Source organism: Aotus nancymaae, unplaced genomic scaffold, assembly GCF_030222135.1.
Source record: "Aotus nancymaae isolate 86718 unplaced genomic scaffold, 86718_ANA_hifiasm-v0.15.2.pri h1tg000059l, whole genome shotgun sequence".
Lineage (NCBI taxonomy): Eukaryota > Metazoa > Chordata > Mammalia > Primates > Aotidae > Aotus > Aotus nancymaae.
Window position 1 is genome coordinate 26,175,032 of NW_026988473.1, and position 72,089 is coordinate 26,247,120.

The 72,089-nt window shown below is 43.2% G+C and overlaps 1 long non-coding RNA gene and 1 pseudogene across 1 annotated transcript; one reads left to right on the top strand and one right to left on the bottom strand.

The window, feature by feature from the left end:
* The first annotated feature begins 9,330 nt into the window (after positions 1–9,330).
* Positions 9,331–11,649, top strand: LOC105717398 (death domain-associated protein 6-like; annotated as a pseudogene).
* Positions 11,650–11,977: 328 nt separating this feature from the next.
* LOC135270100 (uncharacterized) lies at positions 11,978–48,850 on the bottom strand. The gene is made up of 6 exons (XR_010338325.1): positions 48,484–48,850; positions 48,188–48,386; positions 47,890–48,026; positions 34,429–34,494; positions 19,983–20,050; positions 11,978–13,523 (listed from the first exon to the last, which is right to left on the bottom strand). It is a non-coding gene; the product is annotated as an uncharacterized LOC135270100 (long non-coding RNA).
* Between the last annotated feature and the right edge of the window lie 23,239 nt (positions 48,851–72,089).

A 72,089-nucleotide genomic window follows, 5' to 3' on the forward strand; every position in this document is an offset into this window, starting at 1 on the left:
TTGAGAGTAATGCACCCAACTATCCACCTACCCATTCATTCATCAAATATGTCATGAGTGTTGCGGGGTATCAAGGTAAAAAGAGCTTGACTTATTTTCAGAGGCCTCACCCTCTGGTAAGGAATCAAACTCCCAAGCCAGCCATTACCACGCAAGGTGAAATATGCTGCAAAATATGTTTGTTCAGGGTGCTACCATTCCTAGAGAAGGGAGTCATACTCTCTCCTGGAGAACACCAGGCAGTCTTCACAGGGGAGGTGATATTTGAGGCAGGTGTCAAAAGAGGAGGGGGAATTCTCAGATGAAACTACAGGGACGAGTCATCCACTGGCAGCACTATGTAGTGACAAACAGCGTGGATGGATTCAGGAGCCAGAACACCCAGGTCCAAACCCTATCTTGGCTGCTTCTTAGTGACCTTGACTAAAGCAATTAACTTAATTTGCTCAAGTATAAAATGGGATTAATAATAGCATCTATGTACTTTATAGACTTGGTGAGGATTAAATGACTCAAAGCCCTGCATGTATTAAGCATTCGGTTTATGTCTATGTATGCATGCAGTAAGCACTATAGATAAGTGTTTGCTATTGTTACTAAAAGCAAAATTGTGTTTCAGCATAGAAAAGTGAAAGAACATGGCTTGTACAGAGAATGGAGAGCAACATGGGTTGAACATAGAGCAGATGAAGGGGTCGGGGAAGACAGCAGACACGAGGTTACAGATGTGGGGAGAACAAGGCGTAAGCTATGCCAGGGAGTTTGAACTTGAATCTGTAGGAAATAAGGAACCAATGTACATATTTAAAAGTATTATTATTATGTTAAAATATGCATAACATAAAATTTGCCATTTCACCCATTTTATTATTTTATTTTTGAGACGGAGTTTTGCTCTTGTCACCCAGGCTGGAGTACAGTGGCCAGATCTCGGCTCACCGCAACCTCCACCTCCCAGGTTTTAACAATTCTCCTGCCTCAGCCTCCCAAGTAGCTGAGATTAAAGGCACCCCCCTCACCACGCCCGGCTAATTTTTTTGTATTTTTAATAGAGATGGGGTTCATCATGTTGGTCAGGCTGGTCTCGAACTCCTGACCTCAGGGAATCCACCTGCCTCAACCTCCCAAAGTCCTGGGATTACAGGTGTGAGCCATTGTGCCTGGCCCATTTCACCCATTTTAAAGTGTATATATCAGTGGTATGTGGTACTTTTACAAGATTGTGCAACCACCACCATTGTCTGGTCCAGTGTAAATTTTTCAGGTGCAGAGATCCTGTTTGACTAAAGACTGCTCCTCTTGCATTTTCAGGAAGAGTGTTTGGGACTGAAAAATCCATGTCTGAACCTAGTCCTTAGCCACTCAGAAGCTGGCAGGCCACGATGCAAAGTGCTGCCTGTCTGGAATGAAGACAGTGCCCCAGAACTCCCACCTGAAGAGCAGGTGCTTGGAAAATGCTGCTAGTCTGCAGGAAAGAGTTGCTGCAGCTGCTGTCTGTGACCAAGAGGACACTTTATTTCTTCAAACAACTGGGGGTCAAACCGGCTCCTGGGTAAGGCTTCAGTCCCTGCCCACATGAGAAACCAGCCCTGGTGGGTTCCATGTACAAGAGTACAGGACAAGGAGTGGCCTTGTTCACCTCATGCAACCTCCAGGCATTTCAGCTTTATTTTCTTCGAGGAAGAAAGTGAAGTGGGTAGTCACTAGGAACAGTGTGTCTTACTGCGTTTCATGGAAACTGGAGGTTCCTTAGAGACCCTTCAGAAGCAGACATAGTGGTCAGAGTAAAAGCTTAAGAGTAAGCTGTGCCTCTCTGTCCCCAGTCCCCATCCTGACTACAGAAGTTCCACCTGCATCAGTTTTATATACCAGACTATTGCATGAAATTTCATTTTGACAAAGGACTATTTTTAAAAAATACATAAAAAACAACAAACTAGGCCATATCAAGTCCTGGTCCCTTCTCCATCAGTGCAGTAAACAATTCCACCGAGACAAAAGCAGGTATGAAAGTGCTTCACAAACTATAGAGGGGCATGCAAATTCTAGGGGATGTAATTAGGATTATTCTCCCCAGTAGGCAGTATTTAGTTTAGTAAGGGACTGAGCTCATTTGCCCCCATACCACAAATGACTCATTTCAAATAACTGACCTGGTGACTTACTGAGTCAGGGCCTGCCTTTGGGAATTCCTGGATCACCTCTCTGAGCTCTTCTCTCCTCCACTTTTCACTCTAAACACACCCTGCCCACACCCTGGTCACACAAACTCTTCCCAAACTCTTAGCTGTTCCATGTCTGTAATGTGTTACACCACCTCTCTTTCTAAGCCAAACCATGGGATGTGGGAAACTGGAAAGGAAACTTGATTGATTTGGGTTGACATGAGATCACACTATTTGGAAAGAATCCAGAATGCAAACAGCAGCTTTGGACCAAGAAAGCCCAGGTATGAGCATTGGCTTTCCCCCTTATCAGAGGATGACTTAACCTCTGGGAGTTTTGGTAATCCCAGCCACAAAATGAGGGTAATCAGACCTGTCCCATAGTTGACTATGAGTAGTCAGTGAAAGAAGGCATCAAGACCTTTTACTGGGGCGCCTGCCTCATGGTGGAACTCAATGACCTCTAAGCTACCTGAGAACAGGGACACATCTGTCTGGGGTGCTAGCACCTACTCAGCTCTCAGTTCCTGACATACACACTGTGCTCCATAAATAAGCATTACATAAATGCAGGAGGGACTGTTATTTTTTTCCCTCCCATCAGAGAACATAGGGGTGTTTCAGGAATCTCATGTACTAGTGGGTGGAAACACATAGACAACTTGACAGTTTCTAAATAAATGCAAGCAATGGTATCCTATTCGGGGTGACTGGCTCAGGGAGACTTCAGTGCAGCCAGAGCATTACTCACTCTGGCAGACTAGGGTTCTTTGCTGAAATATTGGGGCCTGATGGCTTCTGACTGGTAGTAATAAATCCTGTTCCTCTCAAGCAAAGAAAAGTCAAATCTAAACCAAATGTGAGCAGGAGTGTAAAATGCAAAGCTTGGAGATCTTGGGCTGAATCATGGAATTCCAGGATTATAAATGCAACAGGTCACAGACTCTTTTAAAAGGACAATATTTAATTATTTCACAGGACTGCTTCCCAGAAAAGGAATGATCTGGCATGGGAAAGAAAAGGTGACATTCCAGTTAAACTTTAACTCTTAAAAAAATTCATCCTTAGTTCATATTCAGTGTGAATTCTGCACATACAAATGAGTCGTGGTGAAAAAAGCTCTTGCGAAATAATTATTAGTAAAGTCTAAATAAACCAGTGGCTGGGAAGCAAACTTCATAAAAATAAATGACCTCCAATGACTAGTCTCAAGCTAACCAACTGTGATTACAGAGCTGAGCCTTTAGGATTAATAAGGCTTTCAAATTATGGCAAATAAAGAAATTGGTGTGGCTGCAATACCCTGGAAGTGCCAAGGAGACAGATGCATCTAGAGTTTAGATAGGTCCATGTTAGCCACAAAGTGAGTTTTACACAGACTTTTGGAGTTTAAAATAGTACGCAGTTAGGACAAATCCTAGACTTGGATGATAATAAATTTAGAAATGTGAATATTTGAGAATGAAATTTGAATTAATGATGTGTGACTTTACATAGCAAGCTAACTGGAAGGAAGACAAGTGAGACAGTGTATATTTTATGCACTATTATTTAAGGGAAATGTAATTATATTTATTTTTAACTATATTTCTTTTATGTTCATGTAGTAACTAAAATTCATATTTATTCCTCTTCTCCCCACTTCATACAAAGTGGTTAAGCATTTATTGGAAAGCTTTAGAAATCTGTTATTTAAGCATGATTTATTTTGGACATATCCATGGTTGATATGTAAATGGTAACTAAAAGCCTTGTAATTGTCTGAAAATTGCATGTTCTCTGCATTCATTCACCATGTGATAACTGTGTGCTGAGAACGATTTGTACATTCTTGGTTCTGTCATAATTAATCATCACCGCTCCATCACTACCACCATTGCTATTATCACCACTACCACAACCACCATGACTACCTTGGAGACTACCACCACCTCTACTATCACAACTGCTACTATCAACACCACCACTACCACTACCCACCATCACCACTAGAGTGATCACTACCATCACTACAACCACCACTACCTTCAACATCATAGCTAATAGCCAGTACTTTCTACATGTCAAACCTAATGTCATTTAATTGTCACAACAATCCTATGAAAACTTAATTTCTATTTTATAGATAAAGAAACAAAGTCTTAGAAAAGTTACAAAACTTGTTCACGGTCACATTTTTATTTCACTTAGCAAATTTTTCCTGTCTTTAAGAGATAGGGGGATAGAAAAGTTCTGATTCTTGACATAGCAAAAATACTAAATCAGTGGAATACTAATTCATTAGTCTTTACTAAATTTTATTCTGAATCATGGAAATAAGTTTCTTTTAAGAAGGAAGATTTCCTTTGGAAGCTTTTATTGGAGTGGAGGAAGTGAAAAGGCAGAGGATGGAGAATGTTGACTCTCCCAGCTCCCTGAAAAATTAGAATCCTAGAATAAGACAACTTTAAATGTGTAGACACAGAGCTTGGCTATTCAATGGACAATTTTAGATTTGCATAGGACTATGCCTTGATTTCTTATAGTATCGTTGTGAGATGGTTGTATATTCTGACTAGAAATAGCACCATTTTCTAGTTACAGCACCTGAGAGTTTATTCAATGACAAGAATACTCACAAGACCCTTTTTGGATTGTTGGCCCAACCCACAAGTTGTAGTTCCTTCTCTGAATATTTCATCCAGATTGTGAAAAGCAGCTTCGGCAGCCATAGTTATACCTGAGGTGGACACCTAAAGCAATCCTGACCAATCGGAGTCTTAGATCTTTTTTTTTTTTTTTTTTTTTTTTTTTTTGAGACGGAGTTTCGCTCTTGTTACCCAGACTGGGTGCAATGGCGCGATCTCGGCTCACCGCAATCTCCGCCTCCTGGGTTCAGGCAATTCTCCTGCCTCAGCTTCCTGAGTAGCTGGGATTACAGGCACACGCCACCATGCCCAGCTAATTTTTTTGTAGTTTTAGTAGAGACGGGGTTTCACCATGTTGACCAGGATGGTCTCGATCTCTTGACCTCGTGATCCACCCACCTCGGCCTCCCAAAGTGCTGGGATTACAGGCGTGAGCCACCGCGCCCGGCGAGTCTTAGATCTTGACATTTGGGATTAGAGCATGGCTGAAGGTATAGACATAAACTTGGAAGCTGTGGAGTAGCAACACACCTCCATGAGGACAGAGAAGCAGGGGAAAGAAGAATAAAGCAGAAGCTCACAGAAACGCAGGAAATACTTCTTGAGTTCTAACACTTTTCTGGCTCCTTGTTGTAGTCCATTCTTGAAACACTTGTACCTTACAGAAGCTAATGGCAAGAATGCAGTCAGGTCCTCCTAATAAATTCATTTTATTCTGTTTACATTACCACAAGCTGGTTTCTGTTCCTTGTAACCAAAAAGACTTGATGAATATAGAAGACCATTACACCATTTTACAAAAGAGTAAACAGAGGCTCAAGTGGATGGTGGATGCCCCTACCATTGGGTCTTGAATTCAGGACTTTGACTCTAAACCTCAGGTCTTCTGATTCTGAGTTCTGTGCTCTTTTCATCACTTGGCCAAACCTACAATCCCTCCCCACATCATCCCATTCTACCCAAAGAATACAGTTCTCTCTCCTTTACTGTGATAGAAACTAGACATCCCTGATACTTTGCCTACAGTTGTATGGCAATCCAAATGAGTGGCAGGTCTTCTGAGTCCCATCTTCCCAGATCTTCTCCAGAGAGCCCCTTTCTGCCTGAACATGCCTCACAGTTTATTTTGAAAGGCAAAGCCTTTCATCTGGCAGATGGTAACAGCTGCTTCTCTTCAAAACACCCAAAGGGTAGAAATTCTGGGCTCTAATGTACAGGCATAAGACTCCTGCCAAGTCCTGACTGGGCTTAGCATCAACTCCTGTAGAAAAGGAATAGGACAGAACATGGATGTGAGGCAAGGCCAAAACCCATTTTATTGCTGGCTACTGTTTGCCAGCCACAGAAGAATGCTGTTGTAGAAGGCATGGCATGGGTGAGAAAGAGACTTGTTGAACTGAACTTTAATGGAAAAGAATGTGGAGAGGGCGGGCGAGGGAAAGAGAAAGGAAGAGACGTTTTGAGAGAGCATATGAAGGTGAAAGGAGACAAAAAGACACAGATGTGACTCCACGGTGATACAATGGAAAATAAAAGTCTTCTAATCATCAAATGGGGATTTAATGGACACCTGCTGTATGCACTACGTGGATTCACCACAGAGGACAAGCCACAGATAAACAGGACCTGCCCTTTCTCTTCAGAAATTATGATCTAGATTGTGGTTGGCAGATCAATTGCCTTCATTAGTTTAAGAAATATCCTGTAGACACCTCTATATTCCAGGCACTACTCTAAATACCAATAATGCAACAGCACAAAAAGACAGAGTGGTATTTTATCATCATTGAGGAAGTGGGTAGAGAGTGCAGGAAATTTTAATAAGGTAGACTAGGAAGGTCTGGGTGAAAAGGTGACATTTCAGGCAAACTTGAACCAAAAAAAAAAAAAAAAAAAAAGAGTATAGAAAATGTAAAGCCTTTGAGATGGGAGTATTCTTAGTGTGTTTGAGGAACCAAAAAGGTTGATGTAGATGGAGAAGAGTGAATGAGAAAACAAACAGTAGGAAATGAGATTGAAGAGGAGGGTAAGGCCAGCTCTTGTGTACCCTTGGAGGTCCCGGTAAGAAGTTTGGATTTTATGCCAAGTGGAATGAAATGACTTTAGTGGGTTTCCCCTAATTTTCACATCTGATCAATTAATAATGACTGCTTAGCTCACTGTGATGAGAAAGATTCTGAGGCTTTACAGTTCAATGGATAAAAGTTTATTGGTGGATTAATAACATACATCATGTCTGCAGCATGAGGCAATGGTAACATTGATGATTAATATTTGACATCTCTGATCATGATGAAAGATTAAATTGTATTTGCCAAAATAGTCTGGGTTGTGCTGCAGTAACAACATAAACAAAGTCTCACTGGTTTAACACAATCACCCAGGTGACTTCTTGCCATGCTAATTTGGCTGAGGGTACAGGAAATTCTCTAAAACCACTGTCTTCTCTGCAGTTGCTCACTGATCTTATGCTACCTCTGTCTCATAACACAATTGCTGTAGCAGGGAAAAAAAATAGTAGAAGGCCTCATGCCAGTGATTAAATGCTTTGTCTCAGAAACAATAGATGTCACTTCTTTCCCCAACCCATTAGCTACAGCTAGTCACAGGACCCCACCTAAGTGCAAGGTGACTGGGGAAGGGTCATCCTTCCATTTGCCTAAAGGTAGAGAAGAACCTAATGTGAGTAAGCAGTAAAAATCTAGCATATAAATCAACCTTAGAGCAAGTCCAGTAATACTCTAAGGAAGTCTGTAATGCACTGGGTAAGGAGTAGTACATAATAAAGAAATTCAGAGTGGTAATACTGACAGGTGTAGCTCAAAAACGCTCTATAGAGAAGGGTACCTGAACCAGATCTTGATGGATGAGCAGTGTCCTGTTACTCAATCCTCACCATCCCATGCCCAATAAATGCTCCTCTTTCCCTGGCTCAATCCCATCTACCATTCTGAAAGTCACTTTAACTGGCTCTTTAGACTTACTTGGATGTAAGATCACATGGTGTTGAAGAGCATTATGTATTTGCTGTGGAACTTTGGGCAATGTACTCAACCTCTTTGAGTTTAAGATCCTCATTTAATGCTTGATATAATTATCATGAAAAATAACTATGTAATGTAATCATGCATCTATTCAACTTATCAAAGAGTTTGGAATATAACAGGATCTAAAAAACAGTCATTGTTATTATTGACTCACTCTTCCTGAAAATTATATTTCCCCTTTGCTTTATAGATACTGCCATAGTCATCTTTCATCCTACCTTTCAGATGAATTGATCTTTCTGTGGTTTTGGTCCAATTTCATCTACTAATAAATTGACTCAAAGAGGTAGAATGGATTAAACACATTCACATTTATTTTATGGTTACGAAATACTGGTAAGGATTTCTGGGTAGATAGGATGGTGAAGATGGAGGCTGATAGAGACTCTGCAATTTTCAGTATATGACTTCCAAGTTCACTGAAGTCATTTCCATTCAGTTTGTGGAAGGAAAGAGAGTATGGTGGAGCATTGTTTGTGAGGTTTTTATGAGCTAGACCTGACAGTGGGAGCCTCACTTCCACCCTCATTCCATTGGCCAGAACGCAGTCTCGTAGCCTTACCTAACTGAAAGAAAAGCTGAGAAGGTTATGTGGTCCAGCTGTGAATCCAGAGGAAAGAGAAGAACATGGAGCTCAGGAAGCTGTTGTCTTTGCTACACTTAGGTCTCCAACCCTTGCTCCTCCTGTGAGTCTTTTCCCCTGTTTCTTCTCCTAATGGGGGTTGTGCATTTGATGTCTTGGTCTGTACCCATTTCTTCACTTATTTCCTAGGTCCACTGCACCTGCCATGCCACAAACAGTGATGAAAACAGAGACGTTTGGCTGAGCCTCACTCACTGAGCATGCCTCCACCTTCCAAGAGCTCCTGTTCACTGTACTCTGAAATACACTGTGCAAAACATTAACACTGACCAAATCAATAAGGTCTTTTTCCAACACATTTTTACAAATCCCAATTAGAGTGTAATTTCTCTCTACGTGTATGAATAGGAAAAAGACAACATGTGAGGTGGGACGATTGGTGATTTTTTTCTCAAATAAGTGAAAGTTATATTTCCCCTTTGCTTTATAAATGGAAGGGTACATATGGCACAAAAGGAAGATAAAACTCTTTTTTTAAAAAAAAAAAAAAAACCTTTAATTTTGGAAAATTTCAATCACAAATATATACAGGTAAAGAGAAAATTATAATCAATTTCCACACAGCCATCACCCAGCTTCTACAATTACCCACTTATAGCCCATGTTATCTGTCTGTACCCCCTACTTCCTCCCCCACTGCTGGATTATTCTGAAGCAAATTCCAAATGTCACATCCACTTATCTGTAAATATTCAGTATGTATCTCTAAAAGACAAGGGCTTTTAAACCCTTATCTAACTGCAATACTATTATTACATTATTGATCATTTTAAACTCTTTCTACTGGTAGTTTTGTACATGTATTATAAAAATGTGTATATTACGAGACCGTTTCTGAGGAATTCTGAAACCCCCACCACTTCCTCTGTCTGGGAGATTTGATCCCCCATGGCCATGCTAACAGCATCATTGTGCTGGATGATGATGACGAAGATGAAGCAGCTGCTCAGCCAGGGCCCTCCCACCCACTCCCCACCTGAGACAGAAGCCCCTAGCTCCTCTAAGCCTCATGGGGCCAGAGGACGCAGTAGTTTGGGAGGCAAGAAATGCTACAAGTTGCAGAATGAGAAGCTGTTCAAAGAGTTCCTTGAACTTTGTAAGACGCAGACAGCAGACCACCCTGAGGTGGTCCCATTCCTCTATAGCCAGCAGCAACGTGCCCACTCTCTGTTTTTGGTCTCGGCGGAGTTCTGCAACATCCTCTCTCGGGTCCTATCTTGGGCCCAGAGCCGGCCAGCTAAGCTCTATGTCTACAGTAATGAGCTCTGCACTGTTCTCAAGGCCCACTCAGCCAAAAAGAAGCTGAACTTGGCCCCTGCTGCCACCACCTCCAATGAGCCCTCTGGGAATAACCCTCCCACACACCTCTCCTTGGACCCCACAAATGCTGAAAACACTGCCTCTGAGGCCCCAAGGATCCGTGGTTCCCAGCAGCAGATCCAGCGCTTGGAGCAGCTGCTGGCGCTCTATGTGGCAGAGATCCGGCAGCTGCAGGAAAAGGAGTTGGATCTCTCGGAATTGGACGACCCAGACTCCACATACCTGCAGGAGGCACGCTTGAAGCGTAAGCTGATCCGCCTCTTTGGGTGACTATGTGAGCTGAAAGACTGCTCTTCACTGACGGGCCGTGTCATAGAGCAGCACATCCCCTACCTTGGTACCTGCTACCCAGAGGTTAACAGGCGCATTGAGCGGCTCATCAACAAGCCAGGGCCTGATACCTTTCCTGACTATGGAGATGTGCTTCGGGCCATGGAGAAGGCAGCTACTCGCCACAGCCTTGGCCTCCCCTGACAGCAACTCCAGCTTATGGCTCAGGATGCCTTCCGAGATGTGGGCATCAGGTTACAGGAACGATGACACCTCAATCTCATCACAACTTTGGCTGCCACCTCACAGATGACTACAGGCCAGGCATTTTGACCCTGCGCTATCAGATCCTGTGTTGGCCCGGCGCCTTCGGGAAAACCGGAGTTTGGCCATCAGTCGGTTGGATGAGGTCATCTCCAAATATGCAATGTTGCAAGACAAAAGTGAGGAGGGCGAGAGAAAAAAGAGAAGAGCTTGGCTCCAAGGCACCTGTTCCTACTCTGCAGACATCCCCAATGCCTCCTTGGATTCTGGTGAGGGCCCTAGTGGAATGGCATCCCAGGGGTGCCCTTCCACCTCCAGAGCTGAGACAGATGACGAAGAAGATGAGGAAAGTGATGAGGAAGAGGAGGGGGAGGAGGAAGAAGAGGAGGAGGCCACAGATTCTGAAGAGGAGGAGGATCTGGAACAGATGCAGGATGGTCAGGAGAATGATGAAGAGGAGGAGGAAGAGGAAGAAGCAGATAAAGGTGGAGACAGGAGCCCGGTGTCCTCACCACAGATCTCTACTGAAAAGAACCTGGAACCTAGCAAAGAGATCAGCAGGTCTTCAGGGGAGCAGCAAAACAAAGGACTCACAGTGTCACCATCATTACTGTCAGAAGAACCCCTGGCCCCCTCCAGCATAGATGCTGAAAGCAATGGAGAACATCCTGAGGAGTTGACCCTGGAGGAAGAAAGCCATATGTCTCAGCTCTTTGAGCTAGAGATTGAAGCTTTGCCCCTGGATACCACCCCTTCCTCTGTGGAGATGGACATTTCCTCTTCCAGGAAGCAGTCAGAGGACTCCTTCACCGTCTTAGAGAATGGGGCAGGCGTGGTCTCTTCTATTTCCTTCGATGGAGGTGTCTCTCCTCACAACTGAGGAGATTCTGGGCCCCCCTGCAAAAAATCTCGGAAAGAGAGGAAGCAAACAGGATCAGGGCCGTTAGGAAACAGCTATGTGGAAAGGCAAAGGTCAGTGCATGAGAAGAATGGGAAAAAGATATGTACCCTGCCCAGCCCACCTTCCCCCTTAGCTTCCTTGGCCCCAGTTGCTGATTCCTCCACGAGGGTAGACTCTCCCAGCCATGGCCTGGTGACCAGCTCCCTCTGCGTCCCTTCTCCAGCCCGGCTGTCCCAAACCCCCAGTCACAACCTCCCTGGCCTGGTATTTACAAGACGAGTGTGGCCACACAATGTGATCCAGAGGAGATCATCGTGCTCTCAGACTCTGATTAGCTGCCTCCCCTTCTCCCTGCCTCCAAAATGTTTTGGGATAGTATTTGGAGGATGGTGGGAAGCAGATGACTGAGGAAGGGATGGACTGAGCTAATCCCCTGTTGGTGTTTCTTTTTAAAAAAAAAAAAAAAGCTTAAATTTTACACAGAAACATTAATAAACAATAAATTTGTTTTCTTATTGTAAAAAGTGTATATTACTTTTGAATTGAGAAATCTTATTATAAAAACATATTAAGATGCAGTAAACACACACACACACACACACACACACACGCTGAGTGGCTCTGACATCACCTCTAGGGAAACACCCTTGTACTGAGGGCAATCTCCACCACATGCTAGATGGACTTGATCTGTCTGCAGTAGAAGTGAAAAGGAAGACCCCATCCTCATGCCAGTCCTGTGGGAAATGGGGGCTGGGGGTCTGGCCCAATCTCACATCCAGCCCACAGCGCAAGTGTTGTGAGTGGTCCCTTCAGGGGACCTCTGAATGACACTGGAGAGGGTGACAAAGACGAAAAAGCAGGAGTAAGGGCACTATATGGTGTCCTTCAGAGCAGGTCCTTCCGGCCCCTTGTCTGCCAGCCAGCTGATGATCCAAAGTCTACCATCTGAGCGTTTACAGTCTTATCAGTCCCTTTTGACTTTGGGTCAATGAGTTTAGATGCTCTTTCCTCACCAGGATATTTGACCCAGGGTCATAGGTGTGGGTGAGGGCATGAGAACTCTGAGCACAGAGAAAAAACCAAGGGAAAACCCAGAAACACTCAGCTGGCTTTAGCCCCAGCTATGCCTAAGTCCAACTGTCTCAAGCAACCACTGTCCCCTGTCCCAGTCCAGATGGAGCTACCAATGGTGGTTGCTGGCACTGTCCAAGTCACTGTTTGCCCTTGATCATGAATGGAAAACTTCCTCTATTCTCCCCTAGTGTTGTGAGTCAGGGGACACCCAGCACAGGGGATCATGTCTCCACAGACAAACCAACCAACAGCGACATTTCCATTGCCTCATCCCACAGAGAAGCTGCCCCTCATCCAGTGAACAGTGCCTGCTGCCAAAAACATTGCATTCAGCAGGTGTCTCCTGCTTTCTCCAGGATACAGAGGAATGATGGTGATTATACCAATTTGCCAGATGTTTTTAATCTTTCTCAACCTCCCCATTCTTTTTGTCTTCTTTTAATTTGTTTTTTTTCTTTTTCTTTTTCTTTCTTTTTGTTTTTTTTAGACAGGGTCTTGCTCTGTCACACATGCTGGAGTGCAGTGGTGCAATCTCGGCTCACTGCAACCTCCACCTCCTGAGTTCAAGCAATTCTCCTGCCTCAGCCTCCCAAATAGATGGGACTACAGGTGCGCACCACTACACCCGGCTAATTTTTGTATTTGTAGTAGAGACGGGGTTTCACCATGTTGGCCAGGCTGGTCTTGAACTCCTGACCTTAGGTGATCCACCTGCCTCAGCCTCCCAAAGTGCTGAGATTACAGGCATGAGCCACCGCACCCGGCTAATTTCTGTTTTTCTTCCATCTTTTCTCCCCTTCTCTTCTTCCCTGTCCTCTTCACTTTCTCATTTTGCATCCTCTCCTTATTTTCCCTTCATTCCTATCTCTTGCCCTGGTTCCCCTCCTGCCAGTCACATATATGACCGTTTTGGGGGTTTTTGGTTTAAAGTCACTCTTTCTTCTTCACCTTGGTCTTGTTGCTGCCTGTCACCTCCTCAGCTTGGGTTTGTCCCTTTTTCTTCCCCCACCCACAGAGTGTCAGATCCTGGTGGCCTGATTCAGATCTTTTATATTAGCTTGGTGCAAAACTAATTGTGGTTTTTGTTTCCATTCTCATCACACGCAATCTGGAAACTCACTTGCAGAGAAGAGCAAATGCTCAGGGGCAGTCCTCAGGTCACCTCTCCCTTCCCTCTGGTAAGCAGTGGCAGGCTTCTGTGGTCCCCAGCTGGAGAGGAAGGGAGAATGATAGGGAGCTGTCCCATGGGATGGGCTTGGAGGGTACAGGAAATGCTTTGCTGTCTGGGGCAGAGTCTGGGGCTATGCCTATACCATGGATTGTTTCAGAAAGCCCCATCTCCAAGGGGAGAGAAGCAGAGGACAATTGAAGTACTGCTTATGTCATCAGACAGGCACTGGAAGAAGGGCTTTCTCAGAACATCTCACTTACTGCTTTGCTGGAGGAATGGCTATTGCCACTTAAAGAATCTGAGGATCAGAGAGGTTAAGTGATTTGCCCACACTCACACAGCCAGGAAGCAGAAGGAATCTGGTTTCACACCTAAGCCCTGTTCATTGCATTGCAATGAGGGCCTCTGTGGGTAGAAGAGACCGACTAATCAATCATACTACCTTTTTCTGTCTTAACCCTCTGAGAAAGTCACTTACCATATAACGCCTTAGCATTTGTTTCTCTCTTCCTGCCCTTTGCTCATTTACATCTTATTTCCTCTAGAAAAGTTTTTGGCGTATTGTCTTTTCCTCTCCCCTGTCCTGCCCCATGTGCTTCTCTCCCATGTCTCAGTGGTGTGACCAGCATCTTGGGCAAACTCCTGAATACCTCAGGATACAAGCTGTCTGGAGACAGAGACAGTTTTCCTTTTCTGTGGGATGATTATAGGAAACTGCACTCATGACTTCAGGGTCTGCTTAAAGTTTAAAGAGACTCAGAAGAGGAGGAAAATCTAACTTGGCTGCAGCCTTCTTGAAGGTCAGGCTAATATCTGCAGGTCAGATGAGGCCGAGCCGCATTTCAGCAGGGACAAAGCTCTCTGCAAGTATGCCCAGTGACCCTGCTCCCCACCAATGAACTAGCCAGTGCACACACATGCATGTGATTCTGCCAGCGGTACCTCCTACAGATAGGTTCTGTGTTTCTTGACAAAATAGGGCCTCTGCAGTGTTGGAAACAACTTTAGCAAAAGAAAAAAAATCACCTAGCTCCCACTTATTATTAAACGTTGTCATTTTTATCTGTGCACATTTCCTTTCAGTGTTGGATCACAGGTAGGCCTACTTTTCTCACACTGTTGCCATCTGGGTATACTGCCATTTTCTCCTCAGCTTTGTTTCCTTAGCCTTATATCCTATAGTGCTCATTTCTTTCAGCTTTATACTTACTTATTATTTACTGGACAAATACAAAACTTTTTTTTTACTTTTACTTTAAGTTCCGGGATACATGCACAGAAAGTGTGTAGGTTAGTTACATAGGTATACGTGTGCCATGGTGGTTTGCTGCACCTATCAACCCGTCATATAGATTTTAAGCCCCTCATGCCTTAGGTATTGGTCCTGATGCTGTCCCTCTCCTCAACCCCCACTCCCTGACAGGCCCCGGTTTGTGATGTTCCCTTCCCTGTGTCCATGTGTTCTCATTGTTCAGCTCCCACTTATGAGTGAGAACATGCGGTATTTGGTTTTCTGTTCCTATGTTAGTTTGTTGAGAATGATGGTTTCCAGCTTCACCCATGTCCCTGCAAAGGACATGATCTCATTTTTTTATGACTGTATAGCATTCCATGGTGTATATGTACCCCATTTTATTTATCCAGTCTATCACTGATGGGCATTTGGGTTGGTTCCATGTCTTTGCTATTGTAAATAGCGTTGCAATAAATATACGTATGCATATGTCTTTACAGTAGAACATAATGCTCATTTTTAAATGTAAATTCTAGAATTATTATTTTTAAATTATGTCTAGCATTCTATTGATTGGATGTAGCATGATTTATTGATATAGTTCCATGCTGGGGTGCATTCAAGTCACTTCCTTGGATCATAGCGATATAAAACATTCTAATGGAAAATTTTACCCATGTAGCTTTTTGCTTCTGTGGCATTATTCCTTCAGAAAACTGATCAGAAATGGGAATGGCTATAAATGGTTTGATTGCAATATAGAGTTAGTATCAAGAGTGGAGTCCCAGTGGCCAGGTTAAAACCCAGGTTTGGCACTTCTAGCTGTGTGACCTTAGACAAACTACTTAATCTTTCTAAGTTTCAATTTTCTCAAATGTAGAGCAAGACTAATATCATGCTTAATTCACAGGGTCATAGTGAGGACTTAATAAAATAATGAAATAAAATAGCACAGAACCAGCATGCTTTACTTGGTACTAATACTACTTCTACTATGGCTACTACTAACACTATTTTTCTATTCTTTAACTCTCAGCTGGTGCAACACCATGTGGCTGAAACCCAAAATGTTTCCTAGAACCAAACGCAGCCAGGTTTGCAATAATCCAACAGGTCAAATGATTTTAGAGCCACTTATGCCACTAACTCCTACCATCCATCCTGGCTCAGAAACTCTGTTCTGAACTCAGTTCTTGTATCATCTCTTCTAAGGCTTTTTAAAGACCTTTGTAGAATCCTAGCTTTTTTAATTTTGGAAACCACATGCCAGCTCTCCCCAAGAATATGAAAATATCCCTCATATCCGGCAGGAAATATAGTTACATCAGAGCAACAGACCATATAAAAGCAGTATACTAGTAGATGGGATGTGAGGTTTTACCCTCACAATTTATTCATATCCTTATTTTTATTAAAACCTACCAATTTTGATGTCATGGTTTGAGTTAGAGTCTAGGAGTCCAGTGGATAATGCCTTCCACATCTCTTCCTGAATTCAGAACCAAATATTTTTCTTATTTGGTTCTGAACTCTCCAAGGGAAGAGAAGCAGAGGACAATTGAAGTACTGCCTATGGCATCAGGCACTGGAAGAAGGGCTTTCTCAGAACATCTCACTTACTGCTTTGCTGGAGGAATGGCTATTGCCACTTAAAGAATCTGAGGATCAGAGATGTTAAGTGATTTGTCCACACTCACACAGCTAGGAAGCAGATGGAACCTGGTTTCACACCAAAGCCCTGTTCAGAACTAAAGATTTTTCTTATTTGGTTCTGAACTCAGGAAGGGATGTGGAAGGCATTATATAGGAATCAGATAGATGGAGATCAGAATCTGAGCTTTATGGCCATGAAAAGCCAAAGAAAAGAATACTGTTTAAATATGTAGCCACAGGGGACTCCCTAATACTGTCCCCTGAAAGGAACTTGCAGAGCACACTTCCTAACATTTCTAGCTTCCCCCGCTTGCCACAGAGTGGACAGCAGCCCAGAACAGACCCTCATGGCTGGTGGCATATCTGAGAGGGAAAAGGAGGTACCAGGTGGAAAATGTGCAGTCTATTTCCAAACTCACCATCAACAAAGAGAATTTCCTCCTCTTTTTGTGGGGAGAAGGGAGCAAAGGATGGTCAGAGAGACCAGGAGTGTTTGCAGCTGAAGTTCTTCAACATGAGACTATCAGGCCAGTGTACAACAGTTTTCTTTTGGGACCCAATATTTGATCCCATGTTGACCTGATAGATACGATGATGACAGGTTCATTCTCACCATTTGGACCTTTGGCATTTTCTCACAGCCATGGTTAGACTCACTCTCTTTCCTTCTCTCCTGGTTTTCCTCATAACACTTGTGGAACAGTGTTGACCTACTACCCAACATGGGGATGCAGGGGTGTGACATTTATGCTCCTGAATCATGTTTTCGCACCACTTTTTTGTCATTTTATAATTTTATCCACCATTTAGTAGGATTATTTCAGCTGCCAAATACCCCTAAAAAATTTCAATTCAGATAGGCTCAATCAGGAAAGAAATGTATTATTTTACACCATAAGAAGTACAGAAAAAAACATAGTGTGTTATTATTGACAACTCTATGATATTGGACCCAGGGGCTTTCTATTACTCTGTTCTGTCATATGCCCCTGGCTTCATCCTAAGACTGGTTCCCCTTGTAGTCCTAAGATAGAAGCTGCAATTCCTGGCATCCCATCTGGGAACCACATCATCCAGAAGAAGGGAGACCATTCCACCACTTTTTAAAGTTTTTTTTTTATTTTTTCATTTTTTTTGTTGCATTTTAGGTTTTGGGGTACATGTGAAAAACATGCAAGGTTGTTGCATAGGTGCATACGTGGCAGTGTGATTTGCTGCCTTCCTCCCCTTCACCTATATCTGGCATTTCTCCACATGCTATCCCTGCCCAACTCCCCACCCCCTCGCTGTCCCCCCCTTCCCCCCAACAGACCCCCGTGTATAGTGCTCCCCTCCCTGTGTCCATGTGTTCTCATTGTTCAACACCCACCTATGAGTGAGAACATGTGGTGTTTGATTTTGTGTTCTTGTGTCAGTTTGCTGAGAATGATGGTTTCCAGGTTCATCCATGTCCCTACAAAGGACGTGAACTCCTCGTTTTTAATGGCTGCATAATATTCCATGGTGTGTATGTGCCACATTTTTCCTGTCCAGTCTATCATTGATGGGCATTTGGGTTGGTTTCAGGTCTCCTAAAATCCCTTTCACACTGTACTGACCACTGCTAAACCAATCTCTAGGCAAGGAGATAGAATTACCATTATGGGAGTTATGAATACATAGGGTGGATACCCTAACAAAACTGGGGCCCGGACAAAAGGAAAGGGGGAGAACAGATGTTGGGCAGACAGCCAGCAATATCTGTTAGGCATCACTAAGCATTTGCTTCTGTGGTTATGATTTTAAAAAGCCAATCTTCTTCTTTCTCTCTTTTCTCATCTCTGAACCTCAATTTCCTCATCTGCCTTCTGCACATTGTAAGGCTGCTGTGATGATCAAGTGAGATAATGTGTATAAACTACAAAGTGCTGTGTAAACGTTACATCTGAGGAACACGAGCTTTCCCTACCACTGCCAAGAGATAACTCACTCCAGGCACTAGCTGTGTTTGCAAAGTTGGTGTAGTTCTTTTAAGACTGGAAACCAGAAGCATCTCATCATTAAGATAGGTTCTTCTGACCTCTAAATGTAACAACAAATGTAAATTAAAATTTAAAGTATGTTAGGTGAACATGAAAAAATGCTCAGCATCACTAATCATTAGGGAAATGCATATCAAAACCGTAATGAGATACCACCTCACAACCATTAGGATGTCTACTATCAAAAAAACCTGAAACCAAACAGAAAGTAATAAGTGTTGGCAAGGATGTGGAGAAACTGGAACCCTGTGCATTGTTGGTGGGAATATGAAATGGTGTAACCACTACGGAAACAGTATGGAGGTTCTCAAAAAACTGAAAATAGAGTTACCACATGATTTAAAAATTCCCTTTCTGAGTATATCTATCTCCAAAAGAATTGGAAACATAATCTCAAAAAGGTATTTGTATATCCATGTTCATAACAGCACTATTCACAATAGCCAAGACATGGAAGTGTCCATCAATGAATGAATGGATAAACAAAATTTGTGGTTTTGTATATTTTGAAAACAAAAATACACACACACACACACACACACACACACACACACACACACACACAAATAGCCTTAAAAAGGAAGGAAATTCTGACATATGCTGCAACATGGATGGATTTTGAGGACATTATGCTAAAGGAAATAAATAAATCCAAAAAGACAAATGCTGCATGAGTCTATTTACATGAGGTATCTAAAGTAGTCAAACTCATCAAAACAGAAAGTAGAATGGTGGTTGCCAGGGACTGGGGGAGGAGGAAATGAGGTATTGTTTAATGAACATAAGTTGAAGTTTTGCAAGATGAAAAACATCTGGAAATCGGTTGTACAACAATGTGAATACACTTAACACTACAGAACTGTACACTTAAAATACTGAAGATGGCAAATTTTGTGTCATGTTTTTACCACAATAATTTCTTTGTAATGAAATAAAATTTAAAAAGTTTGATAACATGCAGTGATGGACAGTAAGTAGGGAAACAGGCATACATGTCCACCCCACAAACAGACAATGGCACTTTAAATAGGCTTTCTTTTGTGGATAGTGGTTTGGCAATATCTCTTAAAATCAAAGGTAGAGGAAGGAGGAAAATCAGAAGAGCATTATCAAAGAGGAAGTTTATAGGGCTTAAAAGAAGGTCTATCACATAATAGGAGCAGACAGGACCCCATGAACTTCACTGGAATCAGTGTCCAGAGACTGCCCAGCCTCTGCCCAGCAGGTACCATTTGCAGCCAACATTAGGAAGTTTAAAGCAAACCATTCTTTGCTAGTAGAGCAAACACTGAATCTTTCCAGTACTGAGGGCCTGTATGACCTTTCTTCATAACCATCAGGTAAAGACCTCCTACCTGCCATGTGCTGTTCATCTTGGTAGGACTGCCATCTACCCATGCCCTCAGATTTTGCTAAGCCATTTCTTTACCATCCATATTAATCAGGGTAGGCTAGCTAACAAACAGACTCAACATTTTAGTTGTTAATGTAGTAGCAGAACTTTCTTTCTTTCTCATATGAGGGTCAATGCAGGTGTTCTTGGTCAAGCAGCTCTCTTGAGCAGTTTTCCTCCAAGCAGTGAGACTCACCGATTCAGGCTTCCTTCATCTAGGGGGTTTGCCATGCCTAAGTCCTCCTCAGAGTCTTCCATTGGAACCTGTAGATTCAACCAGATAATGAGAGAGAGAGAGAGAACATGAAAGATTGCATGGGCCATTTTAGGGGCTAGGCTTGGAAGTGGAGTCATACATTGTTACCATCTATGTTCCACCAGCAAGACCCAGTCACATGGCAGCACTTGTAGTCTTCTCGTGTGACCATAAAAATAAATGCAATAATTGTGAACACATAATGTGTCCACCATAGTACCTTATATGGATAGACAACCCTCTTTATACCAGCCTGAACACTTAAGCCCCTGAAACAGAGGGAATGCCTGGATACCTGGAGGAACATGGTGATAAATGCAGTATCCCCTCTGTCTCACAGCCATACTTTGGCGGGCTTATAAAAACCATCTTGAGATGCTCCCAGCCCATCCCCAACTGTTACTTATGCTTTATTCATTTTATCATCAAAGAAATAATGAAGAACTCATTTCCACTTGGACAAAACCTACTGATCTCCTCTTGCACCCACCAGAATTTTTTACGGAGTCCATATTTCCCAACAATGACAAAGAATCCCTCAAACATACTACAGTGAGCAGAGGTATGAATGAGAAACAGATCCCTGCATCTGCTTAGTCCTCTCCATGGAGAAATTCCTCCCAAGCCAACCTATCCAAATTCTACCTACTAGTTGGGGCACATCCCAAGACATAAGTATCACTTATTTCTTCTTTACTTCCTTTCTTTCTTTTTTCCTTTGTTTTCTTTTCTTTTTTAAGACAGACTCTCACTCTGTTACCCAGGCTGGAGTACAGCCTCAAACTTCTTGCCCCAAGTGACTCTCCCACCTCAGCCTCCCGAGTAGCTGGGACTACAGTTGCATGCTAGCATGCCTAGCTAATTTTTAAATTTTTTGTAGAGGCAGGTTCTTGCTGTGTTACCCAGGCTGGTATCAAACTCCTAGGCTCAAGTAATCCTTCAACCTCAGCCTCTCGAAGTGTTGGGATTACAGACGTAAGCCACAATGCCCAGCCTCATGACAAGTACCATTTCTTTACTGCTCCAGCTCAAAGAGATCCCAACCATTTCTGCCTAACCTAACACTGATTGTTTCTGTTACCATCATTTGGCATTGGGTTATCATTTGTATTGAATTCCACATCTTAAGGCAACAAATATCTCCTAAGCACACTTTGTTCCAGACTAGGGGATTCAAAATGATAAAGAAAAACAGCCTCCCTGGAACATGCAATCCCATGAAGGAGGCAGATGAGTGTGCTGTAGAGCTGGACATTTGAGTGCCGTCAGGTGTACACAAAGCATCTTGGAGACTCAGGAAGGCAGAGAGTCCTTCTAAGTGAGAGGACAATTGGTGTCTTTGAATCTGGACTTTGAAGAGTGTATAAGACCTTAACAGTATAGTCTGGGGAGAGCATTCCAGGTGAAGACAAGAATGAGAGAAGGCACCAAGGTAGGACTGTGTGGGGAAATTTCAAGACAAGCAAGTTATCCTGTACGGCTGGAGATAGAGCTGGAAAGATGAGTGTATCCACTGCTATTCTTTGAGCTGTAAGTAATTAAAATATGTCTTAACCAGGCTTAGACAATAAGGAAATATATTTCACACACTGGAGTCCAGAAGCAGGGGCTTTTCATAGCAGTTCGGTCAGGGTTCCTGGTCTGTTTCTTGGTTCTTCTCTCAGTTCTCCTTTTACTTCATGGTGGCCATCCTTGTGGTTGCAAGATGTCTGATCCTGGCCAAAAGGTGTTTGCATTGAAAAGGAGAGAGGGGGAAAAAATAGTTTATCTTTCCCAGAAGCCCCAAGCAAACTTCTTCTCAGATCCCACTGACACAAAGTAGCTTAGGACTGTCCATTCCTGAATGCATCACTGACTAGAGACCTACCATGAACGGTGCAAAAAAACTGCCTGAGCAAGATGCAAGGTAAGGGATTGTCCATGGTGATTCCTGTAAAAAGCTTGGGTCAGACCGTGGAAAGCCTTGAATCCTAGACTCAAGAATCTGTGTGAAAAACAAAAGGCATGGGGAGCCATTGACTCTTTTTCAGGAGAGAAGTAAACAGAATTGAGTTCAAGGAATAGTTATTTGGATGTCTTGATGCGAAATGACCAAGCAGAGGAGAGTGGATGTGGAATCACCATGTGCCCACTCCCTTCCTGTCTTCTTCTCATCAAAAGTGGCTCCCAGGGAAGGAGCTGCTACACTCACTTACACCAACTCTAAATGACTGATGAGGCATATGACGCCAGTGGGAATGGAAAGGAGGGTTTTGATGGAAGAAACAGTCCCAGACAGGACTGACAGGGTGATTGTGGAGGGGAAAAGGAAATTTTTTAATAATTCCAAAGTTACAAATTTTGATGACTTAAGTAAGCAATCAATGCCATGAATAGAAATATGGTCATCTAGAGGAGTGAGTGAGGTGGTTTTGAATCCATAAATCAGATGCATGACTAATAGTCATGGTAATAAATATAAAATCATGCTGATAGTAGAGGAATACTAATAATGAAAAATAAAAACTAGAACAGTTATTATGTGTCAAGGACATAATAGTTGCTCTGAGATGTGTGTGTGTGTTTGTATACTTACATACATAGAAGATACACATTTACTCCTTACAACAATCCTATTACCTGAGGCACAGAGTGATAGAAGTGAGTGATCCAAAGTCACATAACTCCTAAGTAGTTAAGTTAGAATAAAGTCCAGGCATCTGACTCAGGACATCATTCTTTTAGTCTTTATAACAAGAGCTAACATTCATGAAGCACATACCAAGTGACAGTACTTTATATACCTTCTGTTTAATCCTTAAGAGTCATCCCCATAAAGTGTACAGCATTCTCCCTGTTTAAGGGAGCAGGGTTCTGAGGCACAGCGAGGATAAGAGACTTGTCCCGAGTCATGGGTAAGTGGCAGGGGTGGGATTCACATTGCAGAAGATGTGGTTCAAAAACACACACTCCATGATGCCATGAAAAAGATAAAGGCATTCTAGAACCTCAGCATCTGTATCCCTCATCTCATCAATGAAATATTAAACTCCCAACGCTTACACATTTTGGGCACACTGTTGATGCATGTGGTACCTAGCACATAGATGCCTGGAAGTAACAGAATTTCTAAGCCTCAGGGAATCTCTGCATACAAGGAAAAACTGAAACTACAGTGGGAGGCTCCTGCCCAAATGAAGCATGAAGTTTAGAGGAGGTCGATGGGCGGGTGGGTAAGAGACCAAGCTTAAGAGCAGACATTTCTGAGTCCAAATCGTAGCCTAGCAATTCATTGCTGGGGAGCCTTAGGCAAATAGCTTAACCTCTTGGAACTTTCATTTCCCCAACTGTGAAATAGAGACAATACCAGCAGGATCTCATTCCGAATCAGATGAAGCAAATAAAACATTTAGCAAAAGTTTATTACATGGTAGCTGTGTTGCTATTATTGTTGTTGTTGTAATTTCTATAAAAGAATATGGAAGACAAATAGCCCAAGTGCCAGAACAAAAGATTCTGCTGTTTATATTTCATGATGCTCTGATCCCTCAAACCTTCACACAGCAACTGCCTCAGCCTCCAAGTTTCTTGGCAGGACTCTTCACATTAGATTAAGAAAAGCCAGCTGCTATTCCTGGATCACAGGAGGAAGGGAAAAAAGAGGTGAGGAAAGCCTGCCCACCCAAGCCCTTTTCCTAGGCCCTTTGCAGCTCCCAGAAGCCCCAGCTCTACCACCTGCCCAGCCTCCCAGGCACTGGCCCTGGCACTGCCTGAGACAGCACTCTCTGCCCAGTTACCTGTTTTGCATTTCAGAGAGTGACTAGCAGCTATTGGCTGCTGCAGGTTCTGGCTTTTAACACCATGACCAAGAAGTAGTGTGGTTGTGAATTCAGTGCTGGCACAGGAGACGGCTGCTTCCCTCTCCCCAGAGGCAGGGGACAGGAAGGTGGGGAGAACCCAGCTATCCGTGAAGCCCTGGGCACCATAGCACAAGGTGCTGGCTACCCCAGAGAGGTTTCAGATCTTCCAGACCAAGACCCCTAGCTCCTTGGTTAGCCTTGAGCCAGATGCCAGCTTACTGGCTGGGAAGAGGCAACTTCCCCCAGCAGCCAATGCTCCCACAGGCTTTTGGAATCTGCCTGAGTCTACAAGTGCTTAGTCATGGCCATTAGAGCTGGCAAAGCCCTCAATCCTACAATCCCATTTTATAGGTAAAGAAACTGAGGCCCAGAGGGATGAAGTGACAAGTCTAACATGGCACCATGAGTCAGGGCAGGGCTGGGGCAGGAATGCTTGTGCAAACAACGAGCCTAGGGCTTTTTTATTACTCAAAGCCACAGAGCTGCCCCCGCACACATACCTAAAAAGGGCTAGATCCGGTGATCCTAAAAAGGGCTGGATCCAGTGATCCAGCTGGGGCCTGAGACCCCAATACACAGAAATCTCCTCCAAATCTACACACCTTTGAAAGAGGACTTGCCAAAAACAGATGATAGGCAAAAATAATGGCAAAGAAAAGTGTGTTTTGGCATGGAAAGACACACACTCTACAGTGTTAAATAAAAAAGAAATAGATTTCCCAAGCAGCATTTATCCTACGATCCCATTTGGATAGGGGGCACACGTGCTTAGAAAAAAAGACTGGAAAGAACAACAGTTACTTTTAGGAAGCAGGATTGTGGGTCATTTTCATTTTTTCTTTTGTCATGCATATTTTCTAAATTTTCTACTTTGAGAGTGTTTATTTCTGAAACAACAATTTAAAAAGGTTATAAAGTAAGTAGGCAAGTGCCAGGGTCCCCAGTGACCCTCACTCAGACAGGCTTGGCTTGCCACAGCTTCCAGGACACACTGCACCCATTGCACAAGGCGGGGGTGTTTTCCTTTCCGGTGAAGCCTAAACAAGCTCAGACCTGTGGGCAGGCAGCCACAGCTGTGGTTTTGCTGCAGTCTGGGAACAGCAGCTCCAGTGCGGGACACTCCTGGGTCTCCAATGTGCACCAGGGAGGAAGGGCTGGATGCCAGACCCCAGTCTCACAGCTGGCTCAGCTGAGTGTGTCTGGCAGGTGGGGGCAGAGGCCAAATCTGAGGTCTGAGATGCAGGCTGTGAGGAAGAGGGAGATAAAGCCTAGTTGGCCGTTTGGGAAATCTCCCAGTCCCAGGCCACACCCTCCAGGAAACCTCCTAGTCCAGTTTTATCTTTCAGACAGGCACCTCTCTCATTTTGCTGCTGCTTGTCCAATATGATCCAAAGCCCTTGAGACCAACGCACCTTTCTGTGTTATCCCATAAAGGCGATCTGCCATGTGGGAACCTCCCAACCTTCTTTCTGACTACTAGTCAGAGTATCAGGAGTCTCGTCACTAGTGCCACAGAGCTGGGACAGTGACAGAACCATTGCCCTGTGCCACATACCAAGTAAGTACTAGGCACCTGCCCCATGCTGTGGCTGGGATCTGCTATTTCCTGAAGTGACATGTCCTGAACATTGGCTGATTGATGTTGCTTCCCTAAAAGGCTTCATTGTGGCAAATGCCATCATCACACACTGAAGGGGCATGTCCATTAGGATGGCTTCCCCTGTCCTGTAAGACAGGGTTTTGCAACTTCTTCACACAGTGGTGACAAACGCAGAAGGAACTTGAGCAATGAGATCCAAGGCATCACGAAGGAGATGGAAAGAGTAACTGAATCCTAGCTCTGCTCCTCACTAGTCTGCCACATGGGCTGGTGATGGGAGCCCCTGAGCCTCAGTTTACTCATGCATAAAATGAGTCACAGCAGTGCAGGCAGGATTAAGTTAATCTCAGCCTCTGCATCAGGGGTCAGTCAACTACAGCCCCCTGGTATCTGTCTTGCTGCTTGCTTTTGTATGCCCCTCAAGCACAGAATGGCCTTTTCATTTTTAAATGGCTGGAAAGAATCAAGAGAAGAGAAATATTTCACCATACATGAAATATAGTTCTAATTAATTCAAATTTCAGTATCCATAATAAAGTTTGACTGGCCATGCCTGTTGATTCACATATTGCTCATGGTTGTTTGTGAACTACAGTAGCAGAGCTGAGTGGTTTTGACAGAGGCCAGATGGCCCAAAAAGACCACAATATCTACTGTTTGGACATTTACAGAAAAAGGTTTTCCAACCCATCATCAAATAGTCCAGCAGATAGCAGAATGTTAATAAGCACTGCTCTCCCTTCTCCTCGGGGCCTCATCACCTGTTTTTTAAGTCTTCTCTGCCAGGTACTTTTTTTTTGTCATATTTAAAAGAAAGGGTCTTGACAAGGAGTATCACTGCTTTGAGAGGATGGAAGAGGAGGGAGAGCCTTCCTCATTGTTTCATCGGGCTGGAAGACGGAAGACCAAATTGCAGAGATTAGATCTTCATTCTGCCATCAACTGGTGTTGCGACCTGGAGTAAGTCACTTTACCTTTCTGAGACTCAGTTTCCCTCACCTATAACAGGATGATAATCGTTAATGTTTACCTATCACTTACCGCATGCTAGACATTGTTCCAATCACTTACATCAGTAGTTTATTTAATCAGAGCAGCTCTCTGAAGTAAGTACTATCATCGTACCACTTATGGGCAAAGAAAACAGGCACAGGGAGGTTTTGTGGGTGGCCCCTGGTTTCACAGCTAGTCAGAGATGGGATTCAAACCCAGTCTGGCTTCATCACTTCGGTGCTTAAACAACTACGTTCTAGAGCCCAGCATACTTCAGAGACCTACTGGGGGATTCAACAGAGATAAGGCACTAGAATTCTCTTTAAATTTATTTTTTGAATTGACAAGTAAACTTTATGATGTGCAGCATGATGTGTTGGTGTTTGCATAAATTGTGGAATGGCTAAATCAAACTAACATAGGCATTGTCTCACATACTTATTTTTGGTGGTGAAAACACTTAGAACCTACTCTCTCAGAAGTTTTCAAGTATACAATATATTGCTATTAACTATAGTCACTGTGTTGTAAAATAGATCTCTTCAACTTACTCTTGCTGCCTCAGTGAAACTTTCTGTTCTTAGACCAACATTTCCCCAATCTTCCGAGTCCGCAGTCTCTGGTAACCCCATTTTACTTTCTGTTTCTATGAGTTCAACACTTTTCTTAGATTAGACATGTGTGAGGTCATATGGCATTTGTCTTTCTGTAGCCTGGTTTATTTCACTTAATATAATGTCATCCAGGTTCAGCCATGCTGTTTCGAATGCGAAGATTTTCTTCTTTTTTAAGGTTGATATATATTTCATTATGTGTATGTTCTGCACTTAAAAAACCCATCCATACACTGATGGCTACTCAGGTTAATTCCCAACTTTGGCTATTGCGCATACTGCTGTAGTGAGCATGGGAGTGCAGATAGCTCTGACCGATTTCATTTGTTTGATATATACTCAGTGGCGGGATTGCTGAATAACATGACCATTCTATTTTAAATGTTTTGAGTATTCTTCATACTGTTTTTCAGGGATCTGAACACTTTTTAGTGACCTGTTAAGGTCTGTAGCTATGTAAACTCTTTTCATATTGGATGAAGAAGAAGGATCAAGTTTTCAAATCCCTTACTAATGGTGGCATTTCCGACACTGTGGCAGCATCTGAATGGAGAGGCAACATTTTGGGGGCATTCACAAGTCCTGTTCACATGGGTTCTATTTCCTTACTATCTAGGGGTGAAACAAAACAAAACAAAACCTGCCCTCCTCTCAAAGCCAAAGCAATGTCTTATTAAGACCTATTCTTAGTCAATATTTGATGGATAAACAGGAGCCACCTTTCTCCCCATGTGGTCAGGAAGCTGGTGACACCTTCTTACCTTGGCTTTGGGTCTCCTCCCAGCCACTGCTCCCACCCCATCTTGGCAAGACGACCATCGGACAGCCCATGCTCCTCTGCCAGGTGTGCTGGTCTTGGCTCTGCTCAGCCCCAAGTTTAACTGAAGCCAAATGCTTCCATTGGTTTCATTTCTACGCATTCCTGAAATTGTGGCTAAGTTCAGCCAGCCCCCTGCATATGTCTTCTTGGAAGAAACCTGAAACGGTTTGCTCACCCCGCCCTCCCCTCCCTGCTCCCATCACCTGCTGGCCCTGCTCCTCCCTGTCTCTCAGGCTGGATGAGACACACCTTTCCGTGGAAGTCCTTCCTGGCTCTCCCTCCAGTCCAGTCCTCATCACTTCTTCCTTGCTTTAGCATTTGGGCAACAATTCAGAGTTAAGTGTTGGGGCAGGCTCTGTCTTGCTTTTTCATGTAATTGATCCACTTGAGAATGTCTTGCCTGTGCTATGGGCTCCCGTGTGGCTGGGAGGGTGGGGAGGTGGTACTAAGAACACAACATGCATGGCAGAGGGGTAAGAGCTTGAGCTGTGAGGTTAAAATCCCTCTATCTCGTCCTACTGTGGGACCTTGAGCAAGTTACTTAACCTTTCTGAGCCTCTGTTTTCTCATGGGCAAAGTAGAGAGAGCACCTACTTTGCAGGGCTGCTGTGAAGATTCAGTGAGCAAATACACGAAATGTGCAAAAAGCCATACTAGTGCCTGGCAACTATCAAACGCTCAACAAATATGAGCTATTAGGATTTCTCTCCCTCTCTACAAGTACCTCAGTTTAAGGTACTTCAGGAATGTGATAAAAGCTTTCTCCATGTGCTCCTGTAATGTTCTGCACCAGGACACGTCCTGGATTCACCCAGTATGTACTGAGGGCTTATTAAGTGCCAAGGCATTGTGAGAATGCAGGGATCTGGATCTCACAGTCAAAAGGAGGGAGGTGAAAGACAGAAACAGATGTGTCCACTGGCACCAGGGGTTAAGAGCTCTGAGACCTGTGGGGTGTGGGAAGCAATTTTCCAGCTCTGGAGAGGATGTGGTGATGGAGTGGGCAGGGAGCAGGGAAGATGTGCCAAGAGAGATAAACTTGAACTGACTCCTGAGTCATGTGCAGGCCTCGGAGGCAGGCAGGAGCAGGAACAGTGGTGGAAAGGCATGATACAGCACATCCCGTCCACACAGCCCCCCTCCATGAGCCTCCATGAGGCCCTGGCTCGGTGCCCAAGCTTTGTGCCCCAGTGCCAGCCCATGGGGGAAGGATGAATGTTCCTTTTGACAACTAACATGAAAGCCATGACTGCCCAGGACTGAGCTGGAGGGGGGAAACTCTGTGAATGCCACAACTGGGAGGGAATGAAGGGAAAGGGAAAGGGAAACTGCCAGGGGCAAGGCCAGGGCTTCTCCCTCCTAAGGTAGTTCAGAGCAACTCCACCTGGAACCTAGCCAACGTGCTACTGGCAGTCAAGAAGGCCCTGCAGGAATCAAGAGCAAGAAGGGACCATAATAGAGCCAACCTTCCCAACCATGCTGTAGAGGGAAAGGAGTGAGCTAGGCCTGACTGGGAAGAGAGAGATTATTTCAGGGAGGTGCTGTCCTAGCAGATGAATGATAGAATTCCTTCCTGATTGCGGGGAAAACCACCACCACTTCCTTTTGCAAGAATATGATGAGAACAGAGTAGTGGCAACTAATCAGGCCTCCTGGTTCAGAACATGTTCAGCTGCTCCAATGCCTGGGACAACCACGCCTTCTCCTCTTCCAGTTCTCTCTCTCACCAGAGTGAGGCTTGGGGTAGGGGGTTGGGGAGCAGAAAGTGGTTCCGGAGAGGAGAAAACACTGAACTGCGAAGCAAACCCTATACCAGTCTTGACCAGCACTGTGAACTGCACAAGTTCCAACTCTTTCTGGACTTCCATTTCCTTATCTGTATAATGAGACACTTGCTTTCCCCACTGTTGGCTTGCAGGGATGAATGTGATATGAAAAAATACTGAAATGTCTTAACTGGGAATGGCTGTGTTATCTGACTTCTTCACTAAGTGTGACTTCTCTGGAGGCTGCTTTGTTGGGGTCACTGTTGCATGCCAACATAGAGCATGCCTCCCTAGCATGTTTGGAGGTGATTCTGCCTGAAACAGTAGGTGTGGGAGGAAGTCATCTTCAGGCCTCATTGAGTCCCCCTTCCCTGCTCCAGCCTTGTGATCACCTACAAGGCCAGAGTGAGACTTGGTCCAAAGTAACACTTGGTCCAGAGTGACAAAAGGGACCCCTGAGGGCAAAAGCCAGGTGCCTAGGAACTCAGTGCTCACTTCCTCCATCTATTCTGACCCATGGGGCAAAGAATTAAAATTACCTCTGCAGTAGCCAATTTGCCTTCTTGTCGGAGAAATCCAGTTTTGTCTGAGATGTCAAAGTTTAGAGCCAAAAGCTATATTTCTTAGCACCCTCGGATCCAGAGCAGCCATGGGACACAGGTGTAGCCAGAGATAAGACATTAGGTAGAGATACTGAAAAACTTCTGACAGGTTCATCTAGTTTTGTCATTTGTTCTTCCCTTGTTCCTGCCTGGAATGTAGAATTGATGCCTGGAACTTTAGAAGCCATTTTGTCACCATGAGGACAAGAGCCATATGCTAAGGATGATTGAGCAAAGACTCTGACCACCTACTTCTATAAATACATGATCTCCCATTGTTAAGGTCACTGTTTTATGGGGGATATTGAGGGGGTAGGGGGTGAGTAGAGTTTACTATTATAGACAAGCACAATTATAATCAGCATATCCTTTCTTTCAAAGACTGGGTCAGTGCCTTTCATACCTCTACACCCACATCAAAGAACTTACCCCCAAGCATTTTAAAAGTCAGTTACTTGTATGTACTCTTCTGTAAGCAAAGGGAGAGGATTCCAGATACCTGTGAATGTGGACAGTAGAACTGAGTGGGATGGAGGCAGAATAATCTCAGCAGAAGGAATAACCTAAAAGTATGACCACATTGCACCCCCCAACACACACACACACACACACACACACACACACACACACACACACACTGTATTTATAGAAAAAGTAAGAAAATCGGATTTGGTATCTCAAGGAGGCACAAAATCATGGTGAATGAAAGTAAGAAAGTCTCATAATCCAACCATTGTCACTTCGTCATTCTTTGATCACTCAGAGTTCCTTCATCTCCCCAAAAGCATGACACAGCCCTAATCAGAGCTCTAGAGTACCTTCCATAACCTACAATCTTTTTCCATAAAGACAGACTTCAGTGGCCCATAATTTTATATTTGATATAAATGTATACATATGCACATACATATACACATTCACACATATACACATATACACACATATATATGCATGCAGACACATGTATGATATACATTATTCACATGGCAGTAAAGCTTTCTAAATTTAGTGGAACTCATAACTTTGCATTTAGCATTGCTGCCGCCACTTTATTTTACTCATATTAATTCCACTTCTAATTCCAATAATAATTTTTATAAAATACTGTCTACCTATAAAGGGCTATTGATGAGAATGTCCTACTTATTTGGTGGTACTTATTGCCAAAAGGAGAAACTGATTCTGGCTATCACAGCAAAAAAGTGGGAGGTAGAGGGAATTTATTTAAAAGCATGAAAAACTCACAAAACCCTGCAAAGGCCAATGAAGCAGGATTAGAACGTACACAGCCAAGGATGACATCAAAAATCATGCCCAGAACTGGTTCCAACCAGACATCTTCAGTGCCAATACTGGGCATTTGCACTGCTTCTACTTCCAATGTTGGACACTGGATGTTACTGCTGTAATCATGAAGTTTCTAGCAGCTTTGAGGAAATAGATGACGCTTCCCCTGCTGCCACCATCTTTGCTGCAAGGATTCTTGGTTGTTGGCTCACTAGTCCTACCTCTGACCAATCCCTGGTATGGGTATGTCTGATCGGTGGAGTCTAGGTCACATGTGGATACTCTCACTGCAAGGGAGCCTGAGAAGTGATCTCTCCCTCTGTATCAGTTCATTCTCATGCTGCTAATAAAGACATATGCAAGAATGGGTAATTTTTAAAGTAAAAAGTTTTAATTGGCTCACAGCTCAGCATGGCTGGAGAGGCCTCAGGAAACTTACAATAATGGCAGAAGGGGAAGCAAACATATCCTTCTTCACATGGCAGCAGTAAGGAGACATGCCAAACAAAAGGGGGAAAGACCATTATAAAATCATCAGATCTTGTGAGAACACACTCACTATCATGAAAATAGTAGTATGGGGGTAACCACCCCCATGATTCAATTACCTCCCACTGGGTCCTTCCCATGACATGGGATTGTGGGAACTACCATTCAAAATGAGATTTGGGTGGGGTCACAGCCAAAGCATATTATTCCACCCTGGCCCCTCCAAAATCTGATATCTTCACATTTCAAAGCACAATCATACCTTCCCAACAGTTTCCCAAAGTCTTAACTCATTCCAGCATTAACCCAAAAGTCTAAGTCCAAAGTCTTAGCTGAGACAAACCAAGTACCTACCACCTATAAGCCTGTAAAATCAAAAACAAGTTAATTGCTTCCTAGATACAATAGGGGTACAGGCATTGGGTAAATACACCCATTCCAAAGGGAGAAATTGGCCCAAAGGGCCTACCCCTTGCAAGTCTGAAATCCAACATGACAGTCATTAAACTCTAAAGTTCCAAACTTATTTCCTTTGACGCTATAGTTCACATCCAGTTCATACTGATGCAAGAGGTGGGCTTTCACAGCCTTGGGTAGCTCTGTCCCTGTGGCATTGCAGGGTACAGATCCCTTCCCAACTGCTTTTACAAGCTGGCATTGAGTGTCTGTAGCTTTTCCAGGTGCACAGTGCAAGCTGTCAGTGGATTTACCATTCTGGGGTCTGGAGGACAGTGGCCCTCTTCTCACAGCTCCACTAGGCAGTGCCCCAGTGGGGATTCAGTGTGGGGACTCCAATCCCACATTTCCCTTCCACACTACTCTAGCAGAGGTTCTCCATGAGGGCCCCACCCCTACAGCAAACCTCTGCCTAGACATCCAGGCATTTCCATAAATCCTCTGAAATCTAGGCAGAGACACCCAAACCTCAATTTGACTTCTGTGCACCTACAGGCCCAACACCATGTGTAAGCCACCAACGCTTGGAGCTTGCACCCTCTGAAGCAATGGCCTGGGCTGTCCGTTGGTTCCTTTTAAGCAAGGCTGGAGTTGAAGCAGCTGGGACACTGGACGTCATGTTCTGAGGCTGCATAAAGCAGGGGGACCCTGGTCCTGACCCACAAAACCATTTTCCCTTCAAGGCCTCCAGGCCTGTGATGAGAGGGGCTGCTGTGAATGTCTCTGACATGCCCTGGAGATATTTTCCCCATTGTCTTAGTAATTAACATTTTGCTCCTCATTACTTACGCAGATTTCTGCAGCCAGCTTGAATCTCTCCTCAAAAAATGGGGTTTTCTTTTTTCTTGCATCTCATCAGGCTGCAAAGTTTCTAAACTTTCATGCTCTTGAATACTTCACTGCTTAGAAATTTCTTCTCCCAGATATCCTAAATCATCTCTCTCAAGTTCAAATTTCTACAGCTCTCTAGGGCAGCTGCAAAATGCTGCCTCTTTGCATAGCAAGAGTGACCTTTACTCGAATTCCCAATAAGTTCCTCATCTCCATCTAAGATAAATATAGCCTGGACTTTTTTGTACATATCACTATCAGCAATTTGGTCAAAGCCATTCAACAAGTATCTAGGAAGTTCCAAACTTTCTCACGTCTTCCTGTCTTGCGAGCCCTCTGAGTCTCTAGGAAGTTCCAAAGTTTCCCACATTTTCCTTTCTTCTTCTGGGCCCTCTGAACTGTTCCAAACTCTGCCTGTTACCCAGTTCCAAAGTGACTTCCACATTTGTGAGTACCTTTCCAGCAACACCCCACTACCCAGTACCAATTTCCTTTATTAGTCTGTTCTCACACTGCTAATAAAGGCATATCCAAGACTGGGTAATTTATAAAGGAAAAAGTTTTAATTGACTCACAGTTCAGCATGGCTGAGGAGTCCTCAAGAAACTTAAAATCATGGTGAGAGGGGAAGCAAACACACCCTTCTTCACATGGCAGCAGCAAGGAGAAGTGCCCAACAAAAGGGGGAAAAGCCTCTTGTGAAACCATCAGACCTCGTGAGAACTCACTTGCTATCATGAGAGCAGCACCATAGGGGTAACCACCCACATGATTCAATTACCTACCACTGGGTCCCTCCCACAACATGTGGGAATTATGGAAACTACAATTCAAGATGACATTTAGGTAGAGACACAGCAAAACCATGTCACCCTCCCACCAAGAGTCATAGGTGGGAAATTCTCCAATTATAGCAAGAGGGTTTAGATGCTGGGCAGTGAAACAGAATGACAGATGTCCACTTTGCTAGTTTTAGGAAATTAAACATTATATAATTTTCATTTCGTTAACATATTCTATTTTTAAACTGGTATAAAGAAATACCTGAGACTGGGTAATTTATAAAGGAAAGATGTTTAATTGACTTACAGTTACACATGGCTGGGGAGGCCTCAGGAAATTTACAATCATGGTCAAAGGAGAAGCAGGCACATCCTACATGGTGACAGGAGAGAGAGGAAGCATGTGAAGGAGGAATAGTCAAACACTTATAAAACATTCAGATCTTGTGAGAACTCACTCACTATCATGAGAGCCCCATGGGGGAAACCACCCCATGATCCAATCACCTCCCACCAGGTACCTCCCTTGACCGGTGGGGATTATGGGGATTACAATTTAAGATGAAATTTGTATGGGGACACAGCCAAACCGTATCACAGACACTTAAATAATAATAAATCTGCATGTTAGCCCCAAAGAAGCCTGTGTTTCCTTGGCATGAAAAGTTCTTTCTCCAAGTCTCTGCAACTTGAGGAGTTCAAAAAATTGATTCTGTGGTTTTGAACATTTTAATAAGGAACTAATATGTGGATGATGGGTAGAAACACTAGACCTTATATAGACTAGCTATATGGATTTTAGCTCCCTGTATGTTCACTTTTGAAAATTTACTCATCTTATCTGTTAGAGTTTTAGCACAAAATAGATCCAAAGGATGATTGAAGAGAGAGTTAGGAGGGGCTGTTAAAATGTATAGACCTCCTTAGAGGAAACAAAAAAGAGAAAATGAAATACCCTGGGACTAGTAAGAACAGGATCTATTATGATTATATCTAAAATATTAAAGAGAAGATGCAAACCCAGGTGTCCTGCATCTGCCAGAGGGCAAGAAGGTGCTGGTGATGTACCACAACATATACCCTCAGTCTGCACCATAGGCTAGACAGTTCCGTGCAGTTTATCTGGATCCCATCTCAAGGGCAAAAACAGATTATTCAAGGTCTTTCTCAATTATGCTACTTGGGGCTTTTTCCAAAGGTTCAGAAGGCCATTTAGACAGCACAGGTACAACAGAGAAATTCATGCAGTATATGTCTCCAGACACAAATTCAATAGATAGTGGGTGGAAGTCAGTGGATACATGCCTGGAGCCCCTCAGCCTCTGTAGAAATCATTCTGAGGCACATGTTCATAATTCCTCAGGGGGTCCCCAAAAGTAATTGTACCCCAATTGCCCACAGCAATGACCAGATCATTAATAAACACTCCATTGGCTTTTCTTTCTTCTTTCTTTCTGCTCCCCGAGTCAACCCCCAACATTCAAGTTACACTGCTTTCAAAAAACCCAAATTGAGACACAGAAAACCAACCTTTGGCAGAGAAGCCCAATCACTGACAATCTGCAGCTGAACAAAGAGGAAACATGAGGAATAACCCTTTCTGTCACCTTCCAACCTCTAATGTCCTGCCAGTTCCTCTCAGAAACCAGAAGTGAAAACATCTTGTTGATGTGGTCTGCAGAGACCAGTCTCCTGGGGCCCAGAGAAACATCAAGAAGGGCAGAAAGTAGACTGGGAAGCGCAGATAGCAACTCTTCATCCTAGTCCATTTCTTTTGCCTTTCAGCCTCCATAAAGTCCCTTAACCACTGTGTCATGTCAGGGTGAATTCAATCACACTGTCACTTGCAATCTAAAACTTTAGTTACTACCTGCGTTCTTCTTAGAAGGTAGTGGAAGGAAACATAGGGAAAGATATAATTAACATAAAATACAGCTTCTACGGACCCTGCCATTGGGATTAAGGTTATAACCATACTTTCCTTCTTCTACCACCCATTCTATGCTCTCCATACCTTCTGCCAGCACAATGGTTGAATGTGGTCCTTTACCTGTTGTGACCTAAACCTTCATGGCCACAGGATATGAGTCCTGGGTGGTACTCTCTTTATTTGGAAGCTATAGTTTTCCAGTGATCAGAATTACAAGGCAACACTACCAGGAGGCACTCCTGGTCTTTTATGTTTGGAATTTTCCAAATTTGCAACATAGTCCTTCTTGCTTCCATTGTTCATCAGTGCCCAAATTCTTCCTTAGTAATATAATGACTCTATTCTCTATTGGTTCAAGGATAGGTGCCCATAATGGCCAGAGGCAGGCTCAGCTTGTAATTTATTATAACAATGGCCATGGTCTCCAGGGGAAGCATTCTATCCCTGAGCACTAGGCCCTCCAAATTCATTGAACCAAGGACACAGGAAAGAGAGGCAACAATTTTTAAGTAGGTCATTTCTTAAAATAGTGACAGGGGACACTTTTACCTGTACCCCTGTTTTTCAGACTCGTGCATTCTCTGGATAGAAATGATACCACATGTTGGCTGTTAGCCATACACTGCAGGCTGTAGGGTGACACCCAACCCTCACAGGGTGTTGCCTGCTAGAAGCATAACTGAGGCTTTAGTGGGCTGTTGTGCTCTTATTTCCAGGGCGATAGGCAACCTCTAAAGTGGCTCCCAGTGATACTTGCTTTCAGTTATCCTTGCTCGTGTGTATTTCCCTCTCCTTGAATGTGGGCTGAACCTAGTGATTTGCTTCTAATGAATAGAATATGGCAAAAATTAATGTATGTCACTTTCAGAGATGAAGTTACAAAAGGACTCTGGCTTCTGACTTGCTGCTCTCTCTGACTCTCCTGCTTGCTTGCTCTGATGGAATCCAGCTGCTCTGGTGTGTGTTGCTCTCTGGGGAGGTCCACATGGCAACAAACTGATATCTCTAGTCAACAGCTAGCAAGGACCTGAGGTCTGCCAACGGCCACATGAGTGAGCTTGAGAGTGCTTACTCCCCTAGTCAAGTATTGAGATCACTACACCCCAGCCAAATACCATGTTTGCAGCCTTGTGAGAGACCCTGAGTTAGAGGTACCAGCTTAGCTACACTCAGATGCCTGACCTATAGAAATTGGAAGATGATGTTTGTTGTTTTAAGATGCTAAGTTTGGAGTAATTTGCTATGCAACAATAGACAACTAATACATAAAGCTAGCTCCTTATGGATGAGAGGTTCAATGGAAACACCAGGGAATTCTGCAGTCATGAACCTCGCGCTACACTTTGTTGTTGTTATAAAATGAGCTCCTTGCTTGACGCCAATGTTGGAATACTATGGTAATAGATAAAGCTCTCAATATAGCCCCAAAAGACAGCGCTGCTAGAAGTATTGTAAGTAAGGAAAGAAAATTCTGCAAGTGAAATAGATAGCTTTTCCTATGAAGACAAAAACCTTGCCTTCTCCATAACAGGAGGGATCCGATGAAATCATCTTGCTACCAGGTAGTTGGCTGTTCCCTTGGGAAATGGTACCACATTAGAGGATTATACTGGCTTCTTTTTTGTGGCACAACAGTCTTAGCAATGGGGATAGCCTGATAAGCCTTGATAAGGGGGTGTCTTTTTGTTATATATATGCATAAATACCATCCATCTTAGCTGGCATGAGCATTTTGCACGTGGAACAAGCACAGGGTTATCTAAAAGAGAGACTGATATCTCTTAGACATATCGTCTTGTCCATCTGATTACTCAGCACACCATCTACAGTAAATGCCCTCAGTAAGTATATATATGAGACACAGGTATCTTCACACTTTGTACCCATTCCCAGAGATCCATATACAGACTTCTTCCCAGACCTCCTAGTCACCCATCTTCCAATTCTGCTTTTTCCATGTCCTTGAACTTCCAAAAGTTTTACCCACCTGGAAGATTCACCATCATCACTATTTTTTAGGGCCACCCCTGAGTAGGTCTGTAAGTAGTGGCCAGGACTTCTGGCCAGAACTTCTGGCTCCAGAACACCTTGGAGACCTATGTATAAACTGATCTGTCATTGCCATCAGAAACTTCTCATGAGCCATAGACATGCTTTCAAGGAGAAGGAGTGTCATGGGCACCTAGGCCATCTACTTATCCAGGTTACTTGTGTCATTCAGAACACAGGGGCTTTCTGATTTTCTATTTGTACTCCAAGTGGGATACTCAAAGCTTTTCATTTGTTCTTTTCTCTGTGAATATTCTGCAGGGTTTTCAGAGGTAGCCAGCTCACACCATAAGTTTTGCAATCATTATTGTCACTGAAGATTCATGGCTCCTGATCTGAAAACACAATGTCCTTCATGCGTATTACTCACCATCCCATGCCACAACGGGTGATGATTTAAGTAATTGTGAGGCCACTGCAAACCACGATAACCATTGCCCCTCCCCATGCCACGAGATAGTGTGCTTATGTGTGCTTAATGAATGTGTGAGCAACCTAATCTCAGAATCCCATTTTGAGGGGTGTTTCTTTGGGCTACTTCCAGTACCATTTACTCTAAGTGTTCCATCAGGAAACAAATAATTCCTTGATACAGGAGATTAGGAGAGTCTAATGATGGCATTAGTTATAAATGTGTGGCTGGGATAGTAAAGAACTCTGGGGTTGGCAAATGAGGAAGCCGCTGCACTCCTGGGTCTGAGGAGAATGAGAGTTGGAGGGGTTCCCAGAACCTAGTAGATCTCTAGCTGTGGGGGTCAGCCTGCTTTGGCAGAAGAGCATAGCCATTGTCAACCTGAGGTCTTGCAGAGAGGGAGCTGGGGAAATAAATACCCTGACCACACTCCCATACTGCCTTCCAATTCCCTCCCTTGCTTGCCATTGGTCAAGTCCAACCAAAAGTTAGAGAGCATGGAAGGCTGGTGATGCAGTACACAGATGTCAGCCTGCAGGGTCACAGAGCAGGTGGGAAGGGTGGCAGGTGTGTCTGGAGGGCAGAGACTGTTCAACACACTTCTAGTCCCACAGACTGGTTTGTCCTCCCAAGAAGTAGAAATGGAGTTCCCCTAAAGAGAAAGAGCTCCATTTCTACTGCTGTCTCTGTCGGGCCTTCAGTTTCCTCATCTGTTAAAGGATACATTGGATTAGATTTCCTGCTTTTCAAGCTGTTTTAGAACCAGTGGGTATATGGGCCTAGGCAGAAGTATACTAAGAATAAAGGTGGACTGCAATTTTTGCTCAAAGATTACAGATGTGTGGTTGCCACAGTCACACATTTTAATGGAAAAGATTCATTATTTTTTAAAAAATATGTTATGAGATAGAATACAATGTTCTAATGGATTCTCGAAATAAAATGAAGTTAGAGTGGTGTAGTTTAAATATCAACCCCATTCCCTCCTAGGGAAATGTGTCACTGTTATCTGCTATTAGGCCGGTTTTGGTGGAGAAGTTTGAGAATTGCTAGATGATTCCTAGGATTTCCTCCATATTTGATAACCAGAGATTCTTAGATTCAAACTTCTCCTACCCTAGAGTTCCATTCCATGAGAACCTGAATTCATTTTTCAAGTGGCCCCAAATAGAAAGGCTCACTTAGAAAGATATGAAGCTCCCTCAAATGTGTGTCTGAGTTTGAGTCCACCCAACTCAAACTCCAAGCCCTACCCAGAAATACCTTAGAGGAATGCAATGTTGCCCTTTGTTTGACTTTCTAGCCATGAGCTGCTCCCTGGAGGGCTGCTGGTGTTATGGAGAGCCAAGAGCTGGTTAGAAAAGTATAAAGGGTGAAGGACAAGAAGACATTGGCATCTGGGGGTGTCAGAGCAGAATCAGAAAAGGACATAACAAGATGAAAGTGGGAACAGAGAAGTTTGACAGTTGGTCATGGGGGTGTAGAAAGAACCAAGGAGGTGGTGGATTTATTTTAGGATTTGTACTGAATTTTGTTATTGTTTCAACAGGGCAAAAGGAAATAGACCTAAATCCATCCAGCTTACCATTATTTATTGGCTCTGTGTCAGGTACTGTGCTAAGAATAAACAAAAGCACCGGGATCAAGATGAGTCCTTCAACTTGCAGGCACTTACATTCTAGTAGGAGAGAAAATAAGACAGAAAGAAGCAGATTGATTTAGCAATTCTAATACTGATAAGCAGTGTGAATAAACAATGCTATGGGATAGGCAGGGGTTCTTGAACTTTCCCTGTAAAGGTCATATTTTCAGCTTTGTGGGCCATCTCTCTTGCTGCTCCTCATACATGGAACTCAATGCTGCTGTTGTAGCACAAAAGAAACCATAGAAAATGTGTAAATAAATTAGAATAGATTTGACCCATAGACAATAATTTGCCAATCTCTGAGACAGAGTTAAGCTGGCTGAGAGTGGGGCAGATGTCAAGCAAGGCACCTTAGGGACCTGACTGATCAGAAGAGGCCAGTCATGGGTTACCTGAGCATCTCAGGTAGGACAACGAACACTTCCAGAAGCCCTGCAGTGAAGGGACTCAGCACATTCCAGGGTCAGAAAGAAGATGGACATCTAGAGTATATTAAATAAAAAATGAAAGAAGAATGAGGTGATAGCACTGAGGTAGGATGCCACTGAGTCTGGAGTTTTTCCAAAATATGACAAGAAGTCACTGGAGGGTTTTAATCAAAGTGATGACCAGAGAGGCTGGGTGCTTGTCAGAATGACAAAAGAAAGTAGCAATTTTCCATTTCCAGAGCACCTAGTTAGTGCTTGACACATGGAAGTACCTAATATATCTTCTTGTGTATCAGTTGATAAAGCATTGAGCTTCCAGGGGGTCATCAAACCCTGGAATAGAAGGGATTCTAGAAGATATCTAGCTCACCTCCCCTATTTTATAGATAAGTATATTGAAACCCAGAGTGCTTTGCCCACCATAAGTCATCAGATTGGGACTGGAACTCTAAGGAGAGAATTGCAGCAGAGAAGCATGCTCAGATGACAAAGCATTTGTTGTGTGAAGGACAGGATGATTTTGGATGTAGGGTAATGATGTCACAGCTATGTCAATATTGGGTCCAGCCCCACGCGGACTCAAGGTGAGAGTTCTAGGAAAAGACAAGCTGTGAGAAAAATCTGAGCGGGGAAGATTTCCAGTTGTCATGGAGCTGAGCCTTGAGTGCAGAGGAAGCCTTGGATATAAGGGTTCTCCTAGTGGTTGCAGGCTGAAGAATCATGGCCAGGAGACTCCACTCAAGAGCCAGAGGTGCACAGGAGGCAAATGGCACCAAATGGAAATGACAAGGGCTTGTTTAGGAGCATATTTGACATACCCCTAAGAATGTTCAGAAATACTTGGGTGACACTTTGAGAAGAGGCAAAGTATGACTTGCAGGTGGGGCCAATGAAATATGATTTATGGCTGTCAACTGCACCCTACCTTTGCCACCCAGACTCATGTCTTCTTGGGGAAACACAAGTCATGTTTCAAATTCATGTGAGACTACAGAGACCCACATCTCTGCCCATCCAGCAAATATATCTGTCATCGCCATAAGTATCTACTACCTCTTCCAAAATATTGGTTATTCTTGGAGCCAGTACAAGTACTATTAATGACCCCAGGTCTGTCCCAGTAGCAAACTTTGGCAACCTGACACACTGGTCTGGGCAGGATGGTGAGAGATGAGAGTCCCACATTTTCTGTGGAATATAGCTGGGATGGGCAGCAGGAGGGCTATGCTCAGGGTCTTAAAGTCAGAGTTCAAAAGATGAGGCTCCTACTGAAGTAGGGAAGTGGGGTCTCAGCAGGTTGAAACCCTGCTGCCCCACTGACCAGGACAGCCTTCCTCTCACCCCTGGGCTAGAGCACAACAAAGCTATCTTTCTATTTTTAGAATAGAAAACTGCTATGAACTGTACTTTCCAATTTTCAAGCCCTTGCCTGGGCTCTATTTCTAGTGACCAACTGGAAAATAACTGTCATTCTGCATGGACATATTTGAAATTTGGCCAGTGGTTTTACAGTCCACTCCCTGGAGAGGGATAGCAAGATAGATTTGTTTCCAAACAATGACAGGGCTGTGCTGTTAGGAGAATGTCATCCTGCAGTCTGCAGAGAATGTTAACCTCCACAGTGCCAATCCCACTACCTTCCAGCCACAGGGAAATTTGAATTGTATTGTTTCTCTCCAAGATTCCATTACAGACCCTGGGGCTTTCTGCTAATGAAGATGATGAAAATTCAGGTCATGTAAATAAGAAAAGTTAAAGTTCCCAGAAAACAGTGCTGGCTTTTTTGTGACTTTTTCCCGATGTGTTCTATTTCCAACAGGAATTATTAGCTGTGATAGAAGAGGGGCTTACTCCTTTACTATGAATAAAACTGGGCATGAAACCTGCTGAATGGACCTGAATTCCTCTGACTAGATAGGAACTAAGCTTGCACTGGGAAAAAGTGGGACAAAGACACGGAAACCAACGTCAGGGGAAGCATTAGGAGATGGGTGTTCATGGTGGGACTGGTGACACCAAAGCAGTTAAAGGGCATCAGTGTTGTTAGCCTGATAGGATAATTTCATACCTGGGATTATTCAAATGATTTTGAAGATGCCTCCACTCCTAGGAGATAGAAACTGTACTCTCTTTCTGAGGATAACTCATCTCTTTAAACTCAGGTACATTCCATGAAAATGGGCAATGTCTCTGGAGGGCCTAGGGCCTGGCTTTTCAAACTGCAGTGCATGTGCCCCTGGGATTACACAGATTATGAAAGATACACAAAGCTTAGAAAAACAGGGTGTATGTTTCCAAAGCATTCACTTTACTTGCAGATAGGTGGTTTAAAAAGAAAGCTAAGATATATAATGTTTATGACCACTAAGTATGTATCAAAAGTCTTTTCAGTATTGGGAAAATGTCCTACATTGTGAGCCCTGCCTCAATAAAGTAGAAGCTGGAATCTACCATTCCATCATCCCTTGTAGCTGGGTTATAGGCTGGGTCTTAGGTTGTGCCATGCAGACACAACAGTGGAAAACTTCAATTTGGCCAAAAGCAATATGAGGAAGGGGCCTTGAGGAATCTGTTTGGGCAGGACTGTGACAGAGCCTCTGTATCCAGTCCCCAGTGGGATCAGAGCAAGCACCTCTGTCTGGGGCAGGCTGGGGTATTTGTGTCCAAGGCCAACAGCACTGAACATTTGCTGTGGCAGCCCCTGGGGATTGGCTTGATCATGTTTCCAGTATGTGGGGAGCTCAATGCTCTAGATTTCCTGGAAGATCCACAGTTGTCCTCACATTCTTGTTTTGCCTGAGCTACCTAGAATGGACTCCATTGTTTTCAACCAAGAACTAACTGTAAATGATTCACATGAACATAGTATGGAATCAAACTCAAGATTCACATGCATCTTAAAAATAAACATAAAATGTCAATGGAATGTTACACTCGTGTCGGGCACTTTGGGCTTTTTACATGTTTTTTTGCTTCTTAGGGACATATTTGGTGGAAATGTGAAGATTTCTGGCCTGAGGTACAGGCATAGGGGGGAAAAAAAATGAGAAATAGGAAGTAGGTAGAACCAAGGGAAAAGTTACAGAGAAAAAGACAAATAAGCAAAGGAAATATTTGTGAACATAGCTGCCTGCCTTAAAAAGTCCAAGGCATACAGTATTCCATGTGATCCTCGTGTCAACCTTGTTATGGTTCCCATTTTACAGATGTGGAATCTGAGTCTACACAGAGAGACTATGGGATTTGCAGGAGAATATGTAGGTGGAAGGCAGCAGAGGCCAGTATTGAAGCTGAGCCACTGCCGTCAATTCCAATTCTTTTCCCACTCTGTCACACAAATGGGGAGGCGCTGTGGTTTTTGGCCTTGTTTTTCCAAAGAGTAAAGGAAACAAGCTCAGAGAGCAAGAACCAAAGTGTTTCTTTCCTGCTTCCCTATCCAGTGTAACTTCTTTCTAAAACTTGGCCCTACTACTTTGTGCAGGTCAGTCTGACAGAGGTGGCTCTGCTTGTGTCTTATGGGGTCACATATTGAAATCCTCCTCCCCTGAACAGCAGGCCTCAATGTCTGCAGCAAAGCGTAAACGATGTCTACGTCTTTGGCCATACACAGCTCCCAGGGTGCTGTTGGCTTTGGCTGGAGCAGCCTACTTCCTCCTCCCTAACCGTCCCTCTCATTATACATTGTCACAGAGGCCTGGGTCTCACACACACGGGCTTTGTCTGGAGTAACACATGCCAGAGGGGTCTGGAAATGTGAGCCGGGCTGCTGAGAAAACAGCACGACCTTTTTAAAAAAAATTCTAATTTTTATTTTAGGTTTTAGGGTACATATGCAGGATGTGCAGGATTTTTACATAGGTAAATGTGTGCCATGTGGTTTGCTGCACAATCAACCCATCACCTAGCATTAAGTCCAGCATGCATTAGCTATTTTTCCTAATGCTCTCCCTCCCTCAACCCACCTGACAGGCCCCAGTGTGTGTTGTTCCCCTCCCTGTGTCCATGTGTTCTCATTGTTCAGCTCCCACTTAAGAATATACAGTATTCAGTTTTCTGTTCCTGCATTAGTTTGCTGAGGATAATTACTTCTAGCTCCATCCGTGTACCTGCAAAAGACTAGATCATATTACTTTTTATGGCTGCATAGTATTCTATGGTGTATATGTACCACATTTTCTTTATGTAGTCTATCATCGATGGGCATTTGTGTTGATTCCATATCTTTGCTATTGTTAATAGTGCTGCTATGAACATATGCATGCATATATCTTTGTAATAGAATGATTTCTATTCCTTTGGGTATACACCCAGTAACAAGGTTGCAGAGAAATAGGAATGCTTTTACATTTTTGGCAGGAATGTAAATTAGTTCAACCACTGTGAAAGATGGTGTGGCAATTCCTCAAAGATCCAGAACTAGAAATACCATGTAAACCCACAAGACCTTTTGGAAGCCAGTGTATCACCACATGGCCTGTGCTCACTGGGGCAGCTTGAGGCCAGGTTGGGGGAAAGAGAAGAGGAGAGACTCAGCCCTCCTCAGGGCCTGCACCCAGAGCTTCTGGCCAAGGGGCATTAAAGCCCAACTGTCACAATGTGTTCTGACCACACTATAACAAAACACCATCAACTGGGTGGCTTATACAACAGAAATTTATTTCTCACAGTTCTGGAGGCTGGGAAGTCCAAGATCATGGCACCAGCAGATTTGGTGTCTGGTGAGAGCCCACTTGCTGGTTCATGGACAGCCGACTTTTCGCTGTGTCCTCACATGGCTGAAAGGATGAGGAGACTCTCTGGGGCCTCTTTTATAAGGACACTAATCCTTTGATAAGGGCTCTACCTGCATGGCCTAATCATCTCTTCCAAAAGGCCCCACTTCTAGTATCATCACCCAGGTGGTTAGTATTTCAACTTATGGATTTTGGGGGGACATAAACATTCAGAGGCACCAAGGCTGTTTGTGAGTAGAAAAGAGAAGGTGGAAAGAAGATGAGGTGAGTGATGACTCCAGTGTCCCTAACTCTACTGCTCATAACTATGGTAACCGTTCATTGAGTACTCAACCACATGCCAGACTTTCTGTTGGGCACTTTACGAACTTATTCAATCTTCAACAGAACCTGGAGACAAGCATTATTATTATCCCTGAGGGTTTCAGATGAAGATCCTGACACTTATGGCATTTGCCCAAAGTCACACAAGTAAAGAATGACAGAGCAGAGATTTGAGAGCAGGTCTTGCAGATGACAAAAGCTATATTAGATTAAGTTATCAGCTTTTGAGTTCTTGTTGGCTCACAAAACAAATAGACCTTCTAGAACAGGGTAGTAGGGTGAATTGAAAATCTTTTGTCTTCCCACAATTGTGTGAGTATTGAGCATCTAAATCCAGGTGGAACTTCTTAGCGAGGTGGAACTTCTTAGCGAGACTACTGAAGAGTCAGCCACAAGTTATTAAATATGCTTTGAGAGTTCTGCCCATCTGTAGTTCCTGTAGGCTCCCAAACTGTCAACAGATTAATCACATTCATACCAGACAAACCTGGCTGGTTGGATTTTATTTCATTGTCATACAGCACCAAGTCAGCATGGGCTGCTACTATTTCAGTGCTCATTTTCAAGGCTGGGTTATGGTCTCCCACATCCTCAAATCCTTCATCACTCTGTGGGTGGAAGGGGGAGTACTTTTTGTCATTGTACATAGATTTTTTTTCTCCACACTCTACCCTACTCCCCTCGTCCTAAGGATCATCTTTCTGACTTACAGGGGAGAAGTGGAAGTAGATACAGAGAAAATATCACACTCTTTTGTTTGTCAAAAAAGAAGAGTACCAACTTGAGAGAGTACCTCTCTCAAATCAGTTCATCTCTTTGTTCCTCAGCCTCAGAAGAGGAAATAGGAGAAGGATTTTTCAAATAACTCATGCAAATGGCCAGGTTCATAGGTCTCAAACTACATGCTATTTATGGAGCCAGACAGAAATCCAGAACACCAGGGTTACACATATGTGGCCAAAGCAGACATTGCTAATCAATCACGGCACTCCTCTGCACCAGGATGTGGCTCTCAAGTGTTCCTGGAGAGACTGCTGTAGGCAGTCATTACCAGTCAATCAGAGAATGCAAGAGAAAAAGTATATTTTAATGTGAACCAGTCTTTGGTCTTCTTATGGTTAGGAACATTACCTTATGAAAACATTTGCTCCCACCTCATCAATAACCTTACATAATGTAATCAGGATAGCCTTCAATGTTTGTTGAATGCATAAATGAATGAAATAATGAATTAATGTAGCTATTTAGACAGATGTTACTAAGTCTTTTACTTCTGGGCACCACCCTCTCCTCCTGGGTAGTAGCCTTTGACTAAGATGCTGAAATCTTCTGGTTGTGAACTTGTAGTTTGTTCACAGAGATCCTCTCTTGCTGCAATAGCTTTTATTTTTATTTTTATTTTTTTGAGATGGGGTCTTGCTCTGTCACCCAGACTGGAGTACAGTGACGTGATCATAGCTCACTGTAGCTTCCAACTTCTGGGCTCAAGCAATCCTTCCACCTCAACCTCTCAAGTTGCTGGGACTACAGGTGTGTACCACCACACCTGGCTATTACTATTATTATTATTGCTGTTGTAGAGATGGGAACTCACTATGTTGCCTAGGCTGGTCTCAAGCTCCTGGCCTCAAGCAATCTTCCCACCTCAGCCTTCCAAATTGCTGGGAATATAGGTGTGAACCAGCACACCCAGCCTGCTGCAATTGTGTTACATTATTTTTACACTAATCTTAACGCTGTGGATCTTGTATACCAGTGTCCCACAAAGCTGTTAGTGAAATAATCCTTTCTACCTATACCTTCCCTGTACCTTCAACTGTAAGAGTCAGACAAGAATCCATTGAGCCTAAGCCAGAGGACCCACTAGAATGACAGACACTGGGGTGGATTTTCTCAGGCCCTCAATGACTAAGTCTTTGTTCCCCAGCCAACCTTCTCTTCTTGAGTTGTTCTTGCCTTGGGATGAGTTCTCTTCCTGGAGGTACCACATGCAAATAGCCTTCTAAGAGACGTGCCCCATCAGTTTCGCAGAACTTCCTAGTCAGACTGAATTCCAACAGTGAATAGAGTTTAAACCCAATCTATCACCCTTCCCTCTTTACCCTTACATGAGGGAGATGATTTTTACTAGTTATTGCTAAATAACAAACCACTGCAACATTTAGTGATTTAAAACAACAACCATTCCTTATTTCTTGTAATTCCACAGGTCAGCTGGGTGATTCTGCTGATCTTGGCTGTACTCACCTTGTGCTGTGGTCAATTTGTGAAGTGACAGGAATAACTGGTCTAGAATGGCCTTGGCTGAATGTGGCTCTCTTCTCTGTGCCTCTGACTTCCTTCCAGCAGACTAGTCTGGGCATGGTCTCATGATGAGGGCAGGGCTTAAGGAGGGCAAGCAGAAATGAACATGTGTTTTTCAAGCTTCTGTTGGGGGTTAAGGCAAGTTACATGACTAAACCAAGAATCAATGTGGGAGGGTACTATCAAACAGGTGGCCTCAGGGGAAAATGAAAAACTGCGGCTGTTAATGCAATCAACTTACCACACCATGAAAGGGAATGTAACTTCATCAGTGCGAAACATTTGAAGTAGATCCAGTCCCTCTCTTATGATGAGGAAAGTTTCAAGCCAGTGACAATCATGCTTCAGATGAATGTCTCAAAATCAAAGGTCTCAGTTGAATCTCTCCGGTAGTGAGCCGGCTTCAGCTTTGGTCAGTCTGCCTGGCATCCCTCTAGAGCCTCAGCAGATAAAACAAGAATGAAGAACTTTCCTGGATATCCCAAGCTGCCATTAAGGTCCTCAGTTACTTCCTGTCTGTGTCTTAGAAGTACTTACTTTGTATCCACAGTCACACAGAAAGCTGACCTCTCATTGTTCCCAGACTCTTAGCTCTGGTACCAAACTTGGCCAGCTCAATCTGGACACCCCTCCACTTGCTTAGATTTCCACAGCAGCTGTCAGCATCTGGTGGGAGTGACAATTCATTTTAGTGCTTCCAAAAGCTTACTACCTATCTGGTTCCCGCTGCAAGTCTTCAGCCAATGCAAGTTCTCCACCTCAACCTCAACAGGGAAAGCATTCAGAAAACCCAGATGATTTTGTCTTTCTAAATGCTTCATTATTTCCCTCACTCCCCCATGGAACAGCTGAGTCTTATTGGATATTTGATCATTCTCATGAGATCGGCTTGATGGCCCTGCTAGCATGATTGTTTGTAGCAAGATTGCAAATTGGCAATCACCTTTTGGGAATCATTTCAATTGGAGAGATCTGAAAAACGTAGGTCTTTGTAGATTTCCACTTTTGGGTAGAATCCTTGGTTCAAGGACAGACAGTAGGATTTTTTAAATCTCCTGTTTCTCAGGTGGGCAGAACCAATCCTAGTTGCCTTTCCCGCTAAAGGGAAAAAGATGTCGACTCACATGTCTTCACACATCACTCCAGGTAATTACTAACAGATCAGAATTAGCAAATTAAATGAAAACTATTTACCATCTTGGGTCTGACTGGACCAAAGATTCTAAGGTAGAAATGAATAAACCAAGTTGTTATGGGTTGAATTGTGTCTCTCCAAAATTCATATGTTGAAGTCCTACTGCCAATACATCAGAATGTGGCCTTATTTGGAAACAGGGTCTTTGCAAGTGTGATTAGTTAAGATGAGTGTATAGTGATGTAAGATGGGCCTGTAGTCTAATATGATTGGTATCCTTATAAAAAGGGGGAACGTTGGACACAGACACACAGAGGAGAACACCATATAAACATGAAGACTGGGCTCTATAAGCCAAGGAATGTAAAAAATCTCCAGCAAACCAGAAGCCAGGGAAGAGGCATGGAACAGATTCTCCCTCACAGCCCTCAGAAGGAACCAACCTGCAGATACCTAGATCTCCAAATTCTAGACTCCGGAACCGTGAGACCATAAATTTCTCTTGTTAGGTCATTCCATTTGCTGTACTTTCTATGGCAGCCCTAGAAAACTAATACACAGGTCAAAGGAAAGCTTGCCTATTGGATGCAGAAAAGGCAACTTGAAGATCAGATAGGTAAGTTCTCTCCCCTCAGCCACACATCATTTCATAAATAAAGAAACCAAAGCCCAGAGAATTTGCAGGCTTTGATCAAAGTCACTGGGTCAGCCGAAATCAGAGCTGAGATTTAACTGACATTTGACTGTCACTTCCCCAGTGCCAAGTTCCATACACACTTTAGTTATTTGCTTACATATCTTCCGGTTTACCATGATGCCCTGAGAGCAGGGACCATAGTCCTGGAATCCAGCATGGGGCCTCTCCTATAGCAAGCTCTAAATAATATTTGTTAATAATACTTAATATTTCCAGCAAGTACCACAAGGGTAATCTTCATGCTGACCCAAGAAACAGTCCTTCTCCAAAAGTAACTTCTATAACAGAGAGAGAACAGAAAGCAAGACGCTCTATGTGTCAGGCTGCAGACAGCAACTCCCAGTGGACCTCAAGTAATCAAGCCCTGTGCAGTTAGCCTGGGCCAAGTGGCCTCTTCTGCTGACAATATGGTGCTCAGAGAGGAGTAAGCCACTAAGCAATGCCTGCCAGCCTCCCTCCAGCTCTTGGCCATCTCCTTCAGCAGCTACAAATTTATGTCTCTTCCACAACTGAGGGCCTTAGATGCTTTTTAAGGGCAGAAACCTTCTAATTTATCTATATATTTTCCATATTTTCTGGGGCCCAGAGTTTGGCTCACATCATGGCAGATGTCCAATGAATGTGTGTTGGCTTGGACCAAACTCCTATGCAGTCGCCTAGCTGTTGAGCAAAAAGAAAGGAAAATTTGCCAAGTGTTAACTTGCTAAAAATATACCTTTGAGGGGAATCTCATGCCTTGTTATTTGTAATTCTTCCTTCGAAAGTGTGAACAGTGTTGAAAAGAAATCATCATCAAAATGATACTTTTCAACACGTAAAATGTCTGTCGGATTTAGAGAACAAAGCTTCATTTAGTCCTGTCTCTGCAGGAAAATCCTTCATAAGGCATGCTCAAGACGTACATTTTACATTGTGCTTGATTTTCCACAATAAACAAGTGCTTTTAAGAGCTGAGGTGTCAAACTCATTTTATACAGATAACAAGTTACAAAGATCATGATTATATCAAATATATTTGTGAGGTGATTTTCCACTGAGATCAAATCAATTTTTTGTGCTTTTATAGTTGAAATGGATTCTGAGGAACAGAACGCAATTTTTAAAAAATTGAACTGATAGGAAATCAGAATTGGCTTCATTCATGACAGTTGTGCAAGATTTGCTAAGATTGGAAGGAGGGAGTCACTAGAGGCCATTTGGTCCAGGACCAAAGTTGGCTACATAATTGTGGTACCTAAAGTGAAAATGAGGCTTAGCCATGGCAGATAATTCTCTCTTTCCCACAGCCTGCCTATCCTCAGCCTACAGCGCCCCTACCAAGGGATTGCAACCTCCACATCGAAACACACCTGTTACATGGATGGGAGTGGGTGAGAAGGCCCCATCCAGTAGCCTTCCGAATGTATCACCGTGCCAGCCCAGGATAGGGACAGCACTGCCATGCTCTTTCCCAAGATGCCACAGTGCACATGCCCAGAGGAGCCTCTCCCACAACTGCTCCCAGGTCCCTGCAGCAGGCAGAGGGTGTGGGCAGAATGTTGCCTCCCTGTCTGCCAACCTGACCTAGCAGCCACCCTGAGGGAAGGGTAGCAGCTGTCATGGAGCAGAGAGTGGGGAGGAGGTAGGGTGGAGTCTGGGATGCTAAGGGCCCAAACAGAGGGTGGTAGGAGGCAGGACCATGAGTGAGCTCCCTTGTCCCATGAGACACAGGACACACATTGAAAGATAAATTAAGAACTGTCATTAAACCCCAAGCAAGGCCTTCTGATTGGGGTCCCTGTGCAACGGCACTGGTTACCTACCCATGAATCTTGCCCTGCCTGGGAAACCTGCATTGGTGCTTGGTTTTTCATGTGGGCTTCAATATATGTGTTGGTCACATGCTGAGTGTGCAATGATTGGTTCAGTGGTACATAAGAACTTTGCTAAAAGGACTTTGTAAGATTCTTGGTGGGATGTAGGGGTCACAGTTAGGAATGCTTTTATTCTTGTTTCTCTCAAATCACTTAGAAAGGTGTTTTTGACCACAATGCACTAACAAACATCCCATGAATCACTTAAGTCACAAACTGAGATGCTGAGAAAGAAAATATTCTGCTACACATATTTTTGAGTTGAACCCCAGTTTTAATTGCTGCAATATAGACTTTCTGACCAAGAAGCTTTGAGCACCTCTGGTAGAAGGGGTAACTTCAAGGGGCAACATGGGAGAGGAGAACAAGAGGGAGGTTTCTGAGAAAGATGTTTGCTGGTTCAGAACCTCAGCTCACATTACTAATACATATGCATCATAAAGCCATTTAGATTCTTCAGGGAGGATTAGGTAATGATGTACACTCGGAAATTTTAAGCAAAAATGGAGCCACGCCTTAAACGCTGTGGTTAAAGGCTAGAAACTACAACTTAGTCCCTTACTATGGAGACTTCTTGAATAACACAATCCTCTCCTGACTCCATGAATAATTGCCTGGAAGAGGGAGCAGGAGATGAGTCTTTCCATTGACTACAGTTCAAATACCCATCCAGTGTACTCACTGGTTCCCTGCTGTTTGAAATCCTCACGCCAAACGGCTGCTGGGAGAAGTCATGAAGCCATGGATGGAAATAGCCCTGCCCACTGGGAGAAAGAGGATATCGGAAGGCTCTCTTCTCATCCTCTTACAAATACCAATGAAGCATTTTTGCATGTTTGCCAGTTGCTACGGAGACCGAGTGAAGAACACATGTAAACATTCAGCATGCGTGAGACACGCTGAGGTCCGCCAGTGCAAATGTGGTTCCTCTTCTTAGCTTGTCCCTTTTCTGGCTTAGAGCTGCAGCTTGCAGCCACATCAGTAAGCCCTGTGGTTTCAGGGCTCAAGCAGCAGTGGCTCATTTTTAAGAAACTCATTTACCACGAGTCACTGGGAAATGCCCTATATTTAGGGTCATGAGACTTGAATTTGAAACACTCTCCTGCTAGCTCTTTAGTGGTAGAAAGTCACTCCACCTTCCTGAGCCTCCACCTTCTTATCTGTAAAATATAGGTAAGGAAGAGAAGCAACTCATATGGGAAGGAGAGTGAGAACAGACACAACAGTCTTTGTAAAGATGAAAGCACTCGGCATGTTTGGGAGTGCTATTATGTAATTACTGTGTACTCCCAAAGGCTTGTCAAACTGTGGCTGGATTTTGACATTGGCGTGTGGAAACGGGCCTGCTCACCTTCAGAGTTAGCAGTTAGACCCATTGCTCCCTTTTAAGGTTTGGTGTGGATGCCTCCACCCTACAGACAGGTTAGAGGAGGAACCCCGCCCTTGGGGCTTGCTGCTGGCACCTCTCCCCCCCAATTTCTCAGGGCTTCTAGGCCATCAGAGGCCCCATCTCACAGTCTTGCATCCAAATGAGAGCAGAACCGCTCAGCCGCCAATCTCTTCTGACCTGTGAAAACACTCAGGTGTTTTCTTGTTACATAAATGCACTCTCAAGGTGAAGAAGGCAGCAGATCCAGCAGCAGGAACCTCCCTCAAGAGGCACAGAGGACCAGGGAGTGTGTGTGGGCAAGCCCTGGTGTGCATTCCAGAGGCAGCCCCTCTCCAGCTCCCTGTGTGGTTTCTTTTGGGGTGTGGGAAGAGGGGCGGAGCCAAGGATTGGGTGTGGTCCTCCCTGGCTGACTGTGGCTGCCAGGTTCCTCCCTATCTCCGTGGTAACCCGCCACGGTGCTGTGGTGAAAAGAGGAAACTGCAGAGTTGGTTCCTTCCACCAAGACCGGTTTCAGAGTTCTAGATTTCTGCTTGTGGTTTGCCAGTCATTCAGTCAGACTTAACAGCAACTGCAGATTGCGGCCGTCAGAAGCCGTGGCCTCACATGGCTTTCGTGGGTGACATCATCAGTCCACCAGGGCAGCCTGGACACATGGAGCCTGCTACTCTCCCCTGCCCAGCCCAGCCCCTGATCCACTGCTGAGGAGCAGAACTCACCACGTAGGAATGTGAGCAGCCGGGATGGGTGGGAGGTGAAGGATGAACCGGGAGCAGAGGCCAAAGAAGAGCCCAGCCAGGTCAAGAATTCCCTCAGTTCTCTTCCCTTGACACTCCACGCCCCAAATCACACATCTGGAAGGAAAAATGAATCCCATATATATTTCAGAATTTCCATGAAGTGAGAAAGAAGCATTATAGCATCTTGCAGGGTTTTTTTGTTTTGTTTTTATTTTTATTTTTGTTTTCTTTTTTTAGACGGATTCTGGCTCTGTCACCCAGGCTGAAGTGCCGTGGTGCGATATCAGTTCACTGCAACCTTCACCTCCCAGGTTCAGGTGATGATTCTCCTGCCTCAGCCTCCCTAGTAGCTGAGATCACAGGTGTGCACCACCAAGCTCAGCTAATTTTTGTGTTTTTAGTAGCGACAGGGTTTCACCATGTTAGCCAGGCTGGTCTCGAACTCCTGACCTCAAGTGATCCACCTGCCTTGGCCTCCCAGCATCATGCAGTTTTTTTGTCTGTTGTGTTTGTGTTGCTTTGCAAGGAAAAGGAAGGGGTGAAAAGGGAGCCTTGAGGGAGAGAAGACATGATATTGACCATAACAGGTAGGAGGGGCTGGTGGTAGCTGGGAACCTTCATTTGTTTACTTAATCAATATGGTGTGAGTATCCACTAAGTACCCAGCTCTGCTTTAAAGGTTGAGGGGACAGCAATGAAGACAACAGGCAGAAGCTCCTGACCTCATGGAACCTCCATTTTAGTGGCAGAGGCAGGCAAAGAAATCACATATTTATTTAAACAACCAAAATACAAGTAAGTAGACGATATTGTGCCCATACACATACACATGAAGCAGAGCAAGAGACAGAGTGGGGAGGGGTTTGCAATCTAAGACAGGATAGCCTGGGGAGCCCCCACAGTGAAGGTGGCATCTGGGTCAAGTCTTGACAGAAGAGGATGTGGGCTGTCACAGTGACTGGGGAAAGAACATTCCGAGACCAATCAGGAAGCCACTGAGGCTGAAGCAGTAAGTGAGAGGATGGGAAGGGGGTGAGGCTGGAGTGTGAAGTGCCAGGGCAGGGAGAGCCATGTGGGCCACTGGGCTTTTCCTCTGAGTTAAATGTGGAGCCATGGGAGGTTCTTAAGAGAATGGACATGACTTGACATCTCTCTGAGGGTCACTTTGGCTGCTGCATGGATAATAGATTGGGATGGAGGGTGTTGCTGAATCTCTGAAGTCAGATCTCACCGTCAAAAAGGAGAATTGGAGCTGGGCCCAATGGCTCACATGCCAGCTCTTTGGGAGGCCAAGGTGGGAGGATCGCTTAAGCTCAAGAGTTTGAGACCAGCTTGGGCAACATAGTAAGACCTCATCTCTACTAAAATTAAAAAGAAAATTAGCCGGGCATGGTGGCACATGCCTGTAGTCCTAGCTAGTCAGCAAGCTGAGGTGGGAGGATCACTTGATCCTGGGAGGTTGAGGCTGCAGTGAGTCCTGATGGTGCCACCACACTCCAACCTGGGTGACAGAGCTAGACCCTATCTCCAAAAAATAAAAGGTGGGGAAGAGGGGGAGGAATGGGAATTGGAAAGTTTTAGAGAGGATGAAGACCAGAGTACCACAAAAGCTTTCTTTTCTGTAATCAGAAGGACTGATAGAAACTGGAAATACTTTGGGTGTATTCAGTGTTGATTAATGGTGTCCCTACACCCCCTAACATCATCTTGGTTATCATTGGCGGTTCATTTCCCACCACTTGGAAAATGTGGTCCAGAGAAAAGCCAAACGTTCACCACACAGACAGGCTATAATTTTGTCTGCCCATGGAGGTTCTCTTCAGGTGGCTGCTACTCAGATGTGACTTAAGAGACCCCAAGCTTGACCCTCCTTAGCTATATAGCTTGGACTAAAATTCAAAATGTAAACTGTTGTATTCAAATGCAGTGGGGTCACTAATTGATTCACACACTCTCAGCTGTGCAAAAATATGCAGCTTCTTTGTTTTCTGTAACTGATCAAATCTTCCCTGTGCACCCTTAACCTTGTGGAGGAAAGAGGAAAAGACTGGACTTACATAGTCAGTCAGGGTATCTTGGTCTCTTTCAGCATCTTTAATTTCCCTATATCAGCACCTGAGTCTGTGGTTGCGGGGGTGGCATTACTATGTGACTATGCAGGTGGGAATCAGTATGGTGACCTCTGGGTCCATTTAGGTTCTATGCTAGTTCCCCTAAGGTGATCCTGGCTTAGGTCCTCCATTGGTATGCAATGGCATTCACAGCTGTGGAACACTGACAATGTCACTGCCCCTAGAAGTCAAAGTTCTTGATCTCAGTGGCTTCTACTTCCCAACCTCAGGGCTCTACATTTTCTACAATTCCCCTTGAACTTCCCTGATCTTTACCAGGGCCTGTAGAAACAAAGGGAAACAACACATTGCTATCTATGAAGGTTCCTCTGTCTGCTAATGCTGCACAATCTCATTCACGCCATGTTAGACGTGGAGCCAGGCCAAATATGGGGCTTCTCCTAGGTGCTCTCAGACTCCGCCAGGCCATGTGTGGGAAAGTATGTCACTTGCCCAGTGTTCTTAGGTTCCTAATACCTTTCTAAATGCGTCTATAGCCTGCCCCCAACAAGGCTTGACCCCAAGGAAGAGCGGAGGCGAGACCCCGATATTTGAAAGTCTTACTCTGACTCTATTTCTTTCTCATTCACATTCTCTCTTGGGCAGGAAGGACTAAACTTAACACTTTTTTCCCTTTCCTTTCTGGTAAAATATCTTTTCTCTTGTTAAAACGGCACCTGTTCTGCCTGTTTCCTCGGGGCCATGATGGTGTGTCAGATGTGCTCTCAGGGAAGAGGCCAGGAAGGCAGAATTAGGAAAGCAAGAGGTTTCTTGGGTGTCTTAGTTAGTTCTGGCTACTATAACAAAGTATCACAGACTGGGTGGCTGAAAGGATAGCAGTCTATTTTTCACAGTTCCCGAGGCTGGAAGTTCAAGATCAGGGTGCCAGCATGGTTGGGTTATGGCCAGGCCCTCTTCTGGGTTGCAGATTCCAACTTCTCATTGTATCCTACCATGGTGGAAAGAGTGAGAGAGCTTTCTGGGGTTCTATTTTTATAAAGGCGCTAATCCCATTTATAAGGGCTGAACATTCATGACCTAATAATCACCCAAAGTCCCCACTTGCTCATACCATCACCTTGGAGGTTAAGATTTCCACATATAAATTTAAGGGGACACAGTCATTGAATCCATTGCACTGGGGAATGAAGACAAAATCGGGAGGAATAAGGATTGGACTGCAAGAGCTTCAGAACACAATGCAGATCTGACAAAGTTTTGGCTGACTTCATGGGAATTTTTAAAACAAATACTGCTCATTTGAGGAGCCCCATGTTGAAAGAAATGGCCCTTCTCTGGGGGCTGCCCAGGAAGAGGACGGCCTCAGCTTCACAGATGAGACAATGGCAAGGTGCTAACAGCTGGAGGCTGTAGACTAACTGCACTTTTTACAGCTGAACAGCAAGTTCTTTCTCAGAGGGCAATCCACATGGGTGCCTCCAATACTGTCACAGTGGTGGAAAGGTCACTGGAGAATGATTGGTAGGGAGGAATAATGAAAATCCCATCAGTTTAATATTTTGTGAGTGTTTTTTACATATTGCCCAAGCCTTTAAAGTCATCACTGAGCATAATCTTAGCCCACATCCTCTTCACTGCAGGTGAGGTTTATCCACTGTGACCACAGTTTACAGCAAGTTACAGATTTGACTTCTCTTGAACCTTTCTCAAAAACATCTTCACAGAATATAGTGCTGGGATGATGCCTGAAAACCATGAGCATGGTCCTTACAGAGCCTTCTTCTTTTTATCTCAGAGATTTCTGTGAAACCCCAAAATGTCCATTTTAATTTCATGTTTGGAACCAGAAAGTGCCCAGCAGTTAATCTAAATCTGTTTTTACCAAGACAGCATTCTATGTACTGCCTGAGAAATGTCAATGGTTTGTTGATAGCAAATTAACGATGCATATCTCTAGCAAAGAAACCTCCAGTGAGTCAGAAACCAATCACCAAACTGTCCATCCACCAGGTTTCCTTCCTGTTAGTCACTTTAAGAAGACTGACTTCTTCTTTCTCTGTTTCCAGCCCTTCTCTGCTTTAATCAATGGCAGTTAAAGCCACATTATAATTCTTGGAAGTATTGATGTGACTGGTCCTCTTTCATGGACAAGCCTTCAAATGGAAGTGGTAGAGAGGAGATAAAAGGAGGTGGGAAAGGAAGTATGTGAAGAGAAAGAGAAACAAAAAGGACAACAGGTCTAGAAATTTCTTACTGTCCCAGAAGTTAAAATGTTGTTTTATTTAATCGTAATTTATCACAAAGGTGGACAGTTTCCTGGGAGTTGTGTGGCCAGACAAAATGCAGGATTCTCAGTGAAATTTGAATTTCAAATAATAAATAATTTTAGTATAATATCCAATGCAATATTTCAAGCATACTTACATTAAAATTTTTTCTTGGTTTATCTGAAATTCAAATTTAACTAGGTGTTCTGTATTTTTATTTGCTAAATCTGGCAACCCTACCTGGGAGATATTTTAATTTCCATCACATTCCTTTTGTTGACGAGTGTGATGAGCTACCATTTTGAATAGGAAGTAGAGAGGATAGCACCATCCTCCTATTGTCTAGCAGAAAAATCCAGGTTATTTAAACTTGGTAATTTCTTACTCCTCGGGCAGCCTCTGCCTTCCTAGCTCCACTCAGCACTGAGCACTTCAAAGTGACCATTGGCGGAAACCCATCAGCCAATCACTGAAACTGGACTTGCTTTGGAATTGTCTATATCTATTATAAGGTGAGCTTGGATTTCACAAGCTTAATGAGCCTCATTCTTGCCTTAATCCTCCCCATGTTTGTCCAGTCAATAAGAGTGATCTTTTGCTTTGGTTTCTGCCTATACCTGAGATCCTGGACTATTCAGGTATGGTCTTGACATCCTACCTAAACCTTGCCATTTCCCTCTTTTCAGTGGTTTCCCTCAGCCCATGACAAACATATCACCTAGAAACACAACACTGACTCCACCCCCACCATCTTCTAGAACTGGGGTTGCCAAACATTTTCTGTAAAGGGCCAGATAAAGTATGTTTTTGGCTTTGCAAACCCTGCAGTATCTGTCACAACTTCTCAATTCTGCCATTGTAACTTGTGAACAGACATGTGTTTCTGTACAGCTTTTATTTATAAACAAATACAGCTTTGACAGGTCATGGGCTATATCTGGTCCAAAGGCCATAGTTTGTTAACCTCTGTTCTAGAAGATCCTGCTATCTTGCTCTTCTTTCCAAAAAGGTTCCACTTAGATATAGATGCTGGCCTATTAGCTCAAGAAACCATACATGGTTTACTTAATGTGATGTTGATGGCCTCTCCATGCCTCCATCAGGAGCTAGTCCTATTTTACAGTCTTGGTACCCTCATCTTGGGGTTGGCAGTTCCCAGTTGTCTTCTCTTCCCCTCTACCAGCTTCTGAGGACCCTGTATGACTTGACGATGAGCACACTCAATAAGCCAATTTCTGCCTGTTTCCACACTATAGCTAGGATCCACCACCCCCTTTATTTCCACAAATGCTACCTTACTTTGAGACTTAGTTGCCAATGCTTTGGACTGGACTCTGTCTCCTTTTTGTACTTCTACCTGAGAAATATTCAACTACCCATCAATGCTGATGTGATTTCCTTTGCATAATAAGCCCATGAAACTACCCACCAGTGCTGAGAACGGGTTGCCTTATAATAGCTATGGATTTACAGAAAAACCCTTCTCTCTCAAATAATTAAAAATGGCTTGCAGAACCAGGCAAAGGCAGCTAGAACATGGCTTCAGGGATACATGTAAAGTGCTTTAGCATGAAAAAAAATCAACATTATAAATTGTATTAATGATGTTCTTAAAAGTAATTATATGACCTTAAAACGATCTTGCTATGGTCTGAAAATGCAAAGCAGATTTTATAAACAACGAAATATGTGTATGAATACATCCATTTATTCACAAGGGCAGGCCTTTGGAACCTAATGAATGAATTTCAAAAATAAAATTTTAAATTAGAAAAAAACAACAATTTTGAAACCAAGTCCACAAAAACCTATAAAAATAATGTTGACTGACTCTGGCTGCTGTTCTGGGTCAGTGTGATCACTTTGACTACACATCCTTTTATGGGATAAATACTTCTCACAAAAGTTAAGCGCAGTTGAAGGTTTTGTAAGCCAAATCCTATTTTAAATACATAGAGCTCATTTTTTAATTTTGGAGATGTCTTTCTCTCATTTTAAACAATGTATTTTTGATTTATTTTCTTACATAACAGATTTTCAATAGCCATTATATCTCTAAGTTGGAACTCTCTATACCTTCCTAGGAAGAATCTGTTTTGAATTATCTGAACTCCTTTAAACCAGTCAACTATTATAATATAATTGTGATGACTTTGGAAGGAATCTAAAACTATCAGATATTTACCTTACCGACATTTTGTGGTTTGATTATAGCTAACTGCATTACACAGGTGATCCACAAATACTGATGAATGCTATGTAATAACTGTGACTGATGGTCAAAACTTCATTAACACACTTTTTAACAGGTGTATAATTGTTAAACAATAGACTGCACATATTTAGAGCATACAATCTGATCAATTCTGACATAAGTATAAATTCTGACATAAGTATAAACCCATGAAACCATCACTACCTTCAAGATAATGCACATATCCATATGCCCTAAAAGTTTCCTTATGCCCCTTGGTAATCCCTCCCCCTCATCCCTTCCCATCTGTTCCCTACCGCCATCTCCATGTAACCACTGATTTACTGTCACTATAGATTTGTTTACATTTTCTAGAATTTTATATAACTGGAACCCCACACTATATACTCTTTCTCATCTGGTTTCTTTCATTCAGCAAAACTATTTTCATATTCCTCCATATTAACATGTGCATCAATCATTCATTCATTTTTATTGATGAGTAATATTCCAATTTGTTTGTTAACTGTTTAAATACAGCTTGTGTATTCATCTGCTGATGGGCTTTTGGGTTGTTTCCAGTTTGGGGCTATTAAAAATAAAGCTGCTATGAACATTCATAAATAGGTATTTATATGGTTGTATACTTTCATTTATTTTAGGTAAATACCTAGGAATAGAATGACTGGGTCCATATGTTAGATATGTGTTTAACTTTCTAAGACACAGCTGAACTCTTTTCCAAAGTGTGTGTACTACTTTACACTCCCACCAGCCATATATGAGAGTTCCATATATGAGAATCTCAGCTGTCCTACATCTTGATATGGTCAGTCTTTTAAATTTTTGCCGTTCCAATATGTGTGTACATTAGATATTTCTGGTATAGTTAGGCTTTGGGTCCCCACCCAAGCTTCATCTGGAATTGTAATTCCCTAGGTGTTGAGGGAGAGACTTGGTGGGAAGTGACTGGGTCATAGGGTGGTTTCCCTCATGCTGTTCTCATGATAGTGAGTGAGTTTTCATGAGATCTGATGATTTTATAAGACAGTTCCTCTCTTACTCTTCTCTCTCCTGCCACCATGTGAGGAGGTCCAAGCTTGCTTCCCCTTTGCATTCAACATGATTGTAAGTTTCCTGAGGCCTCCCCAACCGTGGAGAATTGTGAGTCAATTAAACCTCTTTCCTTTATAAATTACTCAGTCTTGGGTATTTCCTTATACCAATGTGAGAACAGACTAATACAATTTCATGATTTCATTTCATTATTTAATTTGCATTGCTCTAATGACTAACGGTGTTAAGAACATTTTCATCTGCATATTTGACTCTGATGTTTTCTTTGGTGAAATGTCTGCTCAAATATAAATTTTTTTAATTAGGTGTTTTTTGTTTTTAGTTTTGAGAATTTGTTATATATTTTGGATCCAGATAGCATATCCATATAATTTGTAAATATTTTTTCCCAGTCTGTAGCTTGTCTTTTTATCCTCTTAATAAACTTTTCCACAAAAAATAGGTTTTTAAATTGCTGATGTAGTCTAATTTTTAAATGTTTTCTTTAATAGATCATGTTTTTGGAATTCTTTGCCTAGTTTTAGATCTCAAATATTTTCTCCTTTTTTTTAAGTTTTATGTTTTGCATTTAAATCCATAATCCATTTTCAATTGATTATTGTATAAGCTATGAGACTGAAGTTGAGATTGTTTTCTGTTCTGTTTTTGCTTATAAGTGTCCAACTGTTTCTGCTCTTTGAAAAGACTATCTTTCCTCCATTGTATTGCGTTTGCACCTTTATCAAAAATCAGTTGGCACATCTGTGTAGGTCTACTTATGGGTGCTGTTTCTTTGATCTGTGTCTGTTTCTCCACCATGCCACACAGTGTTGATTACTATAGCCAGATAAATAGTCTTGAATTGGAGCAGAATGATTCCTGCCACTTAATTTTCTTTTTAAAATTAGTTTTATTATTTTAGTTATTTTGCCTTTTCATATACATTTTAAAACACTGTTGTCTCTATCTACAACATGTCTTGCAAGGGACTTTGATAGGAACTGTATTAAACTTCTATGTCAATTTGAGGATAATAGACGTTTTTACCATGTTGAGTTTTCCGATACATGAACACAATATGTGTCTGTCCATTGTTTAACTCTTCTTTAATTTCTTTCATCAGGCTTTTGTAGTTTTCAGCATATAATTCTTGCAAATGTTTTATTAGATTTACATCTAAGTACTTTCTTTTTAGCAACTGTAAATGATATTGTATAGTTAAATTTTATATCCACGTGCTCATTGCTAGTTTGTAGAGATAAAACTGTCTTTTCTTCTCGCTAGTGGGAGCTAAATAATGAGAACACATGAACACATAGAGGGGAACAACAGACACTGGGGACTATCAAGAGGATGGAAACTAGAAGGAGGGAAAGAATCAGGAAAAATAACTAATGAGTACCAGGTTTAACACCTGGGTGATGAAATAATCTGTACAACAAACCCCTGTGATATGAGTTTACCTATATAACAAACTGGCACATGTGACTCTGAACTTAAAATAAAAGTTAAAATAATAATAATGATAAAACTATTGGTAAAATTTAAAAAAGAAAATTCTTTATGTGACAACTGTTATTCAGACATGGGATCTTCCCCAGAAGAAGTAGCATGCTCCAACAGCAGCAGATTCTAGATGAGATTCTGGATGGCCAGGAAATACAAGATGTTATTTCTATTAAGACACAAAATTGTTCTATAGTGTAACAGCAGCCTCTCTGACCTCCCCAAGTAGACTGGTCACTGGCTGCTATATTATCTACAGTGCTCAGTGAGCTGTTTTCTCATTTCTTCCAACCACGGAGCTTATCAGCCCAACCTTGTTCTAATTACTTTCTATCGAGTTTTCACACCTAGAGGCACAACTATGTACTGATGAAACCTTGGGGTCACATAAAGTCAAATTTGAATTGTATGACTGGTCTCACTCCCACTCTTGTGGCTGAAATGGGCTAGATCCTGTGACTGAGCAAAAGGAGAGAGAGAAAGGGAAGTGGTTTCTCTCAAAGAGTGCTGAGCAGATAAACACAAAAGCCCATTTTGTACTAGATCAGGAGCGAAAATGTTGGTCCAAGTCTCAGATGCAGAGCAGGCTGGTTAAGGACTAACTTAGTTGATTGTTTCCTAAGACAAGACTAGGACTAGCAATAAAGGGGGTATGGATACTATCAAGATGAGAGGAGAAGTGGACAAAGTGAAAACTAGTTCAAGGCCTAACTTTACAAACACAACCTACCCACTGTGGCATCCCTCTTACGCTTACCCTGATGTGCTTTCTTAGAGGAAGCACTACCCACAGGAGTCTGCATTTGCCAATGGTGCCTTAGAAGAAATGGAAAGAACTGGAGCAGGTCAGCAAGTCCCATGCTAATGGGATTCATGTCAAGCTGGGGCAAGTTGGGCTGTAGATCTCTCATTGAGAGCTTAAAGCATGGTGCTAACACAAGGGAAAGCAGAGCCATAGAAAACAAGCAAATCTGGAGAAACCGGAGGAGGGCTGGAGATGGAAGCTGTAGAACAAGGTGGGAATGGAAGCTGGTGGAAAACAATAAGAGAAGGTCCTGATCAAACTGCTTAACCATCAGGGGTTGCTGCTGGTTTGGATCTATGGACAAATAAGAGTATAAATGTGGTTTGAGCTGATGGGATGGTTTAAAAGACCAGGAACAGGAAAACAAAACAAAAAGATAGACTTTACAGACCATCTTTCTACCCTAACATAAGAAAGCTTTAGTTTCTCTTTTTTATCCTGGTTTACCCAAGAATGAACTTAATGGTTCCATGGAAAGGATACGTACACTTTCTGTTGTTCTAAAATCAAGTCAGGTTTAGATGAAGTCTCTAAACAGCCTTTGTCACATAGGATTCTGACCATGTGAGGTCAGATTGGGGAGGCCAGGGGAAGGCCACTAGGGTTTTAAGTCTCTCTAAAATATGATTGCTTACCCTCTTTCACCAGGCAGAGCCTTAGTTACCAAAGAGAAGGAAAATGGCCACGTGTCTGGGTTGCCACAGAAGAGGATTTGTGGCTTGAGTCCTGTTAAGAGGAACTGAGAAATCATAGGCCTATGGTATAAATTTCACTGTCTTAGTCCAGGGGAAAACAATTTAAGAAGGGCAAGCATCAACATCCATGGCTTTATTTAGACCTCCCAATATCTCTTTCAAGCTGATGACATGATCCACTTTTCCCCAAACAAATGCCTCATAGTGAGCTTTAGACCATTCTCTCAGGCACAATGTCACAAAGACCTCCCCAGACATGGAAGAGTGGATGGGGCAAGGAGAGAACAGCTGTTGAGTAGACAACCAGTAGTGCCTGTTGCTGGGGTGATTGAGCTGTCCTTTTGATTTATTTTCTGAATAGAGGCAAAGGCACATCATTTGAAAGGCATTTTAGGAGACGAAATCTGCCTCCATAAGATTATGGATATTGTTGATGTCCTACCTCAGAGGTAAGCAGTTCCATTTTAAATTCCTGCTGTGATGTGACTCTCCAAAAAACATTTCCTAAGTTACATGTAAAAGCAAGTTATTAAAAAAATGCGGCTTGCTTTTACTTCTATGTTTAGCCTTGAGTTCATCAAACCTCACCCTCTGGGCTAGCAGCCCACAAATATCTCATAGCACTTACTAAAGTGTGTAATGATTTGATGGATTTGTTTATTTTTCTGCCTCTCCCTGCACCTTTACTGTAAGACTCATCTATCTTGTTCACCATTCTACCTGAGGCATGTAGCACCAAACCTGGCCATAGCAGTCATTCAATAAAAAGGTTGAATGAATAAAAGAATAAATGAAAATCTTGGACTGGTAAATTGCAAGGCCTCTCCTTAGAGCAGAAGAGGCACCCAGTACTAGCGACGTCTTCCCCAAATTTTTATTGAACACAAAGGACTGTTTTTAATGCTTGCCTCTGTAGGTCCTGCTGAGGATCCCTGGTTCCCAGTAGGGAAGACCGTGAGGAGGAGGGCCAAGAAAGGCACTCTTTCCAGTGATTTCCATCGCCATTCGTACATGGAGTTTGGCTACAGCAAAATCCGTTGCTATCTCACCAGCTACAAGAAAGAAAGACAAAATTCCAATTCATTTTTGTGCTCTAGGACCTTGGTTAAAGGTAAGAGAAAAGAAGTCTTGTCTTTCTAATTCTCCAGGGATCTCAAACTCCTCATTTTTTATTGCTGTGTATCAAGCTCCCAGAGATGACTTAAAATGAGCTCCATCCTGAAACAGATGGACACTGGCTGCATAAATACTGCCCTAGTGTTAAGATGCGTAGTCTTTGGACCACTTTTCCTCCTGGGCAGAAAAGCAAAGCGTAGAGTCTCTAGTGAATGTGAGAGGATGAAAGAATGGGAGGGCTTCAGACAGGTATTAGCCAATTGAGGCTCTGATGATCATGGAATAGTTGTATCTGTTCAGAGAGAAGGAAAAAGGGATCAAGCTGATAGTAGGAGGGCATGGGTAGGGAAACCACATGTATGAGAGAATCCTTTAAAAGAATGACAACTAAGGTGGGGAAATGAATGAGTGAGTGTCTGCACAGTGAGCTGGGGGACCAGAAAGTTGAGTGCAGTAGATGCCATCTCTGCTGCTATTGTTTCTCCAGCTTCTCTGCTCTTCCGTGGGTGCTTTCTGTGGCTGAGAATCCCTCAGGCAAGTTCTGGGAGCCTGAGTGGTGACACAAAAGCTGAGGAAGAGAGAAAGCTGGGACATATTTCAAGAGCTTCTTCCCCCATGCTCTTCTTCATTTCCCCCTGCAATCTAGTTTCAGGACTAAAGATCCACTGTGGAAACAGATTCGAATTGCCACCTTCCAGAGCCCCAGACTGCCAATTTTTCTCTTTGCACAAACCATAAAATCATGTATGGTTTTTATTAACCTTCCAGCAGGGGCCTTGCTCATTTGATGATTCATTTTAAGGGGAATGGAAATCGTTAGAAAAGATTTTCAGCTAATGAAAAAAATGTGTGGGGCAGCTCCTAGCCAGGCTGCTGCTGCCTCGGACTTTACCTTCCTTCGATGGTCAGTCTCTGCCTCCATGTGGAAAGAGCACCTGCTCGCCTAGAGACCAAGCTCTCTTCTGGGGAGCAGAATGCCCTGGGCTAGACTAGCAGGAGCAGGCTGAGGGTGCCTGGAGAGCCAGTAGAGGCATGGAGCTTGTCTTCTAGGCTGCTAGTTCAAATCCCAACTGAGCTGAGGACAGGGAGAGATGTTCACTGAGGATGTTTGCTTGTTTCCCTCGCAGAATGGCTGGTCTCCACTGAGGTTCAATTTCCAGGACATGACGTTGCCTCATTTATCCTCACACCTTAAGGAATCAGCTATCTGGCACAAGGCAAAATAGGGCCAATTCCTTCACCATGAGGATATTCTCTTCCTGCAGCGGAAGCAGGATTTAGGGCAGGGCTGATCTCAGAGGACCAAGGCTGAATGACTTCTCTTTTCTGTCTATTTCCTCTCCCAAGGTGACTTCATCCAGTCTCATGGCTTTAAACACCAACAGCCAAATTTATATCTCTATTCCATACTTTTGCTTTTCAACTTCAGCTTCATTATCTCCAACTGCCTCCTTGTCATTTCCATTTGGATATCTAAACTTGTGCAAACAGCCTTCTGGAACCTTCTACCCACACCTATTCTACCCACATCTCAAGAACGTCCTTCCTCTAGTTGCTCAGGCTGAAAACATTGACTCCTCCCTCTGTCTCACGACCCACCTCCAAAGCGAATCATTTGTCACTGCCATTAAACACATCCAGCTCTCTGCCATCTCCACTGCTGTCCCCGGATCCAAGGCACTGCCATCTCACCTTTGCCACTGTCTTGACTTCCTAGCTGGTCTTCTTGCTTCTGCCCCACCTGTCTTCTGTCTATTCACACCCAGCAGTCTGAGGGACTCTTGACATTTAAGTCAGATCATGTCACTCCTTCCATTCAGAACCCTCCAGTGCCTCTCATCTTATGCAAAGGAAAAGCCTAAGTCCTTACAATGGTCTCAGAGGCTCTGATGATCTGCCTGGCCCTTCCCTATCTGGCTTCATTTTTCCACTGCTCTCAGCTTTGCTTAGTCCCCTCCTGCCACTCTGACCTCCTGGCTGTTCTCATCACGGGAGTTCCCTCCTGGATACTCGCATGGTCACACTGTCTTTTCCTTCAGGTCTCTTGCCTTTGGGTGAGACCTTCCCTGACCATTCTCCATACAACAGCAAAATCATACCTCTGGAACTGGTCGTCCCATCAGCATAGCATAAATAATTCTTGGCCGGGTGTGATAGCTCACGCCTGTAATCCCAGCATTTTGGGAGGCTTAGTGGGGTGGATTGCCTGGGCAACATGATGAAACCTCATCTCTACTAAAGTACAAAAAATTAGCTGGGCATGGTGGCAGGCGCCTGTAATCCCAGCTACTCAGGAGGCTGAGGCAGGAGAATCACTTGAACCCGGGAGGCAGAGGTTGCAGTGAGCCGAGATCATGCCACTGCACTCCAGCCTGGGTGAAAGAGCGAGACTCTTCAAAAAAAAAAAAGAATTCTCTGTGGCGTTTCCTCATTGTTCATGTATGCTTTTATTCTTTTATGTGATGGTCAGTTGGGTGTGGCCATAAAAGAAGACACAAGAAAGGTTCAGGGAAACCAAGTTTATTTTACTCCTGGATCCTAGAGACAGGAGACACAGCACTGGATGGAGGACCACATGGGGAAGCACTGGGGCAGTCAGGAGACAGAGGACGGGAGTGAGGGAAATGCATTATGCCAGAGCCTTTTGCTGGCTTTCCATGGGAAAGGCATGCAAAGTTATAAACGGTTTAGAATTGGCTAGTTTGAATCTTTCCAGCAGGCTTTAAACTCTAGGGGTGATACCTAGTTGCCTGATACCTGGCAATTAAGGCAGATGGATATTGCTTCTTGTGGGGGGTTGGCATGGGCAAAATCAATGAGATAGAGCTCTGGATTCATCAGTTTGCGTATCAACGGCTTGTGCCAGATGAGCATTTTGCTACCTCTTAAGAATCAGCTAGGCCTAGGAGGGACAGTCTTTCCCCAGCCAGAAAAGTTTTTAAAGATGTCAAAACATCATAATACACAGAAAATTAAAAATACTTACAATACAGTGTATTCGCCATCTCTACCAGAATGTAAGTTCCACGAGAACAGGGACTTTTTGGCTTTTGTTGACTGTTCCATCTGCAGTGCGTAGAATAGTGCCCGAGAAACAATAGTTGTTTAATAAATATTTGTCAAGTAAATGAGTGAATGAATGAATGGATTTCTAATCTCCCTCCACCCTCTGATCCCAGGAGCACTATTGTTTCTGGACCCACTATATCAGTTCCCTTAACAATAAAGGGAGGGAGGGTGAGGCTTGATAGTTTTATTTGAAGGTAGAGCTTTTAATGACCTTATAAGGAAAACATTAAACTTAAAAAACATCTTTCAAGATCCATTAATTTTTTTTTTCCATTTTGCCTGACTCATGTGATGAGAAAAACAAGTTCACTTGCAGTGGAGAATTCAGATGTAGGAAGGGTGTCAGAAGCAGGGCAGGAGAAATATTTTATTGTTTCCTAAAATACAGATCACCCTCTCCCATTTCTTTTTTTTTAGATAAATCTTTTTTCCTTTTCTTTTTTAAAGTAGAGAATACATACAGAAAAGTGCACAAACCTTAAGATGAATTGTTGCAAAGTAAACACACCCATGGAAACACCACTCAAGTCAACAAATAGAACACTGCCAACAGCCAGAGCATTCCCTGTGCCCCTTATGGAATCAGATGACATGTATTCTTCTGTAACAAGCATCTTTACATGGTATCTGTGAGACTCATCAGTGCCATGTGTAGCAGTGGTTAATTTATTTTCATTATGTACAGCATACCATTTTATGAACATACTACAATTTATCTGTTCTATTCTTGATGAACTTTGGGTTATTTCTATCTGGGGCTCTTATGAATAATGCTGCAATGAATATTTTTGTGATGTCTTTGACGAACACAAACAAGCTCTCATTTCTGCCAGATACATACCAGGAATAGATTTGACAGGTTTTGTACAGACTACATTTAAGTTTAGTAGATATGCCAAGCTTTTCCCTAAATGGTTGTTTTATTCTAAGTTCTCACCAACAATATATGAGAGTTCCAGTTGCTCCTCATGCTCATGACCATGTAGTATCATCTGAAATTTTAATTATTTTCATTCTTGTGGATGTACAGTGATACCTCAAAATGATTTTTCATTTGTATTTCCCTGATGACTAGTGAGATTGAGCACCTTTCCATGTGTTCATTGGCCATTCTATTTCTATGAGGTACCTGCTCAAGTCTTTTGCCTGATTTATTGCCAATTAGGCTGCCTGTCTTTTTTTTTTTTGTAGAATTCTTTAATTTCTTAATTTTTAAATTATAGGTGGGGTTTCACTATGTTTCCTAGGCTGGTCTCAGACTCCTGGGCTCAAGTGATCATCCCACCTCAGCCCCTCAAAGAACTGGGATTATAGGTGTGAGCCACTTTGCCTGGCCTAAGACTTCTTTATATATTCTGAATGTGATTCCTTTATCAGTTATATGTATAGTGAATCTCTTTTCTCACTCTGTGACATCTTTTTAAGAATCTTCTTAATGGTGTCTTTTGATGAAACAATACTTTTTTTTTGAGACGGTCTTGCTCTGTCACCCAGGCTTTAGTGCAGTAGTGCAATCTCTGCTCACTGCAACCTCTGCCTCCTGGGTTCAAGCAATTCTCTTGCCTCAGCCTCCCGAGTAGCTGGGACTACAAACATGCACTGCCATGCCTGGCTAATTTTTGTATTTTTAGTAGAGATGGGGTTTCACCAAGTTGGCCAGGATGGTCTTGATCTCCTGACCTCGTGATCCACCCACCTCAGCCTCCCAAAGTGCTGGGATTAAAGGCATGAGCCACAGTGCCCAGCCAACATGTTTAATTTTATGAAATTTAGTTTATAAATATTCTTATGATTAGTACTTTTTCATGTCCTATTTAATAGTATTTGCCTACCCTTAGGCCAAGAAGCTATTCTCCTATATTAGCTTCTAGATGCTTTCATATTTAAATCTACAGACCACATAAAATAGAATTTTTTTTTGATATGGTGTGAGGCAGGGGTTGAGTTTCATTCTTATTTCCATTCAAATATCCATTTGACTTAGCACCATTTATTAATAAGACCCACTACTCTTATGAAAAAGTGCTACCTTTTTCATAAATTAAGTGCTTGTATATGGCATGACTCTGTTTCTGGGCTCTCTAGTCTGTTCCATTGGTGTTTTTGTTTGTTGTGCTGATGCCACATGGTCTTCATTACTGTAGCTTTATAATAGATCTTGATGTGTGGTCAAATACATCCTCCAACTTTGTTCTTCTTTGAGGCAGGCTTAGCTATCCTTGGCTCTTTGTCTCACCACCTTACTATTATGTAGGATAGAAAGCATCTTTAGAGGTAAAGCGTCTTCCCATTTTGACATGCCCTTACATCACCCAGACCACCGTCTCAGACCTGATGTCCTAAAGTTATATCCACACTTCGTTCTACAAGTGGCCCCTAGCACAGGCCTCACTGCCATTCCAGGTAGTTCCTGGTCCCTGGTTCTTCTCATCCTTCCTGCTTTATCTCCACTGCCACTTTCCTATGAGCAGCAGATTTGTGCACCACAATACCCTGCAAGTTTCAGCTACTAATACTACCTCTAGTATTTCTAGTAATAAATAAAACGTATTGTGTTCTGACTATGTCAGGCATTGTGTTAAGTGTTGTTCCTGAACTACCTTATTTAATCCTGATTACCACCGTAGGAAGTAAATACCCTGTGCCTGCCCCTTATGGATTTACACTATCCTCTCAAGAATCCTGATTTCCCCAACCATTTTCTCTCCTTCTCTGTTAGTTTCAATGTTTCCATAGAATATAGCTTTTCTGAGCTAGAAGGGACCTGAGAGACATTTGATTTGACAAATAAGAAAATGAATGTCCAGAGAGAGGATGGATTTACCTTGGGCCTCCTCAGTTCATGATTGGCAGAGAAAGGAATAGAATTCAGGTCTCCCGACTCCAGGACAATGTGCTTCTCTCACACACATTTCCCAGGTTCAGCACCCAGCAAACAGATGAGTCTCCTGCTACCCAATTTACTTCCTCCCTGTTTCCATTTAAATTTCTTCAGTCTTGTCTATGATGTTAGCTACTTCCACTTCCTCATCTCCCATTCTCTCTCTGACCACTCCAATCTTACTTCCTCACTGAAACTGCTCTCACTGAGACCACCCACAACTTCCATGTGGCACAGCCCTGTGGCCTCCCCCCTCTCATCTTTCTTAACCTCTCAGCTAGCTTCAACCCACGTGATTATTCCACTCTTTCTTAAAACACTCTCCTCTCCTTTTGCTTCTGTCTCTACACTCCCTCAGATTCTCTTCTACCTCACTGAGTATTCTTTCTCAATTATCCTCTGCAGGGATGCACTTCTCTCTACCAGAAGATGAGATGCTAGAGTGCCCCATGCTTGTCCAACATCCACATTTTTATCAATCCATGGTCGTCAATACTATATAGCTTCTGATGTTTCCCAAGTTAATAGCAGTATTATTTCATTCTCACACTGCTAATAAAGACATACCTGAGACTGGGTAATTTATAAAGGATAGAGGTTTAATTGACTAACAGTTCCACATGGTGTGGGAGGCCTCACAATCATGGTTGAAGGTGACTGAGGAGCAAAG